At 40.2% G+C, this 72,089-nt stretch overlaps 3 protein-coding genes across 3 annotated transcripts; 1 reads left to right on the top strand and 2 right to left on the bottom strand.

Annotated features, from left to right (window-relative positions):
• Positions 1 to 49,091: 49,091 nt before the first annotated feature.
• LOC145042532 (peptide methionine sulfoxide reductase-like) lies at positions 49,092 to 49,981 on the top strand. The gene is made up of 2 exons (XM_078990976.1): positions 49,092 to 49,458; positions 49,565 to 49,981. The coding sequence occupies exons 1-2, from the start codon at positions 49,138 to 49,140 to the stop codon at positions 49,814 to 49,816; spliced, it is 573 nt and encodes a 190-aa protein (XP_078847102.1). The 5' UTR covers positions 49,092 to 49,137; the 3' UTR covers positions 49,817 to 49,981.
• On the bottom strand, positions 49,952 to 51,898 carry LOC145042531 (vignain-like). The gene is made up of 4 exons (XM_078990975.1): positions 51,392 to 51,898; positions 51,073 to 51,308; positions 50,743 to 50,883; positions 49,952 to 50,339 (listed from the first exon to the last, which is right to left on the bottom strand). The coding sequence occupies exons 1-4, from the start codon at positions 51,837 to 51,839 to the stop codon at positions 50,085 to 50,087; spliced, it is 1,080 nt and encodes a 359-aa protein (XP_078847101.1). The 5' UTR covers positions 51,840 to 51,898; the 3' UTR covers positions 49,952 to 50,084.
• Positions 51,899 to 54,764: 2,866 nt separating this feature from the next.
• On the bottom strand, positions 54,765 to 57,123 carry LOC145042530 (vignain-like). Its single transcript, XM_078990974.1, has 4 exons — positions 56,332 to 57,123; positions 56,014 to 56,249; positions 55,789 to 55,929; positions 54,765 to 55,195 (listed from the first exon to the last, which is right to left on the bottom strand). Exons 1-4 carry the CDS (start codon positions 56,777 to 56,779, stop codon positions 54,929 to 54,931), a joined length of 1,092 nt encoding a protein of 363 aa, XP_078847100.1. The 5' UTR covers positions 56,780 to 57,123; the 3' UTR covers positions 54,765 to 54,928.
• Between the last annotated feature and the right edge of the window lie 14,966 nt (positions 57,124 to 72,089).

The raw sequence follows: 72,089 nt of genomic DNA, 5'->3' as shown, positions 1-72,089 counted from the left end.
TTGAATTATGGGTTGTGCATCGCTATGCTAAATCTTAGAAAATTCATAACTTCCTCATACGAAGTCAGATTTGGATGTTCTTTTTATGCACGCTCTCAGTTTAAAGTATACAATGACTTTTTTTAGATCACTAATGCTAAAATTTAATTTGTCTAAAATTCACTGTTTATGTTACGCGGTGCCGTGTCGGTTTAGCCGTAAAAGTTCGACATGTCATAACTTCTTCGTTTTATCTCGAATTTTGGCATTCTTTATATATCCGGAATCCTTGTGACGACTACTAAAACTTTCTTCATGGATGTCGGGTTTATCAAACATTTTATTTTTTATGCTTATTTTCATTCTTAATTTATTATATCATTGTAAACAAGTATAAAGCACATAAATTCATATAATTCACATAATATTCAAATAATTCCTTTTTATTGCTTCAAAATAAGTTAAATTTGTTGACCCTAAATATTACATCATCGTACTAATGCTTAGACTAGAAACACGGACGTTACAGGTCGGTCAACGAGTCATGGAGAGTACTGAAGTAGTACTCAAGACTAGTGAGTTGATTCAACGGGTTTAGAGTAGACCGCAAACATCACAGAGTCGGCAGAAGAGCTATGCCGACAAGCACCGATCAAACTAAGAGTTCTAGGTTAAGGATACGGTTCTCCTGAAGGTGTCGCCTTAGAAAGGTGTCATCCAATTAAGGAAGAGGGGCAATTTGGGCCCCATGTACATCAGTCCTTTTAGGGTTTTGGTCCAAGTGGATCGGGTTTCTTATCTATTGGATCTTCCGGAGGACCTTATCCAGATCCATATCATGTTTCACATGTCTCGGTTGCAAAATTGTTTGGTGGATGATTTTGCTGTGATTCCATTAGAGGATATTTAGGTGCATGATCTTCTGAATTATATCGAGAGACCAGTGACGATCCTTGACCAGAATATGAAAACATTGAGGAACAAGGTTTTTGAGTTGGTGAAAGCCTAGTGATACCACCGCAAGGGTTCAGAATGGAGGTACGAGATGAGGGAGCATTACCCAGAGCTATTTGTGGCATCGTACTTTGAGGATGAAGTCTGATTAAAGTGGGGGAGAATTATAACATTAACGATTTAGGGGTATGTTCCTTTTAACCCATATTGGTAAATTTTTATCGTTATTGGTCCCTAGTCGAGTAGATTATGCGTACTTTATCAGTACACTGAGCGTACTGGCTTAAATTTTCGATGTGGAGGCACCCACATATGCTGGGCATACATGCGAGTACACTGAGCATACGCTAAGCAGGGGCAACCCCTATATTTTAGGGTTTATGGCCTATTTAATCAACTTATTTTGCCTTGGGTACATCTTATGGCCATCCTCCACTTCTCCAAACCCAAATCCTCATTGAGTGCTTGTGATCCTTTGTGTGTTTTTTGTGCCCCTTAAAGGAAGTGAAGCTTAGTAGTGAGGCATTGGTGGACTTGGATCTTGAAGATCCAGGATATTCATCAACTTTGCAAGCTATTTGAGGTATAAAGCTCCTAACTTGATGGTTCCTTATGGTAAATCTATTTTAGGGCTTTATTTGTGTACTTTTGGGTCCTTTAACCCTTGTTTGGGAGTATGGGCTACTCCAACAGCTTGAGATGATAGATCTAGGATTTTCGGAGGTCCCTTGTACATAAAAATGATAACTTGATGGGTTTAGCTCAACCATGCAAGGTTGATGTTCTTAATGGAGTTAAAGTGATAGAATTGGACTTTAGGGTGTTTTTATCCATGTAAAGACTTCAAGTCTTTGACTTTATAGTTTAGGGCCTTAATATGATGTTAGTTATAGGGTTGGATGTTAAGTTCTTAAGTGGTTAACACTTTTGATCAAGAACTTGGAATAAGGCCAATACGCATGGCAAACTCCTGAGTACGCCTGAGCTTAATGGGTGCGATCCCCATCTTCGTATCAATCACGTACGGAGGGTGTACGAGCCTGGTACGTCGAGCGTACGCTAATCAGTGGGCTGATAGAGCTGTGGGCTTGGTTTATTTATGTTTTTCTTTGATTGGCTTGGACCGTTAACTTCTTTGGATCATTTCTGGACTTTAGGCCTTCTTAGATTGGGCATAATTCGCTTTGGGTGCCATTTAGGATTTTATGCTATATTAGACTTTTGGAACTATTATGTTGGGCCATGGCTATTAGGCCATGTGAAGAAAGGTTAAAATGGTCTTTTACACTAGGAGTTGGACTGATGAATGAGATTCATAGCTTTGGTTTATGTCCCAACTTATTGATTGGGTTTTATTTGATTGGTTAGCGCTAGGATTTTCCGGATCGGTAGTCCGAGCTTTTATTTGAGATATTCATCATTTTGAGGTGAGTTTCCTCACTATGATTGATAGGTCGAAGGCACCAATTCCGGCCCATGATTTGTTATGGATATGATGCTAGTTGTCTGCATGATTCTTGCATGTGTTGTATATGATATTCATATTGGGCGAGGCCCGATGCCATGTGGGGCCTAATGAATGTATTGTATAGTGTTTGTCTTAGTTATTATTGCACTTGCTTATGTGTGTATATGTATACTGAGTTGGGACTGATGGATGTGATGAGGCGAGGTGCATCTCATGATATTTACAAATCTGTTCTGAATGGGGTACGATGATGAGCGGGGACCGATGGGTATTAGGCAATGGCTTATTGTATGTTAGATATATATGTTGTGTGGTGTTCTAGGGAACTCACTAAGCTTCGTGCTTACGGTTTTCAGTTTATGTTTCAGGTACTTTCATATCAAAGGGGAAGAGCCCGAGGTGATCGCACTGCCCACACCATATTGTTCCATATTTTATTTGGCTCATATATATTTGGATGTTTTGGTTATACTCCGATTCTCTTAATGTTTATGAACATGTTTTGAAAGATGGTTCTATTATTCTAAAAATTGAAATTTTTGGTATTAGTTTTTGGGACGTTATGCAAATCTCGTCTAGAACAAATGTCGAATCAAGAACAAGTTAGATTTGTCATTAAAAACTCTTAATTCAAAATCAATTTTTAAACTTTCATCAATTCAAAGAAAATCAAAGGATGACAATATGATCTTCAATATAATTATATAAATTATATTGATGTGCATTTAATATTCAATTTACTTTAATGCACACATTTTTATGTCCAAATGTTTTTAACTTTATTGTGTATATCACTTGACTATATATATATATATATATATATATATATATATATATATATATATATATATTACGTGGAGAGGGATTTTAATTGACGTTGGATTTGGTTTTGTATGGTGGAAGAGACTAGAAGTGGTTATAAGTGACAGGGAGAGAGAGTCATAGAGATGGAGGTCGGGGGTTTGTCGTGTGTAGTTGGTAATCAGAGGGAAAGAGATGTTAGGTTGAGTTTTACTTATTTGGTCCCTTTATTTATAGGTTTTATTGAGTTGGCCTTATGGTTTAGTCTTTTAATTATTTTAGACAATGGCAAAACGCTCATTTTGTGACAACCGGTAAGCCTCTGGTCAAGTCAAAGTCGAGTCAGGTTCAACAAGTCAACTTGGTCAACTCAACTAATGTTATGTGTTAGGTATTTCTTTATGTTTACTAATGTACAATTATAAATCTTAATGCAAAGTAACACTTGAAAGTCCAAAATGTTCAAAATTTAAAACCCTAATCTAAATTAGAGAAGTAACGACTTTATAAAGTACTACTAAGTACCCTTCATGGGTGTATAGCACTCAAAATGGGATGTAACTAGGTCTAAGGTCCTTACTCTACGAAGAAAAACATTAATAAGGAATCCCGGCAAAGTCTATCTCAATCTCTCCCATTATACGTCTCTCTCTCCCAAATCTCTCCAAGTATGTGAAATCTCTCCCAAATCTCTCCAAGTATGTGAAATCTCTCCCAAATCTCTCCAAGTATGTGAAATCTCTGCTAAATCTCTCCAAGTATGTGAAATCTCTCCGAGTATGTGAAATCTCTCCCAAATCTCTCTATGTACCTTCCTCAGTCGAAAACAACCCAAAACCGGAAGAGGAACACTCAATAGGACCCTCTTGGTCCGGACTCCTCTTGGTCCTGAACTTGTCGTCCAGAACCCTCTTGGTCCTAAGCCTCTTATCCGGAATGCCTCCTAAGGAGCCACTGAGATGTCCTAAGGAGCCAAGAGGCTCTCTCCACTGAGATGTCCTAAGGAGCCAAGAGGCTCTCTCCGGACAGTCTCGCTCCGAAGAGAGCCTCTCATCCGGACATCTCAGTGGCTCCGGACAATTTCGCAACCCTGGAAGCTTCTTACCTCGCCTGCTTCGGAATGCCGCCCGGAAGATCTCGCCTCGCACCTTCACATGTCCGGACTAGACATTTCGGATTTCGCCTCCTGACCCCGGAACCGAGAAGAGCCTCTGGCAATTTGCTGATTGGTTTCGGAAGTTCCTCCTTACTCCGGAAAGTGGCAATTGACTCCAGAACTTAGCTAATGACTTCGGAACTCGCCTTTTGACTTCTGATTTTTGGCTTTTTTGGACCTTTTTATCATTTTAAGGCATTTTGACGCCGGAAATCACATCAAACTCATATTTTTCCTATGTTAGACCCCTTAAATCACTATTTTATGCCAAAATCAATTATTTTAATATATTTATATAAAATACAACCCAAGATTTTTAAGGAGATTCTAAGGAAAATAAATGAGTTTGACTTTATGATGTGATGCTAATTCCTCATTTCCCATGCAAATCCCAAATGAACACATATTACCCGTGAGAAAATAAGCTTTACCCACCAACTTTCCATGCAAATGTCAAGTCACCCTTTTATCTCCCCATCTAGATACGTGAATCTCCTCCCCCACAATACACATCTCACTTCCATACTCAGCAAACTCCTAAGAAATCCTCTCTACACCTTCAAGCTTCAAGTGTGTCCATTCAAGGGAAATTCCCAGACCTCTTTGGTAAGTGTTTTACCCACTTTGAATAATAATTCTTTACAATATTCTAAGATCTCATTATATTTACACACAAAAATTATTCTTAGAATCCTCTGAAGTTTTAAGAATCTTCTAAGTTTGTAGAGCTTGGAAACTTCCTCATCACTCATCAAAATCAACCCACAAAGCTAACCAAGGTAAGCTTCATACCCCACCTTTTTCAATATTTTATTGTTTTGGGGGGAGAATATAAGTCAATTCTTGTTTAAATCCTTGGATAATTGCATGCATTTGTATGTTTAGTATGTGTGTTGAGATGATATTATATTATCATAGATTTTTCATGAACGTAAGTTCACAGATTATATGAAAATCTTAGAAAATGTTTACAAACCACCATATAGAGAATACATTATGTACAAGAAGAGCCTCCCAAGGTTTTGAATGTGTCCATTCATACCCCCCACCCCCCCCCCCCCTATTTCATATCTGTATATGTAAAGATAAAAAGTTGTTGAAATAGACTTATAAGTTGATATAATTGCTAAGATCTACAAAGTTTTGGACTTGATGCCCCATAAATGATTGTTTTTGCAAACTATTAGGGGGTATTTAATAAATATTTTATATTAATATTTGCGGCAAGAAAATACACAAATGAAGCCTTATGATAGAAAAATTTGCACGTCATAAAGCTGCTTTCATAAACTTACACAAACGAAAGATACATGTTTCACTCACAACTAGGCTTTTTCCAATAATTTGAATCACATATAGTCTTTTATAAAGAAAAAGGGGTTGCTTGCCGGCTTTGATAATATTTGGTCATTTTGATAAATATTTCAAAGCGGATTGATTTCAATAAACGAAACGAACGAAACGAAATAGCTAGTTACAACTACAACTATTATTATTATTTATTTAGTAAATAATGAATTTCACGATTTTCTCAAAGATTGGTTAGTATTCTAGTCAGAAAAAACCTTCACAGTACATATATTAATACAATATTTTACCCTCTATGTCCTGTAAGACTTATAACTAGAGTCTCCTGGAGGGAGAGCAGGAATTTGTGTATAGATCTATTGAAACATCCCAAAATTTGAGACTAATTAGGTTATTACATAAAATAGTTCATCAAAATATTGCCAAAAATCATGTCAATACATAAAACCATAATATCATGTCTCAAAACCAAATCATCTAAAATGACAAAACATCAGAGTAAGATCCCAGAAAACTCTCGGTGGAAATCATGAGTGTGCGTGTGTGATGTACCGCTACACCGCCGGCTCATTCCCCTTGGACGAACAGGTACCTGAAACCAAAACTGAAACTGTAAGCACAAAGCTTAGTGAGTTCCCCCATCATACCACATACTAAACAATCACATAGCATACATGCCACTGGGCAGTTTTGGGGCGCCCGTGATATCCATGTCAACCATTATGGGGTGCCCACCTACCCATCTCGAGCCATTATAGGGTGCTGACCTACCCATGTCAAGCCATTATGGGGTGCTGACATACCCTTTGGTCTATTTCAACCAATCACGGGGACTATTTCACCCCTACCTCTATTATACAATAGCAAAACATAATTATACATTCAAGCATATCTAGGGTGTCCGACCTACCCATATGTCCTATCAACCGAATTGGGGACTAGTCCCCTTCTACTAGTTATATCTCATATAACATGGCAATTAGGATACTAGAATAATCACATATCTAGTAGTCTAGCATACTCACATATCCAAAAATCAGACCAGACAGTTATCACAAAGATAACCATCCCAACTAACAACTACTAGTCGGTCGGGCTTGGTGCCTTAGACCCACTTCTTCTGGAAGGTAACTCACATCAATGTCGTGTAGTGCCTGATCTGTCCTCGGCGTGAAGTTAGTCTCTCCTCGAATCCTCAATCCCTACACGACAATCCTCAACTCATCAAACAGAACAAGCAACCCTAACCAGGGTCAATACCATAACCTGTCAAAGTAAACATTCAGTTGACCTGACTCGCCGAGTTGGTCCGCCAACTCGCCGAGTCCATATCCCATTAACCCAATGCAACCCCGACTCTGCTCGTCGAGTCTAGAAAGAACTAGACGAGTTCTTCTTCCTTCAAACTATCGGGACCATCTTCATCCGACTCGCCGAGTTCTTCTTTGAACTCGGCGAGTTCATCTCTCTCATTAGAACATGTCTAGACTACGACTCGCCGAGTTGTATGAAAAACTCATCGAGTCAATCTTCAACGGTTGGGAGATTGCCTTGGACTCGCCGAGTCTGTTCATACACTCATCGAGTCCCATGATTCTCAGGTCCTTTCACGCATCTAAACATCTACGGTACTTCCCTCCTTAACAACTAGTCCAATCACAGAGTGGATTTAATGGTCATTACACCACGACTCGCTGAGTCCCAAGAACAACTCGACGAGTCCATCCTTGACCATTATTATACAGTAGATTTAAATGGGTCATAACACATCAAAACCATAGATATGGCCTCCTAATGTCCATTTTATACGTAAAGTTCCAAACTTGGTATACATGCAAGGGGTCTTTGGCCCAAAAAGCCATAAAAGATGGCCTCCAAGGTGAATGGGGTGTTCATGGCAGCAAAATGGTCACCTTTGTGCCATAACCCCCCCCCCCCCACCCCAATAGACCTGGATCTAAAACATACACTGACTTCCAACACTAAAATTCGAATATCACCCTTATAGGGCTTAGAAAGATGTAGGAAAAGGCCCAAAATCAAGATCTATAGACAAAGGTTCAGCTTCATATCTCCAATAAGCTGAAAAATGAGCTCCAAACTCTAGATCTTATTGTTCCCCCTTGGCCTCACAAATCTCCTTCTCCTTTCCAAGCTTCAAACACAAGAGGTAGCAGTACAAGGCTCAAAAATACAATAAGAACAGCTAGGGTTTTGATATGACGTCTACTGGGATCATAAGGGATGATGGAGGCTGTGATAAGGTGTATAAATAGGGTGCAAACCATCAAATTTAGGGTTTCATTCAACCAGCACCTACTTGCCGAGTCAGTCCCTCGACTTGTCAAGTAGACCACTTAAACAGTCTGCGGGTCACGACTCTACTCGACGAGTTGGGCCTCAAACTCATTGAGTCCTAGAGAAAAACATCAAATACTCGAATAATAGGCATACCAGGAATCGGGTGTTACAAATCTCCCCCACTTATCTTAGACTTCGTCCTCAAAGCCTGCTGCTCGATCCTGAAAAATCTTGGGGTAATGCTCTCTCATCTCGCCCTCCGGTTCCCTGGTACATTCTGAGCCCTTGAGGTGCTACCATTGCACCTTTACCAGTTCCACCCTCTTGTTCCTCAGATCCCTTGACTTCCTGTCAAGGATTGCCACTGGCCTCTCGATGTAGTTCAGACTGTCATCAAACTGAATATTCGCTAAAGGTACCACAGCTGAGTCGTCTACCAGGCATTTCCGCAACTGGGAGACGTGAAAAGTGCTATGAATCTGACTGAGCTCGGCTGGAAGATCCAGCCTATATGCTACCTTACCCACCCGGGCCATAACCCTAAAGGGTCCAATATATATAGGGCCCATCTTACCTCGCTTCCTGAACCGAATGACGCTCTTCCATGGTGACACCTTTAGGAGCACCATATCCCCGACCTGAAACTCAGGTTCTGACCGTCGCTTGTTGGCATAACTTCTTCCAAAACCTGGAAGTGAACCGAACATCTCTATCTGAAATCACTGAAACTGGCACCCTATTCTGCGCCACTACCTCCCGGATGTAGATGTCGGCCAACTTTTCGGCTAAAATACTCTCCTGAAATGGAATAAAATTGGCGCTCTTGGTTTATGGATCAATGATGACCCAAATCGAATCCACCCCTCGCGCGGTCATGGGAAGCTTCGTAATGAAGTCCACGGTAATATCCTCCCACTTCCACAGTAGGATATCCAACGGATGGACGTTGCCGTGAAGTCTCTGGTGCTCAGCCTTGACCTTCCTGCAGGTCAGGAACCTTTCCACAAACCAAGCTATGTCCCTCTTCATACGGGGCCACCAATAATCGAGACAGAGAGCACTGTACATATTCATTTCCACTAGATGGATAGAGAACCTGGATTTGTGAGCCTCTACCATCAATATCTGGCACACACCCCCATGAAAAGGGACCCACACCCTATGGTGAAGATTCAACAATCCCCGGCTATCATAGTCGAAGGAGGAAACCTAGCCCACAATTCGCTCACTCTTCTGATGTTCCTCCTTCATGGCCTCCTGATGGGCCTCCCACATCTACTCTAATAGCGGAGTCACAACTGCCATTCTCAGACAAACATCCCTGATTGGTGCTGCCTTGCGGCTAAGCACATCGGCCACGACATTAGCCTTCCTCAGGGGATAGAGGAACTCGCAATCATAATCCTTCACTACATCAAGCGACCGATAATGCCTCATATTTAGATTTGGCTAGTCCATGAGATACCTCAGGCTCTTATGGTCTGTGTAAATGGTACAAGAAACCCCATAGAGGTAGTAGCGTCAAATCTTGAGGGCGAAAACAATAGTCCCCAGCTCCAAATCATGTGTCGGGTAATTCGCCTCGTGAGGCTTCAGCTGCCTCGAAGCGTACACTATAACATGCTCCCTCTGCATCAATACCATGCCCAAGCCCGAGATGGATGTGTCGTAGTATACCACAAAGTCCTCCATGCCCTCTGGAAGGGCTAAGATTAGCACCTCGCACAATCTTTGTCTTGACGTCTCAAACGCAGCCTGCTGCTCAGGCCCCCGGCGAAAGACCACGACTTTCCTTGTCAACCAGGTCATGGGAACGGCTATCTTAGAGAAGTCCTGAATAAATCTCCGATAGTAGCCTGCCAGTCCCAGGAAGCTCTGAATCTCAGATAGAGACCTCAGGACCTCCCACCTCATCACAGCCTCCACCTTGTCCGGATCAACCGAAATCCCATTCTGGTTGACAAGGTGCCCAAGAAACCGCCCCTCACACAACCAGAACTCACACTTGGAGAACTTACAATACAAGCTCTCCCTCCTCAAAGTATCCAAAACCGCTTGCAAGTGCTCCTCATGCTACTCTTGAGTCTTGGAATAAACCAAAATGTCATCGATGAAAACTATCACAGATCGATCCAACGTCGGTCTGCACGCGCGGTTCATGAGATCCATGAACGCGGAAGGAGCATTGGTGAGCCCGAAAGGCATCACCACAAACTCATAGTGAGCATAGTGCATCCGAAACGCAGTCTTCTGCACATCCTCCTATATGACCCTCATCTGATGATATCATGAATGCAGATCAATCTTGGAGAACCATTATGCTCCATATAGCTGGTCACAGAGGTCATCGATCCTCGGGAGTGGGTAACGTTCTTCACCGTTACCTTATTCAGCTCTCGATAATCTATACACAACTGATGCCACCTATCCCTCTTCATCACAAATAGAATCGGAGCTCCCCAGGGTGAACTACTCGGTCTAATAAATCCTTTGTCTAATAGCTCCTACAGCTGTATAGACAACTCCTGCATCTCAGGAGGAGCCAACTGTAGGGTTTTGAGCAGTCTAACTTTCCTATGGTGTACATGCAACCCTAAATATCTTGGATCTATGTTTTTTCTATTATACATGCAAATATCAAGTTTTCCAAGGTATTATCCTAACTACCATATTATGTAGTACAAGTAATATAAAACTAGTATAATTACATACCTCTTTGTTAGTGCTTGATTCCATGGAGCTTAAGAGCCTAGTGCCCCAAGTGTGACACCTCAAATGGTTCACACAACACCATGAACATTTGGAATAACCATGATAGAAGATATGAGTGCATACAAATTGGCTTGCCCTCTTGTGTATATACTAGTGCCAATTTCACCAACAATGGGGTCTTTATATAGTGTGCACATTAGGGTTACACCATGTAACCCATGACTTTACCCATTCCTTATGCTCCATGGGTTTTAACCTCCATGGAGTATCCATGGGCCACCACATGGGTTAAACCCAACATAAGGAATCATGGATCATAAGCCCAGATATATAAGAATCAATGATTTACACAATCAATCCCCATATATTTAATTAGTTTCTTTTTTATCACTAAATTAATTCTAATTTAATTCTTGATCAATACTAATTAAATAATATGATTTCATATTAATGTATTAGAACTTGTAATCTATTAATATGTCACAAATATCTTCTTCTCATTAAAAGGTCTACACAAATGTTCTGATGCCATGCAACCCAAATGGACCATGATGCGTCGGGTCAAGTATATACCAATTATATTTATGGACTTAGACACTAATCCAACAGTCTCCCACTTGGATAAGTCTAATAACTATTATTGCAAGTACGCCTTCACAACCTGACCAGCAATTGTAGCTCTTAAAAGTTGCTGCCAAACTCTGAACAAATCAATGACGCGTCCATTAGATAAGTGATCATATATTCCTCCATTATAGATATCATATGGACTGAGACATGGATTATAATCATTCTCTTTGTCTATTTGTTGTTTCCCGATGTCTGATTTATGACGACCGACTAATTGAACAAATCAAATCAGTCCATCCTTATCCAAGCACTTATGGGTGTCATCACTAAATCATCGAGGGGCCTACAGATATCGCTTTTATCCCTTTAAGGGTAAAAGGAAAGGATAAACATCAACTCATATGCTTGTACTGACTACTTGTTGAATCATACACAAGGGCACGTTTTATAACATCGAGTTACCAATGCGTTTTCGTGCAATCAATGTATAACAAAATCATAGTCAAAAAGTCATATCTCTAGGTTTGAAGAATATAAGATATTATCATCACATGACTCACTTGTGATAAAATACATGAAGTGATTCAAATGAGCATGGGTTTAATCCAATACTCAAAACTTATGAGCACTCATGAATGGTGTAGCAACCATTTCTATGTCTAATGCACATTAGACAAATCATGCAAGCCAAATTCATGACAGTCTTAAATCAATGTCTACTTCCAAAGTATGACTGACTGTGGAGAGTTTGAATAACTTAGCCATTCGGGAAGAATAACCTAGTTATTCTGGAATTCAAAACATCCATAGTGAAACACAAGAATAATACTTAATCCTATATGGTCCCAAACTCTTAAGTGTAAATAAAAACCCTTTTATCTAAGCACCATATTGATTATTCATTATTCATTATTTCAATTTATCAACTTTATACTTGAATTTAAACACTAGTTGTCCCATGCTCCAAGCATGTACACTATGTTTTCTAAACAATAGCAATGTGATACTCCAAGTATGCACACTATGTTTTTCTTTACTTTGTGAAATAGACCAAGTTGAACATAATTTCAATGATTCTCATTTCACAATCCCAAATCCTTTTTGTAAATGTAAGAATACCAAACTCTTGCCATTTACTGTAATTTGTTAGATTCTAAACTTATGTGCAATGATCCCCTTGTAATGACTATGCACAGGAGTCACAAAGACTTGGAAACAGACATTACAGAGTATTATAATGGAAAGCAATTCCATGGATACGAAGTCTCAAATTCAAAGTACATTCCTTTGAACATCCTTCTTTGCATTAAGTTCTTTAATCTTACACTAATTCAAAGAATAACTTTCACCTATGGAAACAATTCCACATTCCCATTTTGACCATCACTTTTGAACAAGAGTTACCTCTTTTTAGAATATGTCAATATGGTCCTTACTCTATACTTCTAACTGTCCATGACAATTGCTTAATCAATTTAGTCATATCTAGTTCTATTCTCTTTTTCCCTCTTAATGCCCTATGCATTTGGAAAAATTTAGAATGGATAAATATTATAGCACATGTAAACAATCCTATACTCGAAGCATATGAGACATGATTCATGCTATAAAATTTTTGTTTTCCATGTTCTCATAATTTGAACTATGAAGAGGGATGTCGTAATCATAATCAAAATTTGAGAACGCATCATATATAGAATTTCCTTATGATGAACCATTCCAACATAACATCCAAGTATATTCTTGACTAAAGTTGATTAAAAGCTCAATCTAAGCTTGTAGAATTGATATGAAGTATAAAATCCTCTCCCTTAATTATAGCAACACAACCTTTCAAAGCGAATTGAAACTTTTGTTTCCTATAATTAACATTGCTAACTTGCAACATGTAACATAATAATCATGCTCCCACTAGCATAATGATTATTATCTTACTAGCATAACACTTATGCTCCCACTAGCTTTGACATGTATCCAAAAAATCAATTGGACTTCTAGAAATCAATATTTTATTGACTTACCTACCAAAGTTCAGATTTCTGATACGAGATTGCTTTGATAAGACTTTATAAAAATCATACACCATTCCTTAGATAGCTCACATGTGTGTCTAAACAATTATGAAAAGAGATGTCATAATCATAATGTATAGACCTTTTTTCATTCTCACAAGTCCATGTTAGTGTGTCGGTTAACCACACGCGCTCCACTAACAACTTTGAGAATGCAAATATCATACTTGCTATCTACTTAAAATCTACTTAGTCAAAGAGTTTCCTCACCATCATTTTTATGAATCGGAGAGAAACCTTATGACACTTAGATTTTATGGTGTAAGTGTTACTATCCATGTGAATTTGTCATAACCATAATCACAAGAGAAGGTTAGTGACAAATCCAAACTCATATGCACTGAACTTGTTCAATCTTAATTTCTTGCCACTTGCTAGCCTAAGGGCCTACCATTGCTTCCAGGTTGTTATGCAAACAACGGAGAACACTTACAACTCACATACATGGTCAACATAAACTGGAATGGACCGGAAACAAGAAAATGTCAACACGATAGGTTACAAACATCAAGTCATGGGCTAGTGATTACTAATTCTCTTGATTAGTTCTTGAAATTATTTCATGATATTTTAGACTCCCACTATCCTCTTGACATATAAGACTCTCTTGTGAAGAACCATTCCTTAAGAAAACAAATATTCAAGAGTTAGTGTGAACACTTTACACAATTGGCCTTAGTTGGTATTTATTTTATCCAAAACATCACAGCTTACCAATTTCAAATGTACAAGAGTAAGAAAACATTGTACTCTACATTTGACAAGTGTTTTAAACCTTTCTTAAGATTATGTCACTCAAGGCTCAATCTTGGAGTATGACTCTAAGATTTTATTCTGGAAAGAAGTATGATTTGTCTTTTGATTTAACCATTTCAACAATTCATGATTCCTCTTCTTAGCCAAACAAATGAACTAAGGTATCCTTAGTGGATCAATTGTGATATGGTTTCATAATCACTAAGATAATCATAAAACAAGATGCTAAAGTACTCTCCCATCTTTGTAGATTGGAGAAACTTTTATCTTCATGCCTTGTTTGATTCTTCTTATCCGTTCTGTCATACATTGAAACATTTCCAATGTTTCAGAATTACTCTTAAACTTGTAAGCATAACCATATTTACTAAACTTTAGTAAATCATGAAAAATAGTCTTTGTGGTCGACCTGATCAGTGCACACCCAAGTGTACCCAATCCTTGAGTCCTTTTACTTGACACACATGTACAGGTGAACAAGGAATTAGTGTTAATTTCCCAAAGACGAAAATTTTCACTCATCACACAATACAATTTGCACGATTCCAAGTTTCTATCCAACTGAAACTTAGGTGATGAGAATATTTCCTTATTTGGTAAATTATGACACTACCACAAATAACATAATCAAATCCATCTTCCAATATTGCTTATCAATGGAAACATATAAACAACAATTTTTCACAAATGTCATTGTAAGCATAATTAAAAATAAATAAAACAAAATTTTTTCTTTTATTTTAAAAACTTGCGGAAAAACATATCCTTACAACACAAATACATATAAAAAAAACATTTTGTTGTCTATTCCTAAGCAATATATCATAACTCTTACGTAGCAGCTCAAAATTCTGATCATCGAACCATGCGATCGAAATCCATCTTCACAATCAAAATCAGCATACCCCTTTTCTTAAGCTTCCTTTGATTCTACAAAACATCAAAATGTAATTAGATTACATTATGTCTTAAGAATCTCCAAAAGAGGCTAAATAGAGTTAGATAATGGACGTTAACCTGAAGCAAAGTCAAACTTTTTGACTTTTACCATCCTTATGGGCTATCAAGTAAATTCAGTAGCTTCGCAACCAATGCCCCTTCTTTTGGCAAAAGAAACATATGGACTTCTTGGAAATGGTACACTTGATTGTCTCAGACTTAGCCTTTCTCTTTACCATCGAGTCAAACGACTTGACATGGTCGATCCCTTTCCATTGGGAAGAGAAAGTTTTTCTGGACTTCTAATGTCACCATTGTCAATGTCCGAATAGGTTTGCGATGTAGATCTTCCAGTCTAATTTTCTCTACCAATGCTCCAAATCATTGCTGATTCAGCATCATCAAGCAAATAGGTAAGACTATTAAGGGTCATATCCTGATATGTCATTAGGGAGTGATTGAAGAACCAAATCAATAGCCAGCTACCTCGAGACTTCAACACCCAACTCTCCCGACTTGTCAATATGTGACTTAACCTCTAAGATGTAAGCACATATAAACTTTTCTTGCTAATAGGGATTGAGTGACTTAGAACTTATCAATTCTTGAAACTTGTGGGATATGGAGATTTATTGGAGGAGGTGGAGGAAGTGAAGTATGATTTCTAGTCCCACTAATGCACAACAAAGGGATTGATCTTTCACTTTGGTTACCATTTGGGGTATCATCTTCATTAGGAAGCTTGTTCCTAAATACTTGGGAAGACCATAGTTGTCTGAAGGAGACATCTATAAGGGAGAAATTCAAGTTAGTTGATTTCAAGTCCTTAATATAATACCCAATATGAAATATTAAGGCTAGGACCCAACAACCTACTTATAACCGGAAGAGGGATGTCGTAATCAAAGTTGTAAAATAGTTGAAAGAAGGTAAATGACGATTTACCAATTTCCACCATGAAAAATGAAATATAATTAAGTTTTAATTGGATTTGAAACTCCTAGATCTTTTGAGATACATTGAACTTTCAATGGCATGTTTGAATCTCGATTGTGCCCTCTCAAGTTTGTGACTGAGATGTCGAGGATCACAAACAAGGTGTGAATAACCATGTAAATTGACTTGGTACCCTTAACTATATTACCTAATCGATGTGTCTGGTAACCACACACGCTCCACCGATCTATAATAAATTCAAGTTTCCCTTTTCCACTCTTACTAGTCCTTATTAGTGTGTCGGTTAACCACACACGCTCCACTAACGACTTGGTAAGGTACAAAGTGTAATTTCATGGGTTAGCACCTTTTCACATTTTCCTAAGTAACTAAGATTGGGATTTTATAAGTGTTTAGTTACTTAGTATTTATCATTATACTTTTAATGAAGGGAGAATTATAATCCTTTCCTACCCGTTCGGCTAACGACCCTCCACCAGTCAAGGAAGTAGTGGGTGAGAGTGAACACCCATTAAACTGTCATTTTATAGGCAGTAACCTTATACCCCCCTTATAGATCGGCTTCTTGAATGAGGCCTACTAATGGTAAGATTGACTTTGTCTTATACATATATATATATATATATATATATATATATATATATATATATATATATATATATAATAATTAAACTCTTAATATTATAAAAGTATAAGGGTTCAATTTTAAACTCTTAAAATTCTAAGGTTTTAATTTGGAATTAAAGTATTAGGATGTAAGACTTTACAAATTCCAAAACTTGAGGACAAGTTTTGAAACTATTCAAAACCTTTCATATTCATAACTTATGAGTTTAATGTACATTAAAATGAAGACTCTTCATTTTATGTAACTCCTTATTCTTTAATAACATCTTTGAAAGAAGTGACTCTTTAACATCCATAACTTGAGGACAAATTATGGAGTCATAATACTATTTAATGAAAAAGAATCTTCATTTTTATGTAAGCTATGGCACTTTTATGAGTTTCAAGATTCATCAATATGACTTTTCATATAACTTGAAAAGAAGTTACAAAAACATATTTTAAGAACTTCTTTTAGATCAATATGGATTGAAAACAACTAACACATAATTTTTCCATTAATCTAAATCAACTCATAAACAAGATAACACAAAAAAAAAAACTTTTGGCAATCAATAACTTGAGGAAAAGTTATGGAGTCCATATAATTTCAATAAGATCAAGAATTATACTAACAAACAATTTGCATATAATTCCTATGATCTAGCAAAACTCATAAGCATGAATAATCATAATCAACAATTTTCAAGAATTACATAAACATATATAAACTTGAAACTTTGATTATAGCATTGAAATTGGTTTAACATAATCATTACCATATTAAAAACAGGTTTTATAAGTCCAAAACAGTTAAAAGTAATGATTCTAGACCAATTCCAACACCAAAACTCGAGGATATGTTGTTTAGGGGTCCAACTCGTCGAGTGCATGAACCAACTCGTCGAGTTGGTTGAATTTTTCCTTGTACTCGTCGAGTCCCTTCATGGACTTGTCGAGTCCCCTATCCAAACAGCACAATTCTTCGTTTTTTCAGCAGTTTTCATCAAGTATAAGTGAAAACAAGCCTAGGCTTTGATAACACTGTAGGGTTTTAAGCATTCTAACACTCCTATGGTGTACATGCAACCCTAAATACCTTGGATCTATGTTTTCTCTATTATACATGCAAATATCAATTTTTCCAAGGTATTATCCTAACTACCATATTATGAAGTACAAGTAATATAAAACTAGTAGAATTACATACCTCTTTGTTGGTGCTTGATTCCATGGAGCTCAAGAGCCTAGTGCCCCAAGTGTGACACCTCAAAGGGTTCACACAACACCATGAACATTTGGAATAACCATGAGAGAAGATATGAGTGCATAGAAATTGGTTTGCCCTCTTGTGTATATACTAGTGCCAATTTCACCAACAATGGGGTCTTTATATAGTGTGCACATTAGGGTTACACCATGTAACCCATGACTTTACCCATTCCTTATGCTCCATCGGTTTTAACCTCCATGGAGTATCCATGGGCCACCACATGGGTTAAACCCAACATAAGGAATCATGGATCATAAGCCCACATATATAAGAATCAATGACTTACACAATCAATCCCTATATATTTAATTAGTTTCTTTTTTATCACTAAATTAATTCCAAATTAATTCTTGATCAATACTAATTAAATAATATGATTTCATATTACTGTATTAGAACTTGTAATCCATTAATATGTCACAAATATCTTCTTCTCATTAAAAGGTCTACCCAAATGTTCTGATGCCATGCAACCCAAATGGACCATGCCGGGTCGGGTCAAGTATATACCAATTATAGTTATGGACTTAGACACTAATCCAACACCAACCGATAAGGTGCCTTGGCTATCGGAGCCGCAACGAGGACTAGGTCGATCCTAAACTCTACATGCCTCTCCGGAGGTATCCCAGGCAACTCCTCGGGGAATACATCCGCAAATTCTCATACCACGGGAACATCACCCACTGCCGCTTTACCTGCCTCCTTGGTATCCATAATATAGGCGACAAATCATGTGCAACCCTGCTGAAGGTAGCGTCTAGCTCTCGCTAATGAAGATAAAGTCGGTCCTCGTTGTGGCCTCTCGCCCTTAATCACCAGCTCTCCCCCGCTTGGGGTCCTGATCCGCACCAACTCTTGCACGCAGTCAATCACTACCCCATTGGGGCTTAGCTAATCCATACCAATAATACCTTGTTCCCCCATAAAGGTATGGGAACCAGATCTACTAGGTAACGCTCCTCGAACAGCCTCAAAACACAATCTTGGTAGACCTCTAATGCTTGCACTGATCGGTCGTCCGCAATCTTGACCTCTAGAGGGCAATCCAACATGCCCGAAGACTCAGGAAACTTCTTGATAAGCGCAAGAGAGACAAACGATCAGGTAGAACCCAAATCAAACAATACCTAAACTGGGATACCGTTCACATGGAACGATCCTAAATAGAGCACATAAATAACATATCAAAATCACAGCGAAATATCATAAAAGCATAAGAAAGAAATCGTACCTATCACCATATCAGGTGCAGCGCGTGCCTCCTCAACTGTCAACTTAAATGCTCAGCTCCACACCACTAGATCCTCTACCTTGGCCTTCTGACCCTCTAGAACCCGTGCTAACACTGGGTCGGTGCCGCCGCTAACACTACTTTCAGTCTAGGGTTGTTGGCCATTTTATGGCCCTTCTGATTGTAATAGAAGGAAATCAGGTCTGAAATCTGCACTGTGGGGGTGGGGCAATACAATCCCTACCAAAGTGCTCCATCATGCCGCACTTGTAGCAGCCCGACGATCCCACACTACAAGCTCCCTCATGTGGCCTGCCGCATTTCTTTCAGCGGCTCTAGCCCGGCTAGCCCTTCGACCTAACGTCGGATCCCTTGGGTTTCTTCCCTGAAACCCCTGTCACCTACTCAGTCTCTGCTTTCCTCTTCCTGACGAGCTCCAAATCGAGCTCCCTCTCCCGCGCTCTGGCAATCATGGACTCCAGGGTCGGGCAGGATGAATAGATGACATGTTCCCGGATGTCAGCCCTCAACATAACATGGTAGCGGGTCTTCCTCATCTCCTCATCCCCCGCATACTGGGTACCAACAATGCTCTCTCCCGGAACTTGGTGGTGATCTCCTCCATAGTCTTTGTAGCCTGTCTCATATCCAAAAACTCTCTGGCCAACTGTTAAAGCTCCACAGCTGATGCAAACTCAGCCATGAATCTGGTCACGAAATCTTACCATGTCATAGCCTCGATGGATGGGGCTCCTAACGAGTCATCAACCGACTCCCACCATCCTCTAGCTCTATCCCTTAGACACCCTGCAACAAAGCGGACCTTCGACCATTCCGGGAAAAAGCTCATCAACTACGCATACTTAATGTTTACGATCCATCTCCTGGTAGTGATGGGGTCCTTCACCCCGTGAAAATCCAGCGCACCACTCCCTCTGTAGTCCTTAAAGGATAGTGTACACATACCTGAAGAGTTGGATGCCAAGTCACTCCTGAATGCTCGGAGGCAATCCTCCATCAGCTCAACAATCCCTTCCTTGATCGACTCGAAAATGACTGGGATTGACTCAAGGAAGCATCTCGTGATCTCAGACGCAATGAACTCGTATAGCCCGTCGTCAACCTACTCGGATCCTACACCCGATCCAGATCCTGAACCTTCTGCTCCATGTCATGTGATCGCCATACTGCAAATAAACATATAAACATAAGGATCATACATGCTCCTGAGAGGTCTCACACATTCTCCAAGTTCCCTGGTTCCATTTCGGCCCTCCTTGACTTGAGTACGTATCCTCTGCTTCTAGTAGTACAGACCCATACTACCATCTACATTTATCCGTACTTTCCTCAAGGATTGCTTCAACTTCACCGAGTCCCTTTACTGATACCCTTTCCCACTAATCTCGTCCTACGCTTCCCTAGGTCACTCTCCGACCTACTCTCCGCCATCAGCTGCACTAGGAGTCCCTACTCCCTTTCCTTAACTAACTTGCGAATACTGCTACATATCTGCTTACTAGTTAGTTAAAGTTAGCTCGGGCCCCTTAAGCACAAAGCAGACAGCATTCGGGTATTGAGTATCCACATCAGTCATAACCTAATCAAACTATCCTTCCGTTGGCTAAACAGTCCTAGTATACAACTCATACCACAGGCATTCAAGGTATCCTCCTAGATCCTTAGCCCTATTCTAGCATGCAGTTCTCAGAAACATATAACAGGCATACAAGGCATCCTCCTAGATCCTTAGCCCTAATCTAGCATGCAGTTCTCAGAATCATAATTTATACACATAACATAACAAGTATGGGTATCTTGGGGAAAACTTACTTGAGCTTGGCCGGTCGCACGCATCACACACCTTGTCTTTTCTCAAATATATTTAACTTAAAATTAAAAAAAAAAAAAACTATTTTCCTTGTGAAAAATCTTTTAGTCCCTCGTTTTGATTCCAGACACCCCGCAGGGTGTGCCCGAATCCCTCAAATCAGGGCTCTGATACCAACTTGAAGCATCGCAAAATTCGAGACCAAAAATTTTGTTTTATTTAGGTTATTACGTAAAATAGTTCATGAAAACATTGCCAAAAATCATGTCAATACATAAAACCATAACATCATGTCTCAAAACCAAATCATTTGAAATGACAAAACATCAGAGTAAGATCCCAGAAAACTCTCAGCGGAAATCATGAGTGTGTGTGTGTGTGTGTAATTCGCTGCTACATCGCTGGCTCCTTCCCCTTGGACGAAGAGGTACCTGAAACCAAATTTGAAATTGTAAGCAAAAAGCTTAGTGAGTTCCCCCCATCGTACCACATACTAAACAATCACACAGCATACATGCCACCAGGCAGTTCTGGAGTGCCCGTGCTAGCCATGTAAACCACTCTGGGGTGCCGACCTACCTATGTCGAGCCATTCTGGGGTGCTGACCTACCCATGTCAAGCCATTCTTAGGTGCTGACCTACCCTTCGGTCTATCTCAACCGATCACGGGGACTATTTCACCCCTACCTCTATCATAGAATAACAAAACAAAATCATGCAATCAGGCATATCTGGGGTGTTTGACCTACCCATTGGTCCTATCGACCAAATCGGGGACTAGTCCCCTTCTACTAGTTCTATCTCATATAACATGGCAATTAGTAAACTATCATAATCACATATCTAGCAGTCCAGCATACTCACATACTCAACAATCATACCAGACAGTTATCACGAAGATAACCATCCCAACTAACAACTACTAGTGGGTTGGCCTTGGTGCCTTAGACCCACTGTAACATCCAAAATTTCAAACCAATTTAAACTTTTTAAAACATCTCAAGTTCATTAAAAAATTACAACTTTGTTTTCAAAATATTAATTATCAGAGTCTATCCCAGAAACATAAACATAACAGGAGGAGCTGCACAATCACGCATTTGCCTTGCCGCGATCCCCTAATGTACCTGAAACAATAAATTGAAACTGTAAGCCCGAAAGCTTAGTGAGTTACCCCCAAAATACCGGTACACATACAGTCCACATAACCAAGTCATCAATATCATATCATAACAACTAAAATAAAACATCACATAACGGGTCCACAACTTTACAGACTGGAATACACCTAGGCCTACAGTGTGAGTCAGCAATGCCTACCGGGCCCTCAACTCACATCGGGATTGCCACCGAGCCCTCAGTACGACTCTGGAATGCCTACCGGGCCCTCAGCTCATATCTAGAATGCTCGTGAATCCTCAGCATGAGTCTAGAATTCCTAACCTGGTCCTCAGCTCATGTCTAGAATACTCTAGGGTTTGTTGGCCACCGCACAGAGCAGTACAAGCTCAACCCACCCCACATAACATATAACATAACATAACTACTGAGCATGCAATAATCATATAATATCACAGGTAGTCCTACAGGTTTACCTAACTAACCTAACCACTAGCATGCAACACTAACTCATACGCAACATTTAACACTACTAGGATAACATATCCAATGGGCTGACCTTGGTGCCTTAGACCCCTTAGTATAGTGAGGATAACTCACCTCGTACATGTCAACTCGGTAGATAAATCCTAACTCTCCGATCACTTGCCAAGACCTCCACTACTTATTACCATAGTACGAATATACTCATAAGTCCTCATCCTCACGAGGTATTCCACAAACCAACAAGTTAACCCTTGGTCACAGTTAAAGTCCTCAGTCAAGGTTAACAGTCCATATTGACCTCAACTCACCAAGTACCCTTGACTCCTCGCCGAGTTCCTTGAAGCACCTTCCAACTTGCCGAGTCATCAGAGTGACTCATCGAGTTCCTTTGATTTGCAATCGAACTTTAAGGCCACCCGTCGAGTTTCCTCCTAGTGACTCGACGGATACACACGCATACATATCCTGGAGAAAACTCATCCGACTCGCCGAGTTGCTCTTTAACTCATCGAGTCTCATGGTAATCTTCATCAGACTCGCCGAGTTGTTCATCCAACCCATCGACTTCTCGGCCATCTTCATGTGACTCGCCGAGTCGACCTTGCGACTCACCGAGTTCCTTCAGTCCTTAAGACATACATACTCATTTAAGCCATGCAATGGCTCCAAATTACAGATCCAAGCTTCCAGGCCATGCATTTCACGTAAAGTTGCAAACTTTACGCGTATACATGGATAAAAAGGTTCTTAATGCCAAATCTAAGCTCTTAATGGGCTTTCATGCATAAGGGGGGCCTCAAATACAACCAAGATAGGAACTTTATGACTCTAGGACTTGGGAAAGGTCCAGATCTGAAGTTACAACTTTAGATCTAGCTCATGTCTTCCAATATCACCTTATTCAAACCATAAAAACCCTAGATCTCCACCACATGAGGTCTATAAGGAAATGAAATAAAGATATCAAATTGATACCTTCAATGGATGCTAACTGAGGTAGATTTCATATTTCTACTCCTTCCTTGCTCATATCCTCTTGTTCTCCAAGTTCTTTCTCCCACAAAATCTTCCTTCCAAGATTACTATGCACAAGAATGACACAACACACGGGTTAGCGTTTCTATGAGCTCCCAAGGACTGCAAGGAGGCCAAATAAGGCTTATGCCTCCGTAAATAGAGTGCAGAACCCCGGGATTTAGGGTTTCATTTGCCAGTTCCTACTCGTCGAGTCCCTTTATGGACTTGGCGAGTAGGTAACTAAATGTGCGATCCCACCTCGATGCTACTCAACGAGTAGGGCACCCTTAACTCGTCGAGTAGGACTTAAAACCAAGGAGATTCTTACTTAAATTCATACCTGAGAATCGGGGGGTTACAATTCTCCCCCACTTGAACTTGACTTCATCCTTGAAGTTTTCTAGAATAAAAAATGTTGGGTAGTGCTCGCACATCTCTGCCTACAGCTCCCATGTCCATTCGGATCCCCTACGATGTTCTCACTGTACCTTCACCAAAGGTATCTCCTTGTTCCGCAAAATCTTTTTCTTCTTCTCAAAGATGGCTACATGCCTCTCCACGTAGTTAAGGCGCTCATCGACCTGAATGTCATCCAGTGATACAACCGCCTACTAGTCCATGATGCACTTTCGTAACTGCGAGACATGGAACGTGCTATGAATCCGGCTAAGCTCCTCCGGAAGGTCAAACCTATAAGCCACCTTGCCAACCCTGGCAATGACCCTGAATGGCCCAATATATCGAGGGCCTAATTTTCCCCTCTTCCTGAAGCAGATCACACCCTTCGAGGGCGAGACCTTCAGGAGTACCATATCACCCACCTGAAATTCCAACTCAGATCGACGTCTGTCGGCATAACTCATCTGCCGACTCTGAGCGGTCTGCAGTCGATGCCTGATCTGCTGAATCTTCTCGACAGTCTGCAAAACCACCTCCATCCGACCCATCACCCTGTGACCAACCACACCCCAACAAACTGGGGTGCGAACCTCCGCCCATACAACAGCTCAAATGGTGGGGCACCTACACTAGAATGATAGTTGTTGTTGTAGGAGAACTCCGCAAGCGGTAGGTGAGAATCCCAACTTCCACTGAAGTCAATGACACACGCCCTCAACATATCCTCGAGGGTCTGAATAGTCTGCTCGCTCTGATCGTCTGTCTGCGGGTGGAATGTTGTGCTGAAGTGAAATCGCGTGCCCAACTCCTCGTGAAATTTCTGCCAGAAGTAGGAGGTAAACCTGACATCGCGATCTAAGATAATGGAAACGGGAACCCCATGGCGAGACACGATCTCACGAACATATACTTCGGCTAACTTTTCGGCCGACGAACTCTCCCGTATGGCCAAGAAATGGGCACCCTTGGTCAATCAATCCACGATGACCCAAATGGCTTCAAACCCCTTCACCGTCCTTGGTAGCTTTTTGATAAAGTCCATCGTGATCTATTCCCATTTCCACATGGGAATATCCAGGGGCTGCAGCTTGCCATGCGGCCTCTGATGCTAGGTCTTGACAATCCTACAGGTCAAGCACCTCTCGACGTACCAAGCAATCTCGCACTTCATACACAGCCACCAGTAGCTCAAACTCAAATCCCGGTACATCTTGGTGGCCCCCGGGTGAACAGAGAAGTGAAACTTATGAGCCTCCTCTATAACCATCTGCCTAACCCACCAGACATCGGAACCCAAACCCAGCCGCAATGGGTCAGCAATCCCCGACTATCCTGCACAAACCTGGTATTCTCACCCTTGATCCTCTCCAGCTTCCAATTCTCTGGTCGTATGCCCTCTATCTGAGCATCTCTAATCAAACTCACAAGCAGGGAATCCACCGCTATCCTCATACATGTCGCGGGGGTGGAAGACCCAACCGACTTGTGGCTCAAAGCATTCGCAACCACATTCGCTTTACCAGGGTGGTAAAGGATCTCACAATCGTAGTCATTGACTACATCCAACCACATGCGCTGCCTCATGTTCGGGTTCGGTTGATCCATGATATGTCTCAAGCTCTTGTGATCCGTGTAAATGGTACAGCGAACCCCATAAAGGTAATGTCTCCATATCTTGAGAGCAAACACCACCACCCCCAGCTCCAAGTCATGCTTAGGGTATCTCGCCTCATGCGGCTTCAACTGCCGCAATGCGTAGGCTATAACTCGTCTTCTATGCATGAGGACTGCCCCTAAACCTGTGATGGATGCATCACAGACAACCGCAAAATCCTCAACTCCCTCTGGGAGTGTCAAGACTGGTGCCTCACACAAACACTGACGGAGGGTCTCAAACGCCCTTTGCTGCTCGGGACCCCACCGGAAATCCACCCCTTTCCTCGTCAGACGAGTGAGGGGTACTTCAATCTTGGAGAAATCTCGTATGAATCTCTGGTAGTATCCTACCAACCCCAGAAAACTTCTAATATCCGAGGGAGATTTTGGGACCTCCCATTGCATAACTGCCTCGATTTTGGCCAGATCAACCAAAATCCCCTCCTGGTTGACGAGATGTCCGAGGAACTAGACCTCTCGCAACCAAAACTCGCACTTTGAGAACTTGGCGTACAGTCGTTCTCGTCTCAGGACTCCCAATAAGTCTCGCAGATGCTCCTCATGTTGCTCTCGGGTCTTAGAATACACCAAGATATCATCTATAAACACTATGACCGAGCGGTCAAACATCGGTCTGCAAACCTATAAACACTGTTGGCACGTTAGTGAGCCCAAACGGTATCACCACGAACTCGTAATGTCCATAACGAGTTTGGAACGCGATCTTCTCCATGTCCTCCTCTCTGATCCTGGCCTGATGATACCTAGACCTCAAATCTATCTTGGAAAACAAAGATGCGCCTGCAACTGATCAAAGAGGTCGTCTATCCTTGGGAGTGGGTTACAGTTCTTCACCGTTAACTTGTTCAACTATTGGTAATCAATGCATATATGGTGCAAACCATCCTTCTGCCGGAAAAAAAAAAGAACCGGCGCTCCCCAGGGAGAACTGCTAGGTCGAATGAACTGCTTGCCCAGCAGTTCCTATAGCTGTGACGACAGCTCCTGCATCTCTGGTGGTAGCAATCGGTATGGCACCTTAGTGATAGGGGCCGCACCTGGCACCAGGTCGGTCCTGAACTCGACTTGCCTCTCTGGAGGTATCCCTGGCAACTCCTCCATAAACACATCTGCAAACTCCCTGACCACTGGTACGTTGGAAACCGAATTCTGGTCCCCGTATCGCGTATCTACCACAAACACTAAATAACCCATACACCCATGTTGAATGTACTGCGGAGCCCTAGCAGCTGAACAAAACCCTAATCCTACTCTGGTGCCCACACCATACACAACCAGTTCTCCCTCACTAGGGGTTCGAACCACTGCTCGCTAACCATCATAATCGATCATAACACAGAACCGACTAAGCCAATCCATGCTCACAATCACGCACACCTCCCCCATGGGAATTGGAATCAAATCTATCAGAAAGGACACCCCAAAAATCTCCAAGTTACACCCTCGATAAACCGAAGAAGCAGAAACCTCGTGTTTGTTAGCGATAGATACTTGCAACGGACACTCTAACTCGCCCACTGGTGCACTGAACTCCCTACTAAACGATTGAGATACGAAGGATCGACTCGCCCCCGAGTCAAATAAGACCAAAGCAGGCAAAGAGTTCACCAAAAACGTACCTAATTACAGGTAGAAAAGATAAGCATACAACAGGTAAAGAAAACAAGATAATGACTGAAACATACCAGCAACCACATCTGGTGCTGCTCTGGCCTCCTCCGCCGTAAGCTGGAAAGCATGACCCTGATCCTTAGAAGGCTCTGCCCTGACCGCTCTCCCATCTATGATCCTCAAAGTAGACGGTGCTGCAGCCTGCACCAGTTTGGTGGATAGTTGGCCTTCATATAGCCAACCTAATCATAGTGACAACATAACCTCACACCCTGAACCGGGGCATCCTGGAGACAATCATTCATGTAATACCCCTCCTTGCCACACTTGTGGCACCCACTACCAACCCAACATACACCAGAATGACCCTTGCCACACTTTCCACAAGTGCGGCCCGGCTGACCCCCGGTCCTATTATCAGCGGTCTTAGACCGCTTCAGCATCGGCTGCAACTGTGCCTGCGCTGGCAGCTGCTCCCTCAGCTACAGCTCAATCTCCAACTCCCGCCGTCTGGCGGCCTCCTGCAACTCTAAAAGAGTATCACATCGTTGGGTAGATACAAACTGTCGGATATCAGGCTTGAGCATACTCAGATAACGGGTCATCTGAGACTGCTCGGAAGCGAACTCTGGGCAGAACATCGCCTGCTCCATGAACATACAGGTGATCTCCGTCACCGACTCCCCATCCTGTCTCAAACTGAAAAACTCTTGTGCTAAACGTTCCCGCTCAACCTGTCGAATGTAACGGGCGTGGAACATATCTCTGAACCACTCCCAAGTAACAACAGCTCTCTGATCATCAGTGTATACCCCAGTAGCAAGTCTCCACCAATCCTTGGCCCCGGACCTAAGCAGGTTCAGATCACACCTGACCTTCTGGTTAGCAGGACACAAGCAGGTGAAGAAGCACCCCTCCACATCTAAAATCCATCTCATAGCCTTGATGGGATCATGTGTCCCATCAAAATTAGGGGGCTTCGTGTTATCGAAGTCCCTGTACTGGAAACCCCTACCAACTCCTCCCCCTGCCGCAGATACAGCTGATGCAGCTACTGTGGCGGCTGTCTCTGCAAGGGCTGTGTAGCGCTCATCAAAATACTCCACCATGGCGGTCTTAATCGACCCAAACATTTCCGGAAATTCAGCTCGGAACAACGCAGAAACCTCGTCGTGCAGGATCTCTCGGATCCTATCGTCCATCTCATCCGGCCTCATTTCACCGATAGTCTCGGACGCTGTTAGCGTCCCCTGTCCACCGTCTCCTGATCCTGATCCTGATCCCGAACCAGATCCAATCACAAAGCGCCTGGTCATCACCATTCTGAAACATAACAAAGGTATCAGATAACTCATACAAATAACTGGAAACTAACTCTTGACAAAGCCCTAGGGGTTGTGACTTCCTTGTTACGTTGTAACACTCAGAATCAGAAAGACCAAGAAAGTAAAAGAAAACCCTAACTCAAAGGGGTCAACTCGTCGAGTCCATAGGTGAACTCGACGAGTTGGAGCGGGTTCCGTGTCGAGATTTAAGTGACCAACTCGGCGAGTCAGGTCTGGTTTGGGAAACCCTGATTTTCAGGCTTGGTGCCCTGTTTAAGCATCATTTCATGTCTTCACCCCAGCCTCCATCACTACCTTTACCTTCCCATGAAACCCTAAGCCTCCAATGTAGTACTCTCAAGCTTTCTTTTCCATTTGGGTGCTTAGAAGCAATAAGGAAGAAAGGAACCTTGGGTAATTCAAGAAGTGGCAGTGGGCTCTGAGTTGGTGTGCTATTTCATATCACTGGAAGGTATGGAGCTCATACCTTGGTTGTTATTCATTTAGATTCCCTTGCCTAGTAAGATTTTATCATTTTGGGCCATTTCCAAGGCCAATTCATGTATTGTGACTTTGTGAGCAAAGAGAACTTCGGATCTAGGGTTGTCTTGGCCTAGAAACGCATAAAGCATCAGTCATTGGTGTGTTGGTGAAGCATGCTTGCCTTAAACCCTAGCCCTAGAGTGTTTTAAGCCTATATCTCCTTGGTTTCACGTAAAGTTTGCAACTTTATATGAAGGATGGGCCTTAGAAGAGTGGATCTACAGTTTGGAGCCCTTGCATGGCTCGAAAAGCCACTATATGGGTTAAGAACTGAAGCTACTCAGCGAGTCACATGGGTGGACTCGGCAAGTTGTATGAAGATAGGCAGGAACACGACGAGTTGGAAGAACAACTCGGCAAGTCTGTTGAAGATTGACGTGGACTCGGTGAGTCTGTTCTTGGACTCGACAAGTTGGATCTTAGAACCTCAACCTTTTCTGGTTAAGACTTAGATTGGTGAGTTAAGTGGTGACTCAGTGAGTTGGACAGGATGGGACTTGGAGATCGTTGAACTCGACGATTCGATGGGGTGACTTGGCGAGTTGAGGCGTATTGTGAGAATTTCTAAGTATAAGTACTTGACGAGTCAACGGGTTGAATCGGTGAGTAGAGTCAGTCAGGAAGGTTGACATTGACTAGGACTTGGACTTTCTCAAGAGTGGACTTAGTTGGCTTCTAGAGTTCAGCTTGGATCTAAGTGATATATATTGATATTGGTAGCTTGGGGAGCTAGTGGAGCAGCGATTCAAAGAATTGTCGGACAGCAGCCAGAGGGTTACCAGCAAAGTTCAGCAATGCAGGTGAGTTTCCCTTTGTGTGAATGGGTCTATAGCCACAATGACGGCCCTTGTAGTCATGAGTAGGAAGACCCGGGGGTTAGCCCTAGGCATTGTTTGCTATTATGATATTCAGGACCAAGGTCCAATGTCGGGTGGGTGCCCATGGAGTGGTTTGCATGATAGAGTATACTTATTGTCTGTGTGATGCATGTATAGGCCTGGTAGGGAGGTGAGTATGGGCGAGGTCTCGTATCTCACCAATAGCAGAGTATGGATGGTGTTCTATATCTCATTAGTAGCAGAGCATGGGCGAGGCCCGAGATAGGTATGGAGTGAGTGTAGGCGGGGGGGCCCGTATCTCACTTACAGTAGGAGCTTAGACGGGGTTCCATGACTCACTAGTAACAGGATAGGGGCGAGGCCTAAGATAGACGACGCCTTAGGACAGGAATATAGTAGGGTATGTTCAGTTATGTGTTATATGCTATTTTGTATTATGTGGTTAACGGGCAGGGCCCAGAGATAGGCAGGGCCTAAAAGAAAAAGATATGTATCCGAGCGGGGCTCGAAGCCAGGCGGGGCTTAGAGCTGCTAGGCCATTGTAGCGGGCAAGGCCCGAGGTAGGGGCGAGGCCCAAAATAGCAGGTATGGCCCAGTATGTGCTATATGTGTTTGTGCAGGGTATATGGTAGGTTGGGGAACTCACTTAGCTTCATGCTTACGGTTTTCAGTTTTGGTTTCAGGTACTTCCGGTAGCGAAGGGAAGAGCTTGAGGTGATCGCATGGCACACACCATTAATTAGATAGCCTGGGATGTTTTACTCTGATAATGAGAATATTTTTCAAATTAATACTCTGAATATATGTGATGAATTATGACATGGCTTTTATAAATATGGTTTTAGTAATGTTTAAAGAAAATTTTCAATCGTGATTTTTGGGACGTTACAAGTTGGTATCAGAGCCTTGGTTTAACGGATTCAGACATACTCTCGAGTGTGTCTGAACTCAAACTAAGGAATTGGTATAGAAGTTTCAAAATGAAAAGACAGTTTTCTAAAAGAGTTTTGAGAAATGAAACAGTTTTAGAAAAGCGAAAAGAATTCACAAAGAAAAGAACTTTGATAAGTGAAAAGGGTGTGGTGCATGCAATCAGCCAAGCTCAAGTAAGTACCCCAAATTACCCATACAAGTTTATGTTATGATTATCAGTTAGTAGAACAGCATGCTAGTTAGGACTAAGGATCTAGGGAGGATGCCTTATGTGCCTGTTATATGTGCTTTTGAGGTATATGATGGTACTGGTTAGACAGTAGTAGGGTAGCCTATTTAGGTTATGCCTGAGTATATGAGATTATGTTGCATACTAGTACAAATTCTTGATATGCGATTATGATTGCTTGAGTATGTTATGGTTAGATTTTCCCTTGTCTGAATGCTGCTTGCTTTCTACATTGTGGGATTCTGAGTGATGGGAGTTATCCATTAGGTGAATACGTTACATCACATGTGATCAAGGTTGAATAATCTCAGAGTGTTAGATTTGGCCCTATTGCGCAGCTCTCGTTTGAGTCTAACCATTGTAGGGACAAGTCCTTTACTCAAAGGATTATTTTAGCCTCGTCACATACGATGGTATTCAAGTGATGGCTAATTGGCATCACAAAGAGGCCTTCAATAGCTGATGAATTGTTTGGGTGGAGTCAGAGGTTTCCCTAGGGTAATCCTAGGATGAGATAGTGCTGGGAGCAATAATAGTAGAAAAAGGGACATGGTGGAGTCGAAGCAGTTCTTGAGGAAAGTATGGATAGATGTGGAAGGTATTATGGGCCTGTACTACTAAAAGTAGAGGATCCGTACTCGATTCGAGAAAGGCCGAGATGAGACCGGGAAACTTGTAGTGTGTGTGTGTATGATCCCTCAGCAGTGATGAGTATTCTGATAGTTATTGTGATATGTTTTCAGCATGGTGACATTGCGTGAGAGACCAGTGGGCGGGTCAGGCGTCGGAGAGGGATCAGGCTCAGGTTCAGGGATCGAGTAGCTCGAGGAGCGTATGAGAGAGTTTGTATCAGCAGAGGTTATGTGCAACATACTAGATCAGACTCCTATGATCTTTGGCACGGTCAAGGACGGTATACTGGAGATCTTGGATGAGAGGTTGGGAGCCTTCCGTACTGAGATGATGGCCCTGATAGGAGCGCATACATTGACATTCCGAGAGTTTAGAGCTTGCGGAGCACCAAATTATCATGGGGACAGGGACCCCATTGCCAACAGTAGGTGGTTGGGCGATGTCACCAATGCATTCCGTACGAGCCGGTGTCCCGAGGGGGAAAATTTCAGACTCGCCTCCTGTCTTCTAAAGGACAGAGCGCGGGATTGGTGGGAGGAGGTTGGACATGCCATTGGTGATGATATCACGTTGGACGCGATGACATGGAACGATTTCTCCGCCAGGTTCAGGGCTGAGTTTTCACCAAATATTGAGGTGCAGCAGTTGGCGCGAGAGTTTCAGGATTTAACGCAGACTACCGAGACTGTGGCGGAGATCACCGCCAAGTTCAGGGAGAGGTACCTTCTTATTCCGCAGTATGTCGTAGATGAGGAGATGAAGAGGCCTGCTACCACGAGATGTTGAGGGATGACATCAGGCAGTTTGTGAGCAGGTCCAGCTGCAAAACATTGGAGGATATGATCACTCAGGCTAGAGAGAGGGAGATTGATTTGGAACAGATCCGAAAGAGGAAGCCGGATAAGGTTCAGGTAGCCACAGGTTCGGGAAAAAGGCCCAAGGGGTTAGATTCGAGATTAAGGGATTACCAGAGCCACGGCCGATGCGGGAGGTGCGGCAGGACGCATGAGGGAGCATGTAGGAGTGGTAGTGGTGGAGATTTGGGCTACTTCAAGTGCGGCCGGACTGGTCATTTTAGCAGAGATTGTAATGCTAGCACTACATAGGGATCAGACCTGATATGTTTCCACTGCAGTCAGCGGGGCCACAAGAAGGCCCAGTGTCCTAGTTTGATTACGGCAAGACAGGTGATAGCACCTGTCCCTACAACTCTGAGGATCACAGACAGCCGTCAGGGCCGATCACAAACGCCTGCAGTAAGAGGTAAGGGTTTTAATATGACTACCATGGAGACGCGAGCAGCTCCGGACATTGTGGGTGTGTGTCTTCTGTTTTCTGTTTTTCTATATTCATGATTATATTGTTATGGTTCTGCATCGTTATTGGTATAAGTATTTTAGAATTGGGTGGCTTGCTTGTGATTTAGTTATATGCCATCTGCATACCTTGGATAATAAATTTGTTAATTAGGAGGGTTGTGCCCTATGGAAGAAGGTTACTTAGGATGCAGTAAATATAGCATGCTTGTGTAGAACTCAGTAGTGGTCCGTTGGATTCAGGAAGGTGTTATTGAGTGATGGATTAGTTAGAACCCTAGTTGTGGCAAGCTTGGGATTTTCAGCAGATTGACTGTGGTATAGTAGAGAAGATTGGGAATTTCTCTCAAGCATTGAGCAACGAGGTATAAGCAGGATCAAAGTGGGGGATAACCCTCTGAGTGTACAAGAGTAAGAGTACGCAGATCCAGAATGAGTACACGACCTCTGAGAAGGAAAGGAAGTAGCACAGTGATTGATGGATTGAGGAGTTCAGCGTTGGGAGTTTGAGAAACTTCCCAATAATTAGTTCATGTAATCAAGATGGTTAGTATCTGGTTTGGAATTCAGGTTGGAGGATCGCCTATAGGACTCAAGAGAGTTGGAATGAGGATTTTGACAACGGTTGGCATGGGATGCTTTCGTGTTAGTAGTCAGGGGAAGAGACAGCATGTAGAGCATGGTAGAGCGGCGGGAGAGCCGCAACATTTTTCCGTTAGCGAGCCAGTGGTGGAAGGTGTTATAAGATTACGGGGTAGCCGTAGCATTCACCAATAGTCAGTTAGCATGGAAGGTGTTGTAAGACTACGGGTAAGCCGTAGCATTCCCTAACAGCTTAGTTAGCGGAGAGTGGGCGGGGGTCCGTATCTCCTAGTTAGCGGAGTTTGGGCGAGGCCCTTACCTCCTAGTGATCAAGGTAAGGATCAGGAATGGGTAGTTGATGAGAATAGTATGGAACTAGCCTGCATAGCCCTAGAAAGGTGAGGCCTTGAGAGAGGCCGCTCCAGGATGTTATTGGGTGAGACCCGTGGGTGAGGCCCGTATGTGAGTAACCATATAGGTGAGACCTAAGAGCAGGGTTGCTCAGTAGTATAGTCGGGTGAGACCCGTGGGCGAGGCCCGTGAGTTTTAGTAGCACAGGTGGGACTTGGTAAGGACCTTAGGATCAAGTTAGGGGATCGAGGATCCCAGGACTTGTAGCGCCAAAGTGGTAGGGGTAGATGAAGCAGTATTAGGTGGCCGAAGTTTCTTTGGAAGTTGTTGTGAGCGACTGAGAGATTATGACGGGACTAGTGACGGGTAGGAGTCTGGTAATCCATATATTGATAGATTAGTAGAGACCAGGGTGGTCTCGGTTCATCCAGAAGGCGGATAAGGGACAGCAGAATTTTCAATCAGTGGCAGTGATGGTAAAAAGACAATGGTACAAGATAGCTAATTGATCGGGGAGTGCTATGCATCCCACAACAGGGTTGGATAATCTCAGAGGGAAGGGTTTGACCCTGTTGCACAGCTCTTGTTTGAGTCTAACTGTTGCAGGGATGAGTCTTTTACTCGAAGGATTATCTGAACCATTCGCTGTGATGGGTGCTCAGCACTAAGATATAGTAGTAAGAAGTATCCGGTGAGTACTGGTAGTAATAACCCGCATTGGGAATAGCGGGAGTAATGGATTCGGTGAAGGATAGGTCCTTCACAGTGACAGGGGACGTAGTTTGTTATGGAAAGTTGCTTTGGGAAGGCCAGTAAATGTGCAAGGAAAAGGAGGTGAACCCCTAGGATGTCCAGCATAACTACTTAGGGAGTACCGGAAGGATCGTCGGTCGAAAGAGTTGTATTCGCAGGATTGTTATTTGCAAGGTCAAGTGCCATTCTGAATGACCAGGCGGAAGGCCAATGGAATTGGTCAGCGGGTGTTATGCTTTTCAAGCAGAGTGTTGAAAGCAGATTGCAGGGCGTTTGGCCATAGAGAAACTTCGAGGATGGAGTTTAGTTTAAGTGGAGGAGAGTTGTAACACTCAGAATCAGAAAGACCAAGAAAGGAAAAGAAAAACCTAAGTTAAAGGGTTCAACTCGTCGAGTCCGTAGGTGAACTCGATGAGTTGGAGCGGGTTCCGTGTTGAGATTTAAGTGACCGACTCGGTGGGACGGAGGGACTGAGTCGGCGAGTCAGGTCTGGGTTGGGAAACCCTGATTTTCGGGCTTGGTGCCCTATTTAAGCATCATTTCAGGCCTTCACCCCAGCCTCCATCACTTCCTTTACCTTCCCTCGAAACCCTAAGCCTCCAATGTAGTACTGTGACATCCCCATTTTCACGGCCAGAAAAGACCGATTTCGTTTATGCTTTATAAAAATCAGAGTTCTTCTTTTAATAAAAATGTTGCGGAATTTTTTCCCAGAAAAAAAAACGATAAATACGTTATTAAAACATTTTCGAAGAAACGTATTTTATTCATTTTAAAACGTTTGGGATATCATCGTTAATACAGAAACATAAGCATAAACAGAACTTACATTTATTTACACTAGTGATCTACATCTCTTTAAATCTCTCAACGTAATGTCACTTCATATCGACACCTATGATATAAATAAACTGAGTGGCTCAGGTTGGGAAACCTGGTGAGTACATAGGGTTTTCAAACCACAATTATATAATTATTATGTTTAAACAATCAAACAATCAACCCAATTACCCATCCCCATTATCTTCTTTACTCTTAAGGATCTACCCTAAGAATCAGTTATTCCTCGTTCATTCATTCCTAAGGATTATCCTAAGGAATCGACAAGAATTCCATCGTTGCCACGGTTTACACAATGGGTACTAAGTCTACATAGTCATCAGGGTTTAGGCATCAAGTCGGAATGATCACCAAGGTTTAGGCACCAAGTCTTCATGGTCACCAAGGTTTAGGTACCAAGATTGCATGGTCACCAAGGTTTAGAGTACACCGAGTGAACACGTCATTCACAACACCTACAGGTTGCGAGCCTGCTAGTGTTCCACTGGACTGTCTAGAATAGTTCATGGTTGTCATCCATACTCTGCTGAATGACGGGGCCATGATTTGGGAAAAAGGCTTCTCACATCATCCACCTCTCACCCTCACCTCATGGTCTATAACACCTCTCAACTCATCATTCAACTCATATTCCATTTATTATATCTACCCATGTTTACCCCAACATTATCGTAGATATAAAATACATATACAGTTTAAATCATTTAAAACATGTATAAAATCGTTCATTTAGCATAGACAAAAGTACTCAGATAATATGCACACATAGCACGTAATTTATATAAAATACTTCATATCTTTGTGTAAGATGAAAGTAACTATGCACTCACCTGAGAAGGTGGTGACTTGGTACTCGGACAACGCTTCGTTTACTTTAAAATAATTTCCTTCGACGAAACCTAGCATTATCACCACTAGATTTTAGTCTAATATTACCGTGACTAATTATTAGTCTTATTATTATTATTATTATTATTATTATTATTATTATTATTATTATTATTATTATTATTATTATTATATAAGCGTTTAAACAATACTTTCCAACCACTATCTACAGACAGGGGCCAGACATAAAATACCGGAGGGCAGGACCATTTTGGCGTATAGCACTTCTGAAATCCAACAACCCTATGCGGCCCTTGAAACCAGATTCCCCGTACTGCGAGTAGTTAAAAAGATATTATAACGACACTTATAAAAGTCATAATAATAGCTCAAATATTTATTATAAATTTATAATAACAATACTAAATTTAAATATAAACTATATTTAAAATAAGGTAACATTAACTTACTTACAAGGGGATTTTAGCTAGGTGTCGGGCTCTGCAGGGGCAGAACTTCGTCGCTGAATCTTTCTAAGAAAGATTCGTGCAGCGCTTCAGCGCTCACCTTACTATACTAAAACTACAGAAAGAGAAGTCGAATCACGAGGGACCAAAATGCTCGGGGGATAAGGAGAGAAAGACTCTTGAATCAAGAGAATGGTGCAAGAAATATGAGAGCCCAAGCCTCTTATTTATAGTAATTGAATTTACAAAAACTACCCTCCATAATTACTTAATGACCTTATAGTTATATAAACAACTAAACACCCCTTCATAATACTATTTTAAATAGATTTAACGATATTTGCACTAAACTAATGTCGAAACAACTCAACATTAGTCTTATAATGACCGCATCGTCGATACCTTTCTAATGATATATACATATGTATATATATGTGTACGTATATATGATTTATACTTTATTTTAATACTTAAATATGCTATTATAATTTGTAACTCGTTCATACGAACTCCGTTTTTGACGTTATTTATATCCACGCGTAGGTGGAGACGTACTCTACAACTTTCGTTTAGACTCCATTGGCTAATTTTGACTTTATTTTTAAAGTTATATTTTTAAAAGGCCGGGACAGGATTGGTCCGTTAAATCCTCATAACTTCTTCATCCGATGTCCGTTTTCACCCATCTTTTTCTCGTTATGCTACTCTTAACGAGATCTTCGATTCTTGTTTAGGTCGTGTCGGCTAAAAATCACTCGATCTAATATTCGAATTTTGAGATATACACTGATAATCCGAAACTTCGAAAAATCATAACTTCTTCATACGAAGTCAGATTTGGGCGTTCTTTTTATCGATGTTCTTAGTTTAACATATTATACAACTTTTGTTTAGATCGCTAAGGCTAAATGTCGCTCTATCGTAAATTCACTATTTACGTTTCCCGGTATCGTGTCGGTTCCGTCGCGAAACTTCAACGGGTCATAACTTCTTCGTTATAACTCGGATTTCGGCGTTCTTTATATGTACGGAAACCTTGTAACATATTCTACAACTTTGTTAAGATTATTTATTCTAAATAATCTTTTGTCGAAAAGTCATTTTCGACCCCTATTACCTCTAAATTGACTAGCCCGGATCTATGGGCGTTACAACTACTCTCAAGCTTTCTTTGCCATTTGGGTTCTTAGAAGCAATAAGGAAGAAAGGAACCTTGGGTGATTCAAGAAGTGGCAGTGGGCTTTGAGATGGTGTGCTATTTCAGATCATTGGAAGGTATGGAGCTCATACCTTGGCTGTTATTCATTTAGATTCCCTTTCCTAGTAAGATTTTATCATTTTGGTCCATTTCCAAGGCAAATTCATGTATTGTGCCTTTGTGAGCAAAGAGAACTTCGGATCTAGGGTTGTCTTGTCCCGTAAACGCATAAAGTATTAGTCTTTGGCGTGTTGGTGAAGCATGCTTGTCTCAAACCCTAGCCCTAGAGTGTTTTAAGCCTATAGCTCCTTGGTTTCACGTAAAGTTTTCGACTTTACGTGAAGGATGGTCCTTAGAAGAGTGGATCTACAGTTTGGAGCCCCTGCATGGCTCGAAAAGCCATTGTATGGGTTAAGAACTAAAGCTACTCAGCGAGTCACATGGGTGGACTCGGCGAGTTGTATGAAGATAGGCAGGAACTCGACGAGTTGGAAGAACAACTCGGCGAGTCTGTTGAAGATTGTCATGGACTCAGCGAGTCCGTTCTTGGACTCGACGAGCTGGATCTCAAAACCTCAACCTTTTCTGGTTAAGACTTAGATCGGTGAGTTGAGTGGTGACTCAGTGAAATGGACGGGATGGGACTTGGAGATCGTTGAACTCGACGAGTTGACGGGGTGACTCGGCGAGTTGAGGCATATTGTGAGAGTTTCTGAGTATAAGGACTCAACGAGTCAACGGGTTGAATCGGCGAGTAGTGTCAGTCGGGAAGGTTGACTTTGACCATGACTTGGACTTTGCCAAGAGTGGACTTAGTTGGCTTCTAGAGTTCAGCTTGGATCTAAGTGATATATATTGATATTGGTAGCTTGGGCTGCTAGTGGAGCAGTGGTTCAAAGAATTTTCGGACAACAACCAGAGGGTTACCAGCAAAGTTCAGCAGTGCAGGTGAGTTTCCCTTTGTGTGAATGGGTCTACAGCCATAATGCCGGCCCATGTAGTTATGAGTAGGAAGACCCGAGGGTTAGCCCTAGGCACTGTTTGCTATTATGATATTTAGGACCAAGGTCCAATGTCAGGTGGGTGCCCATGGAGTGGTTTGCGTGATAGAGTATACTTGTTGTTTTTGTGATGCATGTATGGGCCTGGTAGGAAGGTGAGTATGGGCGAGGTCCCGTATCTCACCAATAGCAGAGTATGGACGGTGTTCCATATCTCATTAGTAGCAGATCAAGGGCGAGGCCCGAGATAGGTATGGAGTGAGTGTGGGCGGGGGGCCCGTATCTCACTTACAGTAGGAGCTTGGATGGTGTTCCATGACTCACTAGTAACATGATAGGGGCGGTGTGACATCCCCATTTTCACAGCCAGAAAAGACCGATTTGTTTATGCTTATTTTTAAAATCAGAGTACTCTTTTAAAGAAAACAGTTGTGGAATTTGTTCCCAAAACAAAATATGATAAAAATTATCAAAGCATTTCTTTAAAGAAATGTATTTTCATTATATAACAAAATCTCGGGATGTCATGTTCCGATACAGACATATAAGCATAAACAGAACTTACATTTAATTACACAATTGATTTATATCTCCTTTAAATCTCTCTGTGAAATATGTCTTCGTATTAATATCTGTGATACAAAGAAAACTGAGTGGGTCAGGCTTGGGAGCCTGGTGAGCATATAGGGTTTTCATCCCACAATGTTATATCATATATTTATAAATATAGAACATTCAAACTTGTACAATTTCACCATATAAAGGCAACTCTTATCCCACCCCCATCGATCCTCACAACGACACGATCTAAACTCTCCTATCTAAAATTTTCCTCTTTACCTGATCCATACTCACGGATCTAAAATTATTATCTTCACCCGATCCATACTCACAGATCTAAAACTAACCTTTTCACCTGATCCATCCTCACGGATATAAAACTAACCTTTTCCCCTGATCCATACTCACGGATCTAAAACTAACCTCCTGATCTGATCCATACTCCCGGATCAATAATTGTACCCAATCCATACTCCCGGAATAGGGACAATTAACTATACCTTAATCCTGATCTGATCCATACTCCCGGATCAATAACTGTGCCTAATCCATACTCCCGGACTAGGGACAATTAACTTAGTCATAATCCATACACCTGAACTAATAACAAGTTTTATCTCTTTACCTGATCCATACTCCCGGATCTAAAATTAGCCTCTTGATCTCATTATCCAACTCATCCTTTTATCACACACCAACTATCTCATCTACCCATGTTCTACCCAACATATTTGTAGATATAAATATATATTTTTTATACATAGTTTAAAACCTGTATAGCATTCTCATTCAATACCTATTCCACATAACAGATGAGGCACATTCACATAACACGTATTTAATAGAGAATAAATCAGATCTATGAGATAGAAGAAAGTGAATATACATTCACACACATAACAACAAAATTATACACATAACATGTATTTCGTATAAAATACTTCATAATTATGCGTTAGAAGAAAGTAAACACACACTCACTTGATTAGAAGATGATCGGGCAGCACTACGGCTTGCAGAAGTAGTGTTTCTCCGTAGATCTAGAAGATCTTCACAAAAACCGGCTCCTCGCGGGCAGCGCTTCGGCTCGGGAATAACGCTCTTCGGGATCCTCGAGGCTTCGGATCTTGCTTCGGGGCTCGGAAATATTACCGGGGCTTCGGGGTATAAACGGCACGCAAAACGAGGCAAAAACTAGAGAGAAGAAAGAGTTTGAACAAGAGAAAATGGTTGATTTCGAGTTCAATTTATAGACTGAGGGTCTGGGATTACGCTGGGCATACTCGAGTTACGCTGGGCGTACTTTGACATCATTGCGTGCGTCGACTGGTGGCACTCGACTATTGGTCAGACAAGTTGCATCCGACTGAGTACGTCGGGCGTACTCAAATTACGCTGGGCGTAATTGACTCATCGAACTTCTAAATTGCGTAACTTTTGCATACGAGCTCCGTTTTCGACGTTCTTTATATCCACACGAAGGTGATACTACGCTCTACAACTTTCATTTAGACTCCGTTGGCTAATTTTGACTTCTATTTTTATTATTTAATTTTAGAAGGCCGGGACAGAAAAACTTCGTTATAAATTCATAACTTCTTCGTCCAACGTCCGTTTTCGCCTATCTTTTTATCGTTTTACTACAATTAATGAGATCTTCGATTCTCATTTATATTGTTTCGGCTAAAAACCGCTCGGTCTTAAATCGAGTATTCGGGCTGCATATCGCTAAGTCGAAACTTAGAAAAATCATAACTTCCTCATACGAAGTCAGATTTGTACGTTCTTTTTATGCACGCTCATGGTTTAACGAAATCTACGACTTTTGTTTAGATTGCTAAGGCTAAATATCGCTCTAACGTAAATTCACTATTTACGTCGCGTTGTGTCTTGCCGGTTCTTTCGCGAAACTTCGACAGGTCATAACTTCTTCGTTATAACTCGGATTTCGGCGTTCTTTATATGCACGGAAACCTTGTAACATATTCTATAACTTAGTTAAGATTATTCCTTCAAAATAATCTTCTATAAAAAAGTCATTTTTGACGCTTAACATCTCTAATTGACTAGCCCGGATCTACAGGCGTTACAGGCGAGGCCCAAGACAGGCGAGGCCGTAGGACAAGAATACAGTAGGGTATGTTCAATTATGTGTTATATGCTATTTTGTATTATGTGGTTAGCGGGTGGGGCCCAGATATAGGTAGGGACTAAAAGAAAAAGATTTATATCCAAGCGGGGCTCAAAGCCAAGCGGGGCCTGGAGCGGCTGGGCCATTGTAGCCGGCAAGGCCCGAGGTAAAGGGCGAGGCCCGAAATAGCAGGTGTGGACCAGTATGTGCTATATGTGTTTGCGCAGGGTATGTGGTAGGTTGGGGAACTCACTAAGCTTCGTGCTTACGGTTTTCAGTTTTGGTTTCAGGTACTTCCGGTAGCGAAGGGAAGAGCTCGGGGTGATCGCATGGAACATACCATTAATTAGACATCCTGGGATGTTTTACTCTGATAATGAGAATATGTTTCGAATTAATACTATGAATGTATGTTATGAATTATGACATGGCTTTTATAAATATGGTATTAGTAATGTTTGGAGAAAATTTTCAGTCGTGGTTTTTAGGACGTTACATACGCGTATGGGTCCTGTGCTTTCAGTAGTACGGGCCCATACTACCTTCCACACCAACCCATGTTTATCCCAATTATCATCACAACGCCCTAACAATACGCATGATCATATTGGGCACTCATGCCCCACTCCTAAAGGAAGGCTAAATGCCTCGAAGTTGGCGGACTCGTCCCAAACAACCTATTCACCCACGAAACTTCCACCAACCCTGTAGCACTCGTGTATGCTAGCCATACATAATGCTAGACCCTATAGACTTTTGAATATTCAATCCTACCCTAAGCTTCCAATCAAACAAGAACAGAACACAATGCAAAATTAAACATTCTCAGGCTATAGGATCTTAATTATGTACGACCGTGATGCCTACACTAGATAACTACAATAATGATGTCAATTTCATATAAGGGAAACCCTATGCTAGCAGACATCATGTAATCAGGCAATTCTATCATGCAATCCATGAAGATCCGTATCCTAGTACTAGCATGTTGCTCTAACATATCATAATATCAATAACTGTATGGTAATTTGGGGTCAACGTACTGGCTCCGGCTGACCGTACACCCTGCATCCTCCTTTACTTATTTTGAAAACCATTTTAAAAACCATTTTAGAAAATCCTTTCCTTGATTTGAGACTAGATTCACACGAGTGTTCCTCCAATTCACTCAAACCGAGGCTCCGATACCAACTTGTAACATCCAAAATTTCAAACCAATTTAAATTTTTTAATACATGTCAAGTTCATTAAAACATTACAGCTTTGTTTTCAAAATATTAATTATCAGAGTCTTTCCCAGAAACATAAACATAAAAGGAGGACCTGCACGATAATGCCTTTGCCTTGCTGCGATCCCCTGATGTACCTGAAACAATAAACTGAAACTGTAAGCCCGAAAGCTTAGTGAGTTACCCCCAAAATACCGGTACACAAACAGTCCACATAACCATGTCATCAATATCATATCATAACAACTGAAACAGAACAGCACGTAACGGGTCCATAGCTTTACAGACTGGAATACCCCTGGGCCCACAGTGTGAGTTTGCAATGCCTACCGGGCCCTCAACTCACATCTAGATTGCCACCAAGCCCTCAGTACGAGTCTGGAATGCCTATCGGGGCCTCAGCTCGTATCTGGAATGCTCACGAGTCCTCAGCATGAGTCTGGAACGCCTAACATGGCCCTCAGCTCATGTCTGGAATACTCTAGGGTTTGTTGGCCACCGCACGGAGCAGTACAACCTCAATCCACCCCACATAACATATAACATATAACATAACTATTGAGCATGCAATAATCATATAATATCACAAGTAGTCCTACAGGTCTACCTAACTGGCCTAACCACTAGCATGCAACACTAACTCATACTCAACATTTAACACTACTAGGATAACATATCCAATAGGCCGGCCTTGGTGCCTTAGACCCCTTAGTATAGAGGATAACTCACCTCGTAGATGTCAACTGGGTAGATAAATCCCAACTGTCCGATCACTTGCCAAGAACTCCACCACCTATTACCATAATACGAATATACTCATAAGTCCTCATCCTCACAAAGTATTCCACAAACCAACTAGTTAACCCCTGGTCAAAGTCAAAGTCCTCAGTCAAGGTCAACAGTCCATATTAACCTCAACTCGCTGAGTACCCTCGACTACTCGCCAAGTTCCTTGAAGCACCTTCCAACTCGCTGAGTCATCAGAGTGACTCGTCAAGTTCCTTCGATTTGCAATTGAACTTTAAGGCCACCCGTTGAGTTTCCTACTAGCGACTCCAAAGATACACACGCATACATATCCTGGAGAAAACTCATCCAACTCGCCGAGTTGTTCTTCCACTCGTCGAGTCTCATGGCAATCTTCATCGGACTCGCCGAGTTGTTCATCCAACTCGTCGAGTTCTCGACCATCTTCATGTGACTCGCCGAGTCGACCTTGCGACTCGTCGAGTTACTTTACTCCTTAATCCATACAGACTCATTTAAGCCATGCAATGGCTCTAAATTACAGATCCAAGCTACCAGGGCATGCCTTTCACGTAAAGTTGCAAACTTTACGTGCATGCATGGCTAAAAAGGTTCTTAATGCCAAATCTAAGCTCTTAATGGGGTTTCATGCACAAGGGGGGCCTCAAACACAACCAAGACAGGAACTTTATGACTCTAGAACTTGGGAAATGTCCAGATCTAAAGTTACAACTTCAGATCTAGCTCATGTCTTGCAATATCACCTTATTCAAACCATAAAAACCCTAGATCTCCACCACATGAGATCTAGAAGGAAATGAAATAAATATGTTGACTTGATACCTTCAATGATTGCTAAGTGAGGTAGATTTCGGATTTCCACTCCTTCCTTGCTCCTATCGACTTGTTCTCTAAGTTCTTTCTCCCACAAAATCTTCCTTCCAAGCTTACTATGCACTAGAATGACACAACACACAGGTTAGGGTTTCTATGAGCTCCCAAGGACTACAAGGAGGCCAAATGAGGCTTATGCCTCCTTAAATAGAGTGCAGAACCCCGGGATTTAGGGTTTCATCTGCTATCTCCTACTCGTCGAGTCCCTTTATGGACTCGGCGAGTAGGTCACTAAATGTGCGATCCCACCTCGCTGCTACTCGACGAGTATGGCACCCTTAACTTGTCGAGTAGGACTTAAAACCAAGGAGATCCTTACTTAAAACCATACCTGAGAATCGAGGCGTTACACCCACTTCTTCTGGAAGGTAACTCACCTCAATGTCGTGTAGTATCTGATATGTCCTCGACGTGAAGGTCAGCTCTCCTCGACTCCTTAATCCCTACACGACAATCCTCAAGTCATCAAACAGAACAAGCAACCCTAACCAGGGTCAATACCATAACCAATTAAAGTCAACATTCAGTTGACCCGACTCGCCGAGTTGGTCCGCCAACTCGCGGAGTCCATATCCCACTAACCCGATGCAACCCCGACTCCGCTCATCGAGTCTAGCAAGAACTCAACGAGTTCTTCTTCCTTCATACTATTGGGACCATCTTCATCCAACTCGCCGAGTTCTTCCTTGAACTCGGCGAGTTCATCTCCCTCATAAGAACATGTCTAGACTACGACTTGCTGAGTTGTATGAACAACTCGTCGAGTCAATCTTCAAAGGTTGGGAGATTGCCTTGGACTCACCGAGTCTGTTCATACACTCGTCGATCCCCATGATTCTCAGGTTCTTTCACGCGTCTAAACATCTACTGGACTTCCCTCCCTAACAACTGGTCCAAACACAGAGTGGATTTGGTGGTCATTACACTGCGACTCGCCGAGTCCCAAGAACAACTCGGCGAGTCCATCCTTGACCATTATTATACAGTTGATTTAAATGGGTCTTAACAACATCAAAACTATAGATCTGGCCTCCTAATGTCCATTTTATACGTAAAGTTCCAAACTTGGTACACATGCAAGGGGCCTTTCGCCCAAAAAGCCATAAAAGATGGCCTCCAAGGTGCATGGGGTGTTTATGGCAGCAAAATGGGCACCTTTGTGCCATAAAATCCCCCAATAAACCTGGATCTAATACATACAATGACTTCCAACACTAAAATTCGAATATCACCCTTCTAGGGCTTAGAAAGATGTAGGAAAAGGCCTAAAATCAAGATCTGTAGACAAAGGTTCAACTTCATACCTCCAATAAGCTGAAAAATGAGCTCCAAACTCTGGATCTTCTTGTTTCCCCTTGGCCTCACAGGTCTCATTCTCCTTTCCAAGCTTCAAACACAAGAGGTAGCACCACAAGGCTCAAAAAATACAATAAGAACAACTAGGCTTTTGATATGACGTCTTCTGGGAGCATAACGGACGATGGAGGCTGAGATAAGGTGTATAAATAGGGTGCAAACCCTCAAATTTAGGGTTTCACTCAACCAGCACCTACTCGTCAAGTCATTCCCCCGAATCGTCGAGTAGACCACTTAAAAGCAAACACTACCATTATAAATAGAATTATTTCAAAATCAATTAAAATATGATGATAAAATGATTTGTCTGAAGCCTAAGCGTCCCATCCTTAAAAGCTTGTAGTTATATGTTTTAGTATTCCCTGAGAATACAAGTAGTTTTGAAAAAGTGTCAACAATTAAATTGGTGAATTCATAAGAGTTTGTATGAAGAATTGTAAGCCTTTCTTTGTAAAATGATAGTGTTTGTTTCCAGAAAATCTAATAGTTTCCTTTAAACAAATTGTACTCTTAGAAACCCTAAGACTAAAATGTACAAGTATTTCCATACTTATAATAGTAATATGTAGCTTTATTTTATATAAAACCATTTGAATGTATGTTTTCCCCACAAACTAAATATATCGTTGTTTCCCTATGTGAGTTATTATAACTGTGCTAATGACATAGATGGCCTGTTACGACACTCTTCAGGCCTCAGAATGCTATGACATTTGTCACCCCAGATCTGTCGGTCTAGTTGTTGCAAGCAGCTTAGGCGTGAGATTTTCAGTCCCGTATAGATCTATACACAAGTATCACGCTTTCTTATGGTAGATTATGGTTATAATACAAGACTTTTGTAGGTACTTTGGTAGGTACGGTGAAGACTTAGACTCACAAAAATTGATTCAACGAGTTTACGTTTTGTTGTAATAAAAACCTTTGTATGTGTAATTATCACATTTCCATGATAATAAAATAGTATAAAATAATTATATGTATATATCTTATATAATTATCCACTTTTCTCAACATGTTACAAAAGTGTTAATGATCCATAAACTATATAAGTATAGTTTATGGATCATTAACACTTTTGTAACATGTTGAGCAAAGTGGATAATTATATAAAGATATATACATATAATTATAGTTTTTTATAATATTTGATTTTTGTACCCATATATACATATGCATACATATATAGAGGCTAGTATACTTAGATATTCATAAATAACAAGTATTTTACATCTAGCCCAAATAAGTGGGTCCTTAGTATGAAAATGTCAAATTTTCTAGTTTTTGAAATAGTTAAATATAGTTACGTAAAACTTATTTTTACCTTTTTGTGATTTTTAGGTCGAGATAATTTTATATGTTTTAAACAACATATTTTTGGTCAAAACCTACAATAATGGTGCCATAACCTAGTTATGACCTTTTTTTTAGAAAAACTCATTTTTGTATAAAATGATAGATTTTGAAGTTTTCTTTTTGTAAAACTAAAACTTTTGTATTTTTGACTAGTTTCAAGACATATATCTAAAATAACATATTTTAGTTTAGATCTCACAAAAATGGTGTAATAACTTGGTTATAATCATTTTTTGCTAGATTAATCATATTGTGTTAAATAAGAACCCTAGTTTTTATGGTTTTGTGTTTATGACTTTTTCATAAGAACATATAGCATGTTTATACTTGTTTTCCATAGTTTGTATGTTAAACAAACTTTTGCATCTAAAAGTTCATAAAACTTGGTAATAACATCATTTCATGCATTTAGCACTTTTACACAATAAGTAAGAAAACATGCATAACTTGTATATTGACACAAGTTTACTTGTGTTTTACTTGTATTATCCCCCTAAAACTTAGAAATCTCGAAAATGAAGGGGTATGAACTCACTTTTCTTGATGAATGAAAGGTTGTAGATGGAAAGTTTCAAGTCAATAACACTTTGAAGATTTGAATATCCTATGAATAGTAACACATGAAATGTGTGTAAATGGATTGAAACTAGTATAAAAGTGTATATAATCACAAGGAGATGAAGAAAGTACTTACCAGAACTTCAAGAACACTTGGAAGAAATTGGGGTTTGAAGGTGAGAGCTTAACCTTGGAGAGGAATAGTGAAAATGATGAAGATGGTGGTGGTTAGGGTGCTCTCGGCCGCACCTTAAAAAGAGAGGGGGAGGGGTGGAGTGGGTAAGGTGGCTTATGGGGGGTGATAAGGGGAACATGGGTGAGAGTTAAAGGTGGTGCTATTTAGGCTTAGTAGTTGGCTCATTAATATGGAAGTACCATCTAATTACTAGTGATTTTTATAGATAATAAAAGTCGAACTTTTATAAATCCTAGCATTTTTATAAAATTGTGGGGGTTTTTATAAAGAAATTAGGGTATATATGATGTATAAAAAATTTAATTTAAATTATAAAAATTCGAATTATTATAACAAACACTGTTATCAAATAATAATACGTTAATGAATAGTTAGGTTAAATTTTCAAGTTTATTTCGTTAAGTTTTAGTGTTTAGACGGGTATAGATTATGTCGTATTTGGTGACGAATTCACCAAAAAGTTGTGTTTGTAGCATTTGTTTTGAATTTGTCACGTAGTGTTAGGTTTATGAACTCCACTACATTTGTGTTACGAATATTATTTATTTCCAAATAATATATAGCTGAATTATCGAGTTGTTACGTTACTAACCCTAATTAGGGTTTATATTTGCTAATTGGCAATCTAGAGAGATACTTTGTATTAAAATTGTAAGTTTGTACATTATGAAACATAACGTTTATCCTAAAATCTTAATACTAATCGTATTGATTTGGTTGATTTGTTGACTTTGTTTGACCCATAATTAACGGTTGTCACACCAATAGTGTAATTTCTCCAAACCACAGATATGCAAACTATCAATTTTTTCGATCAGGGACCAAAAATGCAAATTTAAACAAACCACAGAGACCATTTCTGTAGTTTACTTTTCATAATATGACTAAAAATGAAAGTTCAAAATAGTTTGAGGATGCTTTTGGAAATTCATTAACGAGTTGACCATTGACCATTGACCAATTTCGGCCTTTGCTGTAGATAGCGCAACCGGCATCTCCGTCTACTTCCTAGTTCCTACATCGACTTACACAAGAAAAAAAGAAATGGCTTCCGATGAAATCAAGAATCCTGCACTGGACCCGGATACGGATTCTCCGGGAAAACCAGGTCACGAATTGGCCGAATTCGGAGCTGGATGCTTCTGGGGTGTGGAGCTAGCCTTCCAACGCCTCGAGGGAGTCGTGAAAACAGAAGTCGGCTACTCTCAAGGTGACGTCCATAACCCTAGTTACCGATTGGTCTGCACCGGAACCACCAATCACACTGAAGTTGTCCGGGTTGAATTCGACCCGTCTGTTTGTCCATACACCAATCTGCTCTCCCTCTTTTGGTCCCGCCATGATCCTACCACCCTCAATCGTCAGGTATACATCTCTTTTCATGATTCATAATTTCAATTACAGAATACTCAAATTCTTGATTTCAAGTTCCGATTGTTACTAAGAACTCGATAATGTGTTCTTGTTCTAGGGTGGTGATGCAGGTACCCAATATCGATCAGGGATATACTACTACAGTGAGGAACAGGCTCGTTTAGCGAAAGAATCGTTGGATGAAAAGCAAAAGTCTTTGAAGAACAAAATTGTGACAGAAATTCTTCCGGCCAAAACTTTCTACAGAGCGGAGGAGTACCACCAACAATACCTCGAAAAGGGTGAACTTTCAGGATCTAAACAGAGTGCTAGAAAGGGATGCAACGACCCCATCAGGTGCTACGGATGACAAAGTATGTTTTTACAGAAACTCAGACTAATAAAAAGGACATATGTTGATCGTCTTTATTTGCTTTCAAATGTACAATCGTGTCTGTTTGTTCAATAATTGTTAAACATCTATGCTTATGCTATTGAAATTGTGGATTTTGGAATATAAATCTTTATTCGATGATCTTATGCCATAAAAGTGCTATCATTACATCGAAGATAATTCTATAATCTTTAATGAAGAAAAGGTATAATTAGTAGTGTATGTGTGTGAGAATTTGTGTAATTTAGAGTTCATCTTTGGTGGATGATGTGGGGTTGTTAGAAGATTTCTTGATAGGATAAGAGGCCTCCATTGCTATGCCACAAAGTCCTCTTTTATCAGATATTCCTCTTTGCATCCTAATGTATCCCTTCTCTCCCCATTCTGCTCCCCATGAGTTCTTCACTATCCAATATTTGGTTCCATCTAGAGTTGTCCCGTATCCCACGGCTGCCACCCCGTGATCCAACTCTGTTCCACACTTTCCCGTAAAAACTCCCTGTAACATCACACACACACACACACACACACACACAAAAAAAAAAAAGCAATCTTTACTTTCGGTTTTCAGTTTTTGATTGATTTATGTTCTTTAAGTTTCAAGAATGTGTGCGGGTATAATGAAACCCTATCTTTATCTTTTAGTTCTTTGATTGATATATGCTCCTTAAAGTTGTATAAGAATTTGTAATTTTACGTTTGGATTCTCAAATTGATTTCTGATGTTTCAGGTTTCACGAATATGTGCATGAAAATCCCATCTTTACATTTCGATTCTTTTACCAAAATATATTCTTTCAACTTCCAAGGATTTATTCATAAAGACCTTTACTATATTTGATTAAAATATGTTCTTTCAAGCATCAAGAAACATGTTTATGTTGTTTTTTTCAAGTTTTTACCTCCGAATAGAATTGGAAATCTTGTTCACCAGCATCAATGGCAACAGAAACAGGCTGGTTGGCTACTGCTTTCATTAGTGCTTTCTCATTGTTTTTTGGTACATCCTCATGCCCATCGATTGATACCACCGGAGCATTCTTCTGTCAAAAAAACAAAAATTCAAAACTTTAAGAAACCGCTTTAATTTTATTTTCAAAACTTAAAATATGGGAAACTCCACACCAATGGTCCCACTGCCAATATGAAAGAGGTAAATCACAATGGCCATAGAACAAGAAAGTCATCAACCGGTCCCACAACCAGTATATATCTTGTTAGAAATGTTTTACCTTTTTAGGATCACACTTCCCGTCTAAGGCCATGTAAGGGTAGTTATCCTCTTTAGTTAGACCTCCGATCTTTTTTATGTAGTCAAACGCCAAGTCCATTAACCCTCCGTTACACCCTTGGTTTTCTTTAGTGTCACAATCGACAAGCTCTTGCTCAGATAACGACACTAACTCCTTTGTTTTGATGTAATTTATTCCTTCAACTGCCACAATGGTTGAAAACGCCCAACAACTTCCTGTAACACACAAACATATCAAAACTTTAAATCCCGAAAAAGAATTCGACTCTTTAGTGAAGTGGTAATATTTAATGATTTACCGCATTGCCCTTGATCCTTGACCGGGGTGACAGCCCCTTTCTTTCTCCAATCAACTGAAGTAGGGACAGAATCGACATTAGCATACATGAACGTCTTGTTGCCAATTCGATCCCCTTGCAACATCCTGTGATGCTTCACTTTTGAACCCGCAAACATGGTCTTGAACTCATGGTTAGTCAAGTCTGCAAACTTGTTAAGCTTCAACTTATAAGGCTTGTCCATATTGTTAGTTTCATGAACATGAAACGCGTTGGCTTTAAACACGTTGAACCGCCTCTCCTTCTCGTGGTGGTTTGCCGCCACCTTGTGGTGGCTCCTCCACCGCTCATACATATCCCATAAACTATCCTCCGTTTCAAGCTCTTTTTCGTGGAAATCAAAGCTCCATGCAATGCCTAAAACCAAAGATAAAGAAAAAGAAACCAAAAGAAACTTGGTGATGGACATGTTTTTTTGTTAGGGTTTTTGATAATGGTGATGATGATGAAAGTTTGGGAGTTGGAGGGTGGTTTATATAGAGGAAAGATGAAGAGTGGTTCCAAAGAGTGCATGTTGAAATGAAAACGTTACTTATGGGCATGAACAACCATCGGGAATCAATAATGGAGGTGTAGAGAGAGAAAGATGAGAGAGAAGAATGTGTGTGATGTTAAAATTACTTGAAATGTATATCAAAGTATTCTAATGACAACTGATTCATGTTGTGAGTGGAGGAACAAAGGTTTTGGAGGATAGGGTTGATATTATGGTGATGTATGCATGGTATACACGCTATGGAATTGTGAGGAAGGCGACAAATTGTATTGGTCTTTTTGTTGTGCACCTTTCAGTTTTCTAGTTGCATTTGCTAATTTTAGCGTTCTTTTAGGTTGCTTATATGTTTCAATCAATTTGCTGGGATTACTTTAATTGCTTAAAACCGGAATTTTCAATTTGTGAAATTCTTGTTTTCCTTAAAAAAGAATTCTCAAATGTAATGCCACCAAAAAGATTTAGATACAATTCTGGATTTAAAACAATGATAATATATAAAAGTATACATATAAGAAAGTTTTTACATCAACTATATATAATGCACATTGCTAAATTACATCATTTTTTTGATGTGGTTAGGTATCAATTGGTTGACTTGTATTTAACAGTGTATGAAATTACCCAAAAGATCATTTTTTTAATTTCATATATGCTATTGACATCGACACCTAGGAGAATGGATGGATAATTAGATCTTGGATGTTCTATAAACATTGGATGATGATGATGATCAATTAAAAATCTACTCACTAAAATGATCATATTTGGACTTCTAATCGGCTCATGACCATATTTCCAATAACTATTAAAATCAACCCTAAGTTTGTGAACCAAACTTTATAAATTATCTCACAATGTAACGAGTTTTTCTAACAAAAAATCTACGAATAATTCATGAGATTCATTACGCTCGTAATATTAATTCATGTCAAATATTTTAAACCAACCCAAACAGTACGTGAAATTTCGTGCATGTTATACGTTTGTGAGAACCAAGTCTATAAATTGATTCATGTGTTTAACAAACTCCTCACCATCCCCAATTGTAATACTCATGACATTAATTATGTTAGATATCCCTTAAACCACACTTAACTATATTGTCGAGAAATATCCTCGATAAGAAATTGCGAGATCCATGTCTATAAATTGATTTATATGCTTAACATACTCCTTATCATTTTCGACTTACGAACTTTCATTCAAAGTGTTTTTGTTTTTAAAATATCTTCCAAGTTTCCAAATAAAGTCAAGAAAAGGTAGATCAAATTACCAACAAAGGTGATTAATTATCATTCTGGAGACAAAAAAAACGTCCATGTTCGATGGTTAATTTAATATCCTAAACTTTTTGTTAAAAGACAACTGTAATTCTTATGAATAGTAAGCCACATTTATAGAATGATAAAGGATACGATTTTACAGAAATGATGACAATTGTGAGGAATTTGTAATTATCGTCATAATATTTTTTAAATGTTAAGTTAGACTGATGATAATGTGTGACCATGTTATAATATATCTTAGAGTGGAAATGGTGTTACCAAACAAATGTCTATGTGAGAATTGGGACAAAAATGCAAAGTATATTACTATTTCCAAAAAAAAAAAGCCCATGGATCATTAGCATATGATTTGGAATGTTACTTGAATACATTATATGAGTAATGTTATGTTTTACAATAAGAACGATGTGGAGCAAATGTGTTATTACAAGAAAAGGGATGAAACCCAAAGTACATTTCTATTTAGTTAATTTGTGGGACACATAAAAAAATTGAATGTAATACATTTGAACCAAGTGTTTGCCATACTTGAATACTACTTATGAACATTATATGAGTGTTACATAACGTGGGGAAAGCTTTAGAACTTGTGTAAATAAGTTTTAGTTGATACATGTTTGATGAACATTATATGAGTGTTACATAACGTGGGGAAAGCTTTAGAACTTATGCGTAATTATAACAAATTAGATGAGAGCAAATACACTAAAGGTATCCATATCATTTTTCTATATACAATTCTATCATATATATATATATATATATATATATATATATATATATATATATATATATATATATATATATATATATATATATATATATATATATATATATATATATATATATATATATATATATATACATATTTTAACAAAACATTATAGAATTTAATTTGTAGTATTTACTTACGACTTAAAAAAATTCATTATTAATAAATTTTATTAAATGCCAAGATGAATGATATTTTAGGCTAGCGTTTTGTTAAACGTTATATGAGATAGCTTTTAAATTTGTAACATTTTGTTTTAACTAAACGCTAAAAATATATAGTATCAAATGAGGTTTTTTGTTCAAAACGAAGTTTTTTGTCAAACGCTAGAAACTAAAAGCTTTCAAAAACTCCATGTTAAACATGTCTGAAATCTCACAATGGTAAGTTTGATCAATTGAATAACAACTGGTTTTGCCATTTATTCAACTCTACCATAAAACTCATCATTATGGACTTTCTATGCTTTAATTATAACAAAAGAAAAAGAAAAAAAAAATCCACTCGATCTCCTTACCTTGTCTGGTTGTCTGGACCTCGTTTTTTATTTACATCGGTGAAATAACCTCGTTGGTTTAAGTATTAAACTAAGTCGTGTAGCTAGTCCACAAGGAAAATTTTCAAATCTCACGGTTTTGATACTTTGACTATGGGGCCGAATTTAACTACCATATTGTTTAATTCTCAATTTTTTGATTCTAGTTCTAGGTTATTTTGTCCAATTACATGCTCCTTGTGCCAATGGACTCCACACAAAATTAGGCCCAAGCCTGATTTTGAGATTACTATAAAAAGTACAATCCTTTCTCCATAAAACTATGTTTCAATCAAATGTATATTTTTATTGGTAACAATAAAGACATGTGTGATATGTTGGACATCAATTTAAAAATGCTAATATAGAGTTGACTAATAGTGTGTGTATGCGTGTGAATATGTGTAACCTAGAGTTCATCTTTGGGGGATGATGTAGTAAACGACGTGGGATTATTAGCAGATTTCTTAATAGGATAAGAGGCCTCCATTGCTATGCCACAAAGTCCTCTCTTATCAGAGATTCCTCTTTGCATCCTAATGTATCCCTTCTCTCCCCATTCTGCTCCCCATGAGTTCTTCACTATCCAATATTTGGTTCCATCTAGAGTTATACCATATCCCACCGCTGCCACCCCATGATCCAACTCTGTTCCACACTTTCCGGTAAAAACTCCCTGTTACATCATCACAAAAAAAAAATTATATACTTCTTTCAATCTTTAACAAGAATATGTGTATAAAGAAATCGGAAACCCCATCTTAACATTTCAAATCTTTGCTTAGGGGTGTTTTGATAAATTAAATTATACCCTATTAGCTTATTTGCGGTGGGAATAAGCAATAAATAATAAGCAAGAGCGGGATGCTTATTAAAATCAACTTATTTTAACTAATCCCTACCATAATAAGCTGATTTTAAAGGATTAATATTCAAACATTTAAACTTAGCTACTGAGGTAGGGATAAAGAATAAAAAATAAGCACCTGTTTTTTTCCTATCCAAACACCATATATTAATTAATATATGTTCTTTTACCTTTCAAAAATCTGTTGATAAAAACCCAATCTTACTTTGTGATTCTTTGATTAAAGAATTTGTGCATGAAAAAACTACTCTTTATATTTCGATTCTTTGACGAAAATATGTTCTTTCAAGTTTAAAGGATTCTTTCATAAAGACACAATTTTTTAAAATTCAATATAATAAATGAATTATGTTCTTTCAAGCATCAAGAACATGTTTATGTTGTTTTGCTCATATTTTTACCTCCGAATAGAATTGGAAATCTTGTTCACCAGCATCAATGGCAACAGAAACAGGTTGGTTGGCTACTGCTTTCATTAGTGCTTTCTCATTGTTTTTTGGAACATCTTCATGTCCATCAATCGACACCACCGGAGTATTCTCCTGTCAAGAAAAATTAAAATATGAAAGAGTCTACATGGATTCTCATCTTTTTTAGTGATCATAGGTTAATTTTTTTTTTCTTACCTTTTTAGAATTACACCTCCCATCTAGGGCCATGTAAGGGTAGTTATCCTCTTTAGTTAGACCTCCGATCTTTTTTATGTAGTCAAACGCCAAGTCCATTAACCCTCCGTTACACCCTTGGTTTTCTTTAGTGTCACAATCGACAAGCTCTTGCTCAGATAACGACACTAACTCCTTTGTTTTGATGTAATTTATTCCTTCAACTGCCACAACGGTTGAAAACGCCCAACAACTTCCTGTAACATACAAACAGATCAAAACTTTAAATCCCGAAAAAGAATTGACTCTTTAGTGAAGTGGTAATATTTAAAGATTTACCGCATTGCCCTTGATCCTTGACAGGAGTGACAGCTCCTTTCTGTCTCCAATCAACCGAAGTAGGGACAGAATCGACATTAGCATACATGAAGGTCTTGTTACCAATTCGATCCCCTTGCAACATCCTGTGATGCTTAATTTTTGAACCCGCGAACTTGCTCTTGAACTCGTGATTAGTCATGTCTGCAAACTTGTTAAGTTTCAACTTATAAGGTTTGTCCATCTTGTTAGTTTCATGAACATGAAACGCATTGGCTTTAAAAACATTGAACCTTCTCTGTTTCTCTTGGTGGCTTGCCGCCACCTTGTGGTGGCTCCTCCACCTCTCGTACATATCCCATAAGCTATCCTCCGTTTCCAGCTCTTTTTCATGGAAATCGAAGCTTTGGGCAATGTCCAAAACCAAAGCTAAAGAAAGGAAAACTAGAACGAACTTGCTGATTGCCATTTTCTTGAATTGTTGCAGGTTTTTTGCTGGGGTTTTGATGAAGATGATGAAGGTTGAGGAGTTGGAGGGCAGTTTATATAGAGGAAAGATGAAGATTGGTGTAAGAATTGAAGAGTGCAAGTTGAAATAAAAAGGTTACTTGTGGGCATGAACAACCATCAGGAATCAATAATGGAGGTCAAGGGCGTGAGAAAGATGAGAGAGAAGAATGTGTGTGATCTTAAAATTACTTGAAATGTGTATGAAACTCTTATTGATAAGAACCGATTCAGCCGTGAGTGAAGGAACCGAAGGTTTGGAGAGATAGAGAGATGCTGATATTATGATGATGTATGCATGGTATACACGTTATGGGGTTAGAATGGGTGGAAGGAAGGCGACAAATGGTATTGGTTTCTTTGTTATGCACCTTTCAGTTTTTTAGCTCCAGTTGCCACTTTAAGCGTTCTTCTTTGGGTTGCTTTAATGTGACAATCAATTTGTTGGGGGTTATATACTTCTATTGCTTAAAACCGCGAAGTCTGTCTTTTTCAAATTTCTTTTTCCTTAAAAAAGATTTCTCAAATGTAATAACACCAAAAAGATTTATTACATTTATTTTGGATTTGGAATTATATTTTGAACATGATGATTTGATATTTAAGCTAAAAAATCTAAACAGTTTTTGCATTACTTTATTATATTACCGTTTTTGTCCTTTAATTTAAAGACGTGAGGAAAAGTCATCACTTGGTTAATTTGTATAATTAACACTTATAAAATTATTAGATTTTTCTATTAAGTTCTGTAATCAACACCTTTCATAGATAGATAACTAGATTTTGGATGTTCTAGAAGTTTTTAAGGTTCTTGGTTTTGAAAACCGAACCGGAGATTGAAACCGGCCGTGTTACTGGTTCGATGGTTCAACTAGTCCAACTGGTCGGATCGGTCTCAAAAACCGAAAAAATCAGATTATGTAATAATACATTATTATTAACTTTATTTATATAAAAATTTAAAAAAAAACAAAATAAAATAAATATTTTTTAAAAATTCCTGGTTTGGTCAGTTTACTGGTTCAACCGGACTGGTTTTTACCGGTTCGACTGGTTTTTACCCATTCACATGAATTTTGGTTTTTTCGCCTTTAAGAATTGGATCTGAGACCGGTTCCCTGTTGAACCAGTTGAATCGGCATGCTCGGTCTAGTTTTTAAAACATGGGGTTCTAGAGTAATTAAAAACAATGTTTTAAATAAGGTAGGCATGACTTTGTAACAATATCAAACCTCAAGTTTTTTCAAGTTGTGGCGAATCACGTCATTTGTAAGACGTGACTTAAAACAATAATTTTGTATATAATTAATAATTTTTATATTTTCTACTATTATATACATATATGATTTAAGATAACATTTTGTTAAATCTCGAGGCTAATACAAAACCTAAGATACATATATGATTTAAGATAACATTTTGTTAAATCTCGAGGCTAATACAAAACCTAAGAGCCATAAGGAGTTTTTAAATCTTTGATTAAAAGTGTCTAATTTTATAGTGACATCACTTTGATCAACTTTATCGAAGGGTATTGATTTGTTGGCGGTGATGGTACTTACGTGAAATCTAGAGTCTTTTTATTTTAAGTTTTCTTTGTTTTAGCAAGTAAGTTAAGGGAAAACTACTTTAAGTTATGATTACGTTCAGTTATAAATTTGGCTAAATGCGGTTAAACCATGAGGAACACCCGAATATTTCATAGTATATATGTTTCAATCTAATGTTGTGCATGTTAATCGTACGTGATAACAATAGAGAGGAAAAGTATATGGTATTGTTGAGGGAAAATTGAATTGCAAAGAAAAGAAAAAAAAAAAAAAAGAATATAAAATAGAAAATCAAACTAGGGTTGAACATATATAGGGCATGTTCAGCACGGAGCGTTTGAGAGTGTTTGAGAGCTTCTAGCGTTTGACAAAACGCTCCGTTTTGAACAGAAAACCCCGTTTGACACTACAAGCTTCTAGCGTTTAGTATGAACAAAACGCCCCAAATCCAAATGCAACTTCATGTAGCGTTTAACAAAACGCTACAAGCTACAAGCTATCTATTACCCGCTACCATCTAATTTGGCCGAATACGCCCATAGTTAAAACTCCAAATAAAAGACTAATGCAAAAAGTCAGCCTAATAAATCACTATGCTAACACCTAATAAGTTATTATGTTAATATCCCCTTCAAACTCACAATACGAGAGCAATAAGCACTAAGAGTTTTTCAGACATAAGATAAACTGAGAGACCGAATGAGCCTTCATGGAAATATGAACAATGTGCAGGGTTGACGGAACAAATGATAGCAAAATGCTTCTGAGTTGTAGATAATGACAAGTGAAATGACAGTCAATCTCAGTATATTTCGTCTGACCATCAAAAACATAGTTCTTTGTAATCTGCATCTCACTTCTACTATCACGATGTAAAAGTATAGGTTGAGAAGCATCAACACTTATATCTATAAGAAGCCAACGCAAATAAACAATCTCACAAGTAGTCACGGCTATAACATAATACTCAACATTTGTAGAAGACCATGAGACAACATCATATTTCTTACTTTTCTATTAGATTAGTGAATCTCCAAGGAGAATACAAAAACTAATGGTGAATTTTTTTTTTATGTAACATCCATAAAATTCAAGCAAATTTAAAACTTTTTAAATCATTCAAAAACTGATAATTATTACAAACATGTTTTCAAAATGATTTAATGTCAGAGTATCCCAGAATCAAATCATAAAAACATAAGGAGGTGCACGATCAAGCCTTCGCCTTCTCGCGATCATCAGAAGTACCTGAAACAAAATCAATAACTGTAAGCCCGAAGCCTAGTGAGTTTCCCCAAAATATCAACGCCATACAATCATAATCATATCATATAAACAAACAACATGCATAATGAGCCATCGGGACCTTCATCCTATCCAGACCGCCTCTCATGAATTTCAGCCTATCTGGATCGCTCGTCGGGCCTTCGAGCTGACTAATATGCCCTCCTGGGCCTACAGTGTATCTGGTCTGCCCAGGGTATGTTGGCCTTCTGCACAAAGCAGGTCCGACTCAACCCAACCCCAATCAAACAATCATGTGCACATTAATATCATACATTAGCATATATATATATATATATATATATATATATATATATATATATATATATATATATATATATATATATATATATAACAGTCAAGATGTTCTAACATATAACTAACCATAGCAACATCCTATAACCAGGATACCGACCTAACCGGTCACTAACATAACATTATCCTATACACAAGGATACCGACCTAACCGGTCACTAACATAGCATTATCCTATATAGCAAAATACCGACCTAACCAAGTCACTAAGCATATCACCATCCTAACTACTAGGATGTAAATCAATAAGCATATCATGCAATAACTGAATACAAATCCGAAAAAGGCCAGCATTAGTACCTTCGACCCTGTTAGTATAGTGAGGACAACTCACCTCACAAGTAGCTCAGAATGATCATGTCAAACTCCTCCACAACAACTCCAACTCCAACACCTATATTCACCAATGATCCACTTCCATAAATTCTCAAATTACTACATTACCCCTAGAAGTCAAACTGGTCAACCCTTGGTCAAAGTCAAAGTCAACAATCAAGTTCAACAGTCCATGTTGACCCAACTCGTCGAGTGCATCTCACTGACTCGTCGAGTCCTTCTAGAAGTTAAGAAATCGTAAAAACCCTAGTTGACTCGTCGAGTTTCTAGACAACTCGTCGAGTCCATGCGTGTCCAAATGTTGGGAAAACCCTAACTGACTCGTCGAGTCGTCTCACTAACTCGTCAAGTCCATGCAGAAACCCACAACAGCAAATCTTCATCCGCCTCGTCGAGTTGACCATGCAACTCGTCGAGTCCCTTCAGTCAATTTCTTATTAAAACATTTTTAAGCTGCCCCGAAGCTCCAAAATGCAGATCTAACCTCCTATATTTCCACATAAACTTGCAAACTTTACGTATATGTATGGTCCTAGATGCCAACCAAATTTAAGGGAAAGGTTTAACCCAAAGAAAAAAGCCTAAGCTTGCTAAATCTGATAACTTTATGACCTAGGGACTTAGAGGAGTCCATATATGAAGTTACAACTTCAAATCATGACCAATACCCGAAATGATTCATAAATATGCTAAGAATGACCCTAAACCCACGCATAAATGGATCTACCTAAAGATAAGTCAAGATAATGACTTATTACCTTCCAGATGATGCTAGGATGAAGTAGAAACCATATCCCCAAGCTTCTATTTGCTCCAAGTTTCTTAGACTTCAAGCTCTCTTCACAATTCCACCTTCAAAGCTTCTTAACACACACACACACACACAAATGGAGAGTAGATGCAATTAGGGTTTTCTGAGCTCAAGGGGGATGGTAAAGGAGGCCGAGGGAGGATAATGACCCTTTAAATAGAGTGCAAAACCCTGGAAATTAGGGTTTCATTGTCAAGCTCCTACTCGTCAAGTTGGGGTCCTCCAACTTTTCGAGTAGACCCCTTAAATGCACGTGGTCTGGATCGTTTCTACACGACGAGTTGGGGCATCGAACTTGTCAAGTAGGTCTAAGAACATGAGTAAAAACTTTAAATCGGGATGTTACAATTCTCCCCCACTTGAACTAGACTTTGTCCTCGAAGTCAGTTACGGTAAACAACTAGGGGTAATGCTCCCGCATCTCAGCCTCTGGCCCCCACGTCCACTTGGATCCCCTCCGGTGCTGCCACTGTACCTTTACCAAAGGTAATTCCTTGTTCTGTAGAACCTTTACCTTCCTCTCAAGAACGGCCACTTGCCTCTCCACATAATTCAGGCGATCATCAACCTGAATATCATCTAGCGACACTATTGCATCCTCATCCAGTATACACTTCCGCAACTGTGACACATGGAAAGTAGTGTGGACCTGACTAAGCTCCTCTGAGAGATCCATCTATACGCCACTTTACCAACCCTGACAATGATCCTGAATGGCCCAATGTATCGGGGTCCCAATTTCCCCCTCTTCCTAAAGCAAATTACACCCTTCCAGGGTGAGAACTTTAGTAACACCATGTCTCCCACCTGAAACTCCAGCTCAGATCGGTGCCTGTCGGCGTAGCTCTTCTGCCGACTCTACGTGGTCTGCAGCCGTGGTCTGGTCTGCTGAATCCTCTCGGTAGTCTGCAGAATGACCTCTATCCGTCCCATCACCCTGTGTCCAATCTCACCCTAACAGATTGGGGTGTGACATCTTCATCCATACAACAACTTATATGGTGGGGCACCAATACCGAAATGATATTTGTCGTTGTAGGAGACATCTGCAAGTGGTAGGTAGGAGTCCCAGCTCCCATCAAAGTCAATAAGGCAGGCTCTTAGCATATCCTTGAGAGTCTGTATGGTCTGCTCACTCTGGTCTTCTGTCTACGGATGATAGGTTGTATTGAAGTGCATATGCGTACCCAGTTCCTCGTGGAACTTTTGCTAGAAACAAGAGGTGAACCGAACATCACGGTCTGAGACAATAGAGACCGGAACCCCATGGAGAGCTACGATCTCACGAATATATAAGTAAGACATCTTCTCTGTCGATGAACTATCCTGTATAGCTAAAAAGTGGGCACTCTTGGTCAATCGATCCATGAAGACCCAAAGAGCGTCGAATCCCTTCGCCGCCCTCGCTAGCTAGGTGATAAAATCCATCGTGGTGTGCTCCGATTCTACATGGGAATCTCCAGAGGCTGCAGCTGACCATGCGGCCTCTGATGCTCATCCTTGACCATCCGGCAGGTCAAGCACATCTCGACATACCATGCAACCTCCCTCTCCACGCATGGCCATCAATAACTCAATGGTAAATCTCGTTACATTTTGGTGGCCCCGGGTAAATAAAGAAGCGAGAATTATGAGCCTCCTTTAGAACAATCTGTCTAACCCTACCAGAAAACATAACCCATAACCGACCATAACATGTCAATAATCCCCGGCTATCCTGTACAAACCGGGTGTTCTCACCCCGAATCTTCTCAAGCTTTAAATTTTCCTGACGCATACCCTCAGCCTGAGCTTCCCTGATCAAGCTCACAAGTGGAGAATCCACCGATATCCTCATACATATCACTAGAGTAGAAGATCCAGATGCTTGCAGTTCAGAGCATCTGCAACCACATTCGCTTTAACTGGGTGGTAAAGGATCTCACGGTCGTAGTCCTTGACTACATCCAGCCACCTACGTTGTCTTATGTTCAGGTTCGGCTGATCCACAATGTCTCCAAATTTTGATAGAGAATACCACCGCTCCCAACTCCAGATTATGGGTAAGGTATCTTGTCTTGTGCGGCCTCAAATATCATGACACGTAGGCTATCACCCGTCCTCTCTGCATGAGGATTGCTCATAGTCCCATGATAGATGCATCACAAAATACTACTAAATCCTCAACTCCCTTCGAGAGAGTCAAGACTGGAGCCTCACAAAGTCTCTATCTGAGGGTTTCAAATGCCCACTGCTGCTTAGGGCCCCACTAGAAATCCACCCCCTTCCTCGATTTTGGCTGGATGAACCAAAATCCCCTCCTAGTTGATGAGATATACAAGGAACTGAACCTCTTATAACCAAAACTCGCATTTCGAGAACTTGACATAAAGTCGTTCTCATCTCGAAACTCCCAATAACTCCTGTAGATGCTCCTCGTGCTTCTCTCGGGTCTTGGAGTACACCAAGATATCGTCTATGAACACAATGACTAAGCGATCGAGCATCATTTTGCAGACCCAATTCATTAGGTCCATAAATACCACCGGCACGTTGGTGAGCCCAAATGGCATCACCACGAACTCGTATGTCCATATCGAGTCCGGGACGCGGTCTTCTCTACATCCTCCCCTAACCCTAACCTGATGGTACCCGGACCTCAGGTCTATCTTGGAGAACCAAGATGCTCCCTACAAATGATCATATCAACAATATTTTACTGACCAATCAACAGGAGTACGAGCCTATCATTGATCATATCAAGCGGATGCTGATCTGCTATATTCTCGAAGTGGCAAAGATGGATCAGGAAGTCGCCTCTGCCATAAGAAAGAAGCCAATTATAAAGCCGATTGGGAAGGCAAGCGACATGACTGTTATGGTGAAGGGGAAAATCGATCCACAATTTCACACGGTTTTGTTCACCAGAGGTGAAGGTCAAAAATGTATGTTCGCTCTTGCCGACAAACATTTGTTCTCCAACGCGTGCTTGGAGCATATTCTTGAAATCATTTACCGATGTGATCAGAACAATAATGCAGACAAGAAGTTGTTTATGGACATGCTTCGGTGGTATATAAACTTTCGTCAAACTCTACTTGCCATCATACTGATGTTGTTCAAGACTATGAAGTCATTTGCTCCCACTCAACCAAAGTGATCTCTCACCTCAATTGGCGCAAAGGGGGAGATGGTTGAGTCTAAGGGGTTGCGTCATTGGGCCTTGATAGTTCAGTCCATTTGTACTCACGGTTTGGGGTTGTCCAACCGTGTTTAGTTTTAGGGTTTACATATATATAGTGCATGCATGCATTATATTCTTTATGCTTTTGATTATTATTTTAGAGATCAAGTAGCAATTCATATTGAATTATTCTAAGGTGGAGCATATTAATCATTCGACACTCATTTGATTCATCATTGTCTTTGACATCTTTCATTACTCATTATTGTTTTATTGATATCTGTTTGAATCTATCGATCTTAGAGAGTTTAATTCTCATCAATATGGATATGTCTACTTAATCAAGCATAAGTCATAAACCTTTGAAAAGTTCAAAGAGTTTAAGCAGGAAGTAGAGAATCAATTGGGCAGGAACATTAAGATGCTTCGATCTGATCGAGGTGGTGAGTATCTTAGTACAAAGTTCCTTGACTATCTTAAGGAATGCGGGATTGGCTCACAATTGATACCTCCCAGGACACCACATCTTAATGGTGTGGCTGAGATGCGTAATCGGACCTTGTTGGACATGGTTCGTTCCATGATGAGTTGAGCTTCACTACCAATCTCATTCTGGGGGTATGCCTTAGAGACTACTGCCCATATTCTTAATCTAGTCCTTACCAAAAAGGTTGCCAAACACCTTATGAGATGTGGACTGGAAAAGTTCCAAATCTGGACCACATCAAGATTTAGGGTTGTGAGGCTTTCGTGAGGTGCGAGACTCTCGATAAGCTCGAACCCCGAAGCGAGAGGTGTATTTTCATCGGCTACCCACAGAAATCCATCGGTTACCTCTTCTACAGACCCAGTGATAATGTGGTCTTTGAAGTAATGAGGGGATTCTTTCGCGAGAGAGAGTTCATAAGCCAAGAAAACAGTGGGGGGCAAATTGACCTTGAAGAAATTCAAGAGTCAAGTGGTGAAGGAACCTCAAACCGTAGCAATCAACCTGAGGAGGAAACTCCTGGTGATTTGACTGACGAGTCTGTACCTCTGAGGTGTTCCACGAGAGTTAGGAATGCACCTGAGCATTGCTATGGTTTCCATATTACTACGGAACATGATACACTTATCAATGATAACACACTGATTGATCTAGATGAACCTAACAGCTACACGGAAGCCATGGCAGGCCCTGAGGCTACAAAATGGAAAGAGGCTATGGACAGTGAGATACAATCCATGTATGACAATCAATTTTGGAACTTGGTTGATAATGTACCAGGTCGTAAGACAGTTGGGTGCAAATGGATCTTCAAGAAGAAGACCGATATGGATGGTAATGTACACACTTATAAGGATATATTGGTTGCAAAGGGCTTTTCTCAAACTCTGGGAGTTGATTTTGATGAGACCTTTTCACCAGTAGCAAAGATTAAGTTTATCAGGGTTATGTTAGCCATTGTTGCATTTCATGACTATGAAATATGGCAAATGGATGTCAAAACCACTTTCCTTAATGGAAAGTTGGCTGAGGATGTTTACATGAGTCAGCCAAAGGGTTTTTTCAGCACAAAGTACCCTAATAGAGTGTGTAAGCTTGAAAAATCCATTTATGGATTGAAACATGCACCTTGTAGATGGAATCTTTGTTTCGATGAGAAAGTCAATCGTTTACTATCATTTCATTTTGCATGTTTTGACTTCCAGAAATGATAGTAAACGATTGACTGGGTAGGGTTATCATTTCATTTTGCATGTTTTGACTTCCAGAATAATTATGTTATGATATATCATATTATTCAAATTCTCCACAGTCGGTCATATGTTGGAAGTAGATATGAATCAAGACTGTCATGTGTTGGCTTGTAGATGTCTAAGTTTTTGGACCTAGCAAGTGGTGCTACAACACTCATGAGTGCTCATAATTTCCGAGTGTTAGATTCAACCCATGCTTATTTGTATAACTTCATGGAATTTATCTCGAGTGATCGTGATACAGTAATATCATATAAGTCTTCAAACCTAGAGATATGAGTTGTTGACTATGAGTTGGTTATACATTGATTGTATGAAAACGCATTGGTAACTCGGTGTTATAAAGCGTTCCTTTGTGTATAATTCAACAAGTAGTAGAACAAGCATATGAGTCGAAGTTTATATGTTCCTTCTTGGATTAGAAGAAATATTTGGGCCCCTCGATGATTTTGTTTTTGACCTATGTATCGGGCCCGGTCAGAACTAAATTGATGTGTTCGATTAAGTTCTTTGTCAAACAAATCAGAAATTGGGAAACAAACTGCATGACAATAAGCAAGACATTGTTCCATGTATTTGTCCGGTTGATATCTAGAACAGAGGGTTATATGATCACTTATCTTAAATGGCGTATCATCATCATCTTAGTTCTGCGAGACCTTGAAAGAGCTACGATTGCTAATCGGTTCCTAAAGTCATTCTTGCAGTTGTAGTTATTAGACTTATCCAAGTAGGAGAGTGTTGGATTAGGTGTCTAAGTTGATAACTATTCCTGGAATGTACTTGACCCGGTTAGCATGGTCCATTTGGGTTGCATGGCATTACAACACTTGGATAGACTAAATGAGAGAAATAACACTTAAGGTTTATTAATATATTATAAGTTCTAATATATTAATAATACTATTTAATTAGTAGTGATCAAGAATTAACTAAGTGATAAAAAAGAGACTAATTAAATATATGGGGTTGATTGTGTAAATCATCTATTCTTGTATAATTAGGCTAATGATCCATGGTTTGTATGGATTGGGTTAAAACCTATAAGGTGCTCCATGGATAGTCCATAGAGGTTACAAACCCATGGATCATGGAATATGAAAATCCATGATAATTAGGGTTTACATGGTGTAACCCTACTTGTGCCACAACTATATAAATGCCCCTATGCAAGCAAAATCAGCACTACTTGTACAAGATAGAGGGTAAACTGATTTTAGAGTGTAAGTGTACTTCTATCAAGGTTATTCCAAGTGTTGTAGTGTTGTGTGATACATTTGAGGCATCACACTTGAGGTGCTAGGCTTACAAGGTTCTCAAGGAATCCAAACAACAAAAAGGTATGTTCTTCTTCTATAATTTATGCTTAAAAGTTCCCTATGCTATGCTAGATAGATTAAGAACCTTGGAAAATCATTTTTACATGTATCATAGTAAAACATATATCCAAGGTTTCTAAGGTTGCATGTACACCTTAGGAGTGTTAGAATGCTCAAAACCCTTTAGTTTATGATATAAGGCTACCATTGGTCATGTAGCCATCACTCTTAGCCTTGGATTTGGAGACGTCGGGATTCAATGCATGGACCCGATTGGTTGCATCAGGAGGTTGTTAGAGCCATAATGGTAAGATAACTAATGTCAACTATTAACAAACAAGTATTTCATTTATAAGTTGCGTGGAGCGACTGCATGTGGGTCTTTTGGCTCCGTAATTGGGCCACATCCTAGTATTTCAGATGATTGGCAAGCGAATTGAGACCCAGAAGGTCTCGGTAGATTTTGGTAAGCAGCCATGTGGCAACATGCTGTTTCGGGTAGTATTAGTGTTTCGGGTGGTATTGGTGTTTTAAGATCCCATGTAGGAATGAAATAACATATTACATGGGTTATGCTAAATGACCTGCACAGATAATTGGGTCTGTGAATATATTTTTCTAGTGGGAGCCTCAGGTTATCAGAAGTTGAGTAGTTGGTTGAGGGATAAACGAACTAGATTCAACGATAATAATTCAGTATGAGTGGTCTGTTAGGGATTCAGACCATCTCAAGACCGCAGATTTCATACGGAGTAGATGTGACCTTGTTGCAAGGAATTCATTCACCTGCGGATTTTATGGCTTTACGAATATTGGTCACGGCTACCCTAGGAAAGCCAGGGTGTGCCCAGGATGGTAACCATGTTACTAAAGTGGTTGTGCGAGTAAGGAATGGTAAGGATTGATTTTTTCGAGGACGAAATCTAATTTAATTTGGGGGAGAGTTGTTGTACAAGTAAGGAATGGTAAGGAATGATTTTTTTCGAGGACGAAATCTAATTTAATTGGGGGAGAGTTGTAACACCCCGTTTATTAAATAAATAAAAAAAAACGTATAGTAGCCCAAAAATCAATAATTATATAGCAAGGTGTTGGTTTCGAGGTGATAACTAGCATAATTTAGAAGTTGGGGGTTAAAAGTGTAAGTTCTGGATTGGCTTTGTAAAAATTTATGAAGGTAGGGACTACTTGGTAAATTATTGGGACTTAACTTGCAAAAAATTGTGAAGACTTAGGGCTATTTGGGTAACTTCGGATTTAATTTGAAATGAAAAGAGGTGGAAGGGTTGAATATGTCATAATTGAGATATTAGGAGTTAAAAGGGTAATTTGTAGATGGACTTGGTAAAGAAATTCAAAAACTGAGGGTTGTTTGGTAAGTATTGTACTTGATTTGTAATGTTGAGGATTTAAATGGTAAAATATGGACTTGGATTGAAAAGAATTGAAGGAGAGGGGCCGGAAGTGCCAAAATGCTAAGAAGTTTCAATGAGACAGGTTAAAACCCATCACCTCACTCGTCCATACTAACCCTAACCCCAAACTTTTGTCAGCCTCCATCGCCATTTGCTCTGGCTCCTCCGACCAGTCTCAACAGCTCTTCTCTGTTTGTGATGCTACGTTCTAGCTACACCACCATCGTGCCCTACTGTCGGCGACAACGAGAAACACCAGCGAAGCAGTGAGTGCCCGCAACCACCTCTCCGCTATCCTCCTTTTTCTTCTTCTCGTTTATGTTTCCATTTACAGTCACAATAATGTTACCAGTTTCGTTCCGACCACCACCCGCTTCTAAGACTGTTCCACAGCAGCTAGCCGCCACCGCCAACGCTGGTACAGCCAAGGAAGGAGGCTGTTCCATCGCTTCTTCCTCCAACTGCCATGAGCCACTGCGAGGGTGGCTGTGATTAGGTACGTTCACGTGAATGTTTCGCGGTAATCTATGGAGTTGCACGTGTGTGTGCTAGTGGTCGGAAAGCTTGGAAAACCACTATGCCTGCTGACCATGGTGGCTGCCGCAGTATACAACCGTTCTGCCACCACCCGCCACCATGTGGTGGTGGATGTGTGTGATATATAGTGATTGTGCGCATGTGTTTTAATAAGTAAGGGGTTGTCTGGCCGAAATTCGTGAGAAAAGCCATCGCCACCACCTACCACCGTCGGCCACCACTAGGGTGGCTGTATGTGTGTGTTTGTATTAGTGTGTGTGTGTGTGTGAGTTATCTAGAGTTTTGCTTTGTAAATTGTAACTAGAAAGTAGAATAATGAAAAGAAACTCAAAACCACCACCGGCCACCGTGTTGGGTGGCGGTGTGATTTGCATGTGTTTGGATTGCTTTTTGGATACTTGGACAAAATGGACTAGAAACCCTAACCACCACCATAAGGTGGTGGTCGCTGCCATGAGTCGTCATTGACCACCATTACCCGAGGTGGTAGTAGGTGGTGCCGACTAATGAAACCCTAATGGGCCTAATGAACCCTAATTGATCAAAAGACCTTGCTATTGGTCCTATTGGGCTATGCTTGGGTTGGAAACCCTAATATTGGACATATGGGTTTTGGACTGTCGGGACTTGCATTTTGGATGACTGGATTGGGATTGTATATTAAGCCCGACCACATTACATGGTTGACCCAATAGAGTGATGGACTTGATGCATTAAGTCCTTAATGGGTTAAGTGTGAAACACTTAACCCTAGTCGTCATTTTATGTGAAAACCCTAATTTCATTTGGGATTTGTGTTAAGACTTTATATTGGGCTTTGGTGTTTGGGCCATCCAAGAACAATCATATGGACTCGAATAATTGGATGGGCTTTAGGGTAAGGCCCATATGAGGGGTTGGTCCCAATTTGGAAAATTAGGCCATAGGTGGGCCATAATTGGGCCTTTGTGATTATGAGATATTGGGCCATTAGAAATACCAAATGTTGGACTAGACTAAATGGTTTGGCCTTAGAATAATACCATGTAAATGTTTGGGCCTAATTTGGAAATTGGGTCATATGTTGGGCCATAATTGGGCCTTCATGATTATGAGATATTGGGCCATTAGAAATATCAAATTTTGGACTAGACTAAATGGTTGGGCCTTAGAATAAGACCATGTAAATGTTTGTGCCCAATTTGGAAATTGGGCCATATGTTGGGCTTTGATTCCTAGTTTGACTTTTGGGCCTTGGGCTTGAATCAAGCCAAGATAGGGTAATGTAGCATGTTACGCCAAGAACTTATGGTTTTGTGTTGGGACCCAATTATTAATTGGGTGATGTTTTGATATTGACAGTTCGAGGACCTGTCATCTAGCAACTAGAGTTTTGTCTACGGGACTTCAGCAGTGTGAGGTAAGTTACCTTCCAGTAGAAGTGGGTCGAATGAACCAATGTCGGCCCACTAGTAGTTGATTATAGTTGAGATGATTGTCTTTGTGATAATTGTCTGGTTTTCTACTACCTGATATGTTTATGAGCCAGCATGATATGTTATATGTGATAGTGGTAGTATGAGGGGAATAGTCCCCAAGTTCGATTGTTAGGACCGTAGGGTATGTCGGGCACCCTAGATATGCCTGACAGTATGTTTATGTTATGTTTGTGTGGTAGTACTAGGGGTGGAATAGTCCCCAGTAGTCTGTTGAGATAAACCGACGGGTAAGTCAAGCACCCCAGAATGGCTTGACCTGGGTAAGTTAAGCACCCCGTAATGGCTTGACATGGGTAGGTCAGGCACCCCAGAATTTTCTGGCAGTATGTCTATGTTATGTTATTATGTGGTAGTGGTAGGGGTGAAATAGTCGCTAGTAGTCGGTTGAGATAAACCGACGGATAAGTCAAGCACCCCATAATGGCTTGACATGGGTAGGTCAGGCACCCCAGAATTACCTGGCAGTATGTTATTGTATGGTGTGTGGTATGATGGGGGAACTCAGTAAGCTTTGTGCTTACGTTCAGTTTTGGTTTCAGGTACTTCGTTTTCAAAGGAAAGGAGTCGGATCGATCGCAACGCATCACACTATATTTCCGCACATGATATCTTGGGGATTACACTATGATATTGTTTTATGATAACATGTTCTGATTATTTCTACTTTGGTTTTGACATGGGATGTTATTATGGATGCTTCTATACAATTTGGTTTTATAATAATTTGATTAACAATTAAAATTTTGGTCTTGAATTTTGGGATGTTACATATTATCTATTATATGTCGACATATTATATGGGTGGGTTGAGGTTGTACTGCTTTGTGTTGTAGACAACAAACCCTGGAGCATTCCGGATATGAGATGATGGTCGGGTGGGGCATGCCAGACTCATACTGAGGGCTCAGTAGCATTCCATATATAAGCTGAGGGTCAAGTTAGGCATGCCAGACTCATATTGAGTGCTCAATAGCATTTCAGATACGAGTCGAGGACCGGTCGGTATGATAGACTCGTACTGAGGGATGAACATTGATATTTTAGTTCAATGATTGATCGATATAGAGAGCAAGCCAGACATAAGTTGTGGGCAACAAGGGCAAGCGAAACTTATGTTGTGGGCTCAGGAGCAAGCTAGATGTGAGATGTGGGCCCGATAGGCAAGCCAGACTCATACCATGGGCTCAGGGGTAATCTAGTCTTTTAGCGGTGGACTCGTTACATGCTATTATTTTATATATGTAAATGGTTGTGTGATTGGTATTTTGGGGTAACTCACTAAGCTTCGTGCTTACAGTTTTGGTTTATGCTTTTAGGTACTTCA

This window comes from Lactuca saligna, chromosome 4 (genome assembly GCF_052625555.1).
Source record: "Lactuca saligna cultivar CGN05327 chromosome 4, ASM5262555v1, whole genome shotgun sequence".
NCBI classification, from domain to species: domain Eukaryota; kingdom Viridiplantae; phylum Streptophyta; class Magnoliopsida; order Asterales; family Asteraceae; genus Lactuca; species Lactuca saligna.
Note: the sequence above shows the minus strand (reverse complement) of the source record. Positions and strands in the feature narration are given on the sequence as shown.

Excerpts from the sequence above, each read along its gene's own strand:
- LOC145042531 (XM_078990975.1), bottom strand. The coding sequence starts at position 51,839 with ATGTCCATCACCAAGTTTCTTTTGGTTTCTTTTTCTTTATCTTTGGTT. Across the intron at positions 50,884-51,072 it reads GGAAGTGTGATCCTAAAAAG|AAGAATGCTCCGGTGGTATC; the intron begins GTAAAACATTTC and ends TTTTTTTGACAG. Across the intron at positions 50,340-50,742 it reads ATTTCCAATTCTATTCGGAG|GGAGTTTTTACGGGAAAGTG; the intron begins GTAAAAACTTGA and ends GTGATGTTACAG.
- LOC145042530 (XM_078990974.1), bottom strand. The coding sequence starts at position 56,779 with ATGGCAATCAGCAAGTTCGTTCTAGTTTTCCTTTCTTTAGCTTTGGTT. Across the intron at positions 55,930-56,013 it reads GGAGGTGTAATTCTAAAAAG|GAGAATACTCCGGTGGTGTC; the intron begins GTAAGAAAAAAA and ends TTTTCTTGACAG. Across the intron at positions 55,196-55,788 it reads ATTTCCAATTCTATTCGGAG|GGAGTTTTTACCGGAAAGTG; the intron begins GTAAAAATATGA and ends ATGATGTAACAG.
- LOC145042532 (XM_078990976.1), top strand. The coding sequence starts at position 49,138 with ATGGCTTCCGATGAAATCAAGAATCCTGCACTGGACCCGGATACGGAT. Across the intron at positions 49,459-49,564 it reads CTACCACCCTCAATCGTCAG|GGTGGTGATGCAGGTACCCA; the intron begins GTATACATCTCT and ends TTCTTGTTCTAG.